Source organism: Nothobranchius furzeri, chromosome 13 (genome assembly GCF_043380555.1).
Source record: "Nothobranchius furzeri strain GRZ-AD chromosome 13, NfurGRZ-RIMD1, whole genome shotgun sequence".
Taxonomy (NCBI): Eukaryota; Metazoa; Chordata; class Actinopteri; order Cyprinodontiformes; family Nothobranchiidae; genus Nothobranchius; species Nothobranchius furzeri.
This window is the reverse complement of record NC_091753.1, coordinates 34,440,900-34,512,988: the sequence shown is the minus strand read 5'-3', so window position 1 is coordinate 34,512,988 and position 72,089 is coordinate 34,440,900. Positions and strand designations below refer to the sequence as shown.

Here is a 72,089-nt window from a genome sequence, read left to right as displayed (position 1 = left end):
ACGAGGTTTTCGTTCCGAAGAGGAACGCCTCGTCCGTTATATGGAACTGGTTTGGTTTTTCACCAGATGACAAAGAGCAGCGAAACATCATTTGCAAAGTTTGCAAGGAGAGCGTCAAGGAAAGTGATGGCAACACCACAAACTTGTTTAATCACTTGAAAAGAAGGCATCCCAAACAATACAATGAGAGCCAGCTGGCAGCTAAAGCTAAAAAGCCTGCGGCTGCGGCTGCGGCTGCAGCGACTAGTGCTTCTTCCAGGCAGCAAACGCTAAGCAGACCCCCTCGAGAAGAGGGCTAAGAATGAGCCTGGGTTGGCCCGGAAAAATACCACAAAACTCACTCCCTACGACAGAGACAGCAGACGATAGAACAGTGTGACAGATGCAGTACCACTTGGTTAAAGATTTGTGTCCCGTGCGAACAGTAGGAGCGGGATTTAAGAAAATGATAAAAACATTGGATCCGCGCTACGAGTTTTCCAACCGCAAGTATTTTTCGAACACCGCCATTCCACGCATGTACGCTGAATGCAAAGAGCGAGTTGCAGAAAATATTCAGAATGCGCAGTTTTTTGCTACCACAAGCGATCTCTGGTCCAGCCGCACATCAGAGCCGTATTTGAGCTTAACTATCCACTACATGAGCAACTGGGAGCTACATAGTATTTTGAACAAGTTAATGTTTGCACAATACGTTTGCAATTGACATGTTTGCACTTTAAATATGTCTAAGATTTTAGTTTATGTAAAGTTACTTGAAAAACGGGAAAAACTGATTTATGTAATTGTTTCTCTCAGGGCTTTTATCATCTCTGGTGTGAGTTTAAAATATAAGTGTGTTAGCACTGTGTTGATTATCCCTAATATGAATAAATGTTTATTTATTCAATGTTTCTCTTCTTTAATACGCAATTGAAGTTATGCTATTCATGGATAAAAAATCGTGATAAAATCGAAATTGTGATAAAATATTGGAAAAATCGTGATATTCTATTTTTGCCATATTGCCCAGCTCTAGCTCTAGCCAGAATGAAACGGTTCATTCTGGAAGGTACTAAAACAGTCAAGAATAAAAATGTCATGTTGTGATGGTGGAGATGATGGACCAAGTGTGGTGGAGCTGACCAGGAGGCAGGAATGCAGGCACGGATAAAGTAAAAATGGGTTTAATGACAGGATACGGCAGGAACAACGAGAACAACACGACAAACAACAATGATCTGACAAAGACTGGCACAAGGAGGGAGGTATAAATATACAGGTAAATCAGGAACACATGGACAGGTTAACGAGGGGCAGGTGAGAACAATAAGGGCTAATCAGGGCAGGAGAGGAACACAGTCAGGAAGGCAGGGGCAGATCGTGACAAAAACTGCTTTGTGCTTTGCGCGAGAGGAATTTTAATCAAATAACTTCATGATCATGTTTTGTACAGACCATTGATCTATCATAACATTTGAAAAGAAGTCATAATATGTCCCCTTTAGCGTAATCTGATTTTATTTCAAATAAAGTGAAAGCATAGATCCTAAAGATAAACCAGCATTCCTAATCATGATCCACATAGCCCTCATCAATGAAAATGAAAGAAACAAAAACACTTTACAACATATAAAATGCTGAATGGTTAAATAGAGAATGTGTGCACACCCACACACACAGCAGGATAAATCAGTCTGTCAAGCAGAGCTACAGAGATCCATATTATGTGGTTACTTAGTTACAGCGCATTAATAAAACCCGTCCCAGTCACCAGTCAGCAGAGGAGAAACAGCTGTGAATGCAAAAGGTCAGGAGAAGGAGGAGAACTACTCCCTAATTCTCTGTGAGGGAGCATGCATGTGTGCACATTCTATCACATTAATGCTTTTACACAATGTAAACTGATTAATAGAACAGTGACCACCCAATTCACAACAACCGCACAAAGAAACACTCAGCAGCTCCAACAGCTACCTAATCGGACTGCCTGACCTCCTCCATCGACCTCTGAGTACACACCATTCAAGGATGTCATTTCTATAATCACAGGAAGCCGCCCTCAGCTGGTGCTGCAGATGTTCGCTGTATTGATCTATGATTTTAACTTGCTAGTTCTCTGTTCTTTCACAAAGCATCGCAGCAGAAAACAGAAGCAGGAGACATCAGTCCAATTCCGAACTGGTCTGCTGTACCACCTGCTCATCAGCTTTCTCAGAGCAGCTCTGGGATCAGCTGCCCGAGGCTGCGAAAAGGGGAGTCTGAGAGCTGTTACAGACGCGCAGGGTTACAGGGGTTAACTCTCCAACAAGAGGCCGATTTACAGCTGGGAACAGGAACCATCTATCAGCACTCTGTTGCTTGTCACCGAACAGGCCAGACAGAGCCAAAGCCACCACTTAGGAAAGTGGCTCATTGAATTTAAAATGAATGGACATGACTCTTCCTGGTGCGGTATCCTGCAAATGATGGGTCACTGTGCTGAACTTGTTATTAAAGTCATTTTTAGTGGAACACATGAACAATTTATTTTGGGATTTGTTTTTTTTTCTGCAAACTTACTGTAAAAACAACAAAAAAGTAACTAAATATATCAATTATGTTTCTTTTAAAGACGTGAAAATATATGAAATACTTTAAATAATGTGTTAAAAACACAAATGCTTCCTGTGAGTTTAGATTATTTAATTTTCATGCTGTATTTTCTGACATTATATTGTAACAATTAGTTTAAGGGAAAATATTTTCTCGTATATATTTTCCTTGAATTCTGAACAAGAATTATGTTTTCAAGACCAAAAAAGTTTCTACAGTGTAATCTCACAACTACTTTTTTTGGCTGTTTCTTTTCCCTCTAATTAAGCATGAATCATGAATTATTATTTAACCAAAACAAAGAAAAGAACTGGATCACACCTTTATTTTTGCTTATTTTTGCTCATTTTTGCAGACTCTACATGCTGCGTAGATTTTTGATGCTTTGACACAATTTTGTCATTGTACCGATTGCATAACTCTGCTGCCCCCTCAAAATGACTCAACACACAGCCATCATGTCTAAACCACTTGCAACTATATGAGTACACTAGATGGAAATTGTACCCAATTAGCTATTTCCCCTCCTGGTGTCATGTGACTCATTGGTGTAACTATATGTGAATGGGGAGCACCTGTGTTACATTTGATGTTAAGCCTGATTCATGTTTCTCCGTCAGCTCCGCAAGAGACAGACACGCACGGATTGACAGAAGCGTTTTGCTCTCATACTTCTCCGTCTCCTGGAGTGTTGCAAAGCAATTGCCCGGCAGGACAACAGAGGGCGTAGCGCTGTTCTGTGGTGTCCTGTCATGTATCCGGTCCAAAATTGTGTGTTTATATTGTGTTTTTTATATATAAGAGACTTTTTAACAGACAAATTTGTCTCTCATCCTCCTCCACCTCTGTATGCGCTCGCCACCTCTAAACCCACGTTTCCTGTCATTTCCGTCCACAAATAAAACGCTTGCTGCGCATCATTTCACTCCTCCAGTCACGGGAGAATTAAACGTTCATGTTTTTAGAGTTTTTTCGTGAGGTATTCTTCAAGCTTCTCCGTGTCTGCCGCTAGTTATCCTCGGCTCTCTTTGCAATGGTGGCGCTGTAAACAACAGCGGCGTCCTGACCAATCACAAGCTTGCGTAATCTGTCTCGTTTGACGGATGTTTAAAAAAGTGGGCTCGACTCCGTACGTACTTGCATGCCTGCCGGAGCCCTACGCAAGGATGGATAATGGTGTTGCGTGTCTCCGCACTGACGCAGACGGAGAAGCATGAATCAGCCTTTACTCACACACTCTCATGTTGGTCTCTGGAAGTTCAGCTTGGCTTCTGATAACAGAAAACATCTGAGGATCTAAAACAAGTGTTAATCCACCGAAAGGTGGCCTAGGATAAAAAAGGTTTGCAGAAAACCTGAAATTTAAAGCGGTTGAGCAGGTCTTAACCCAAAAGGAAAGGTAACGCCTCAACGTGAGACACATACACTGGGTGTCTCGTTGACATGCCAACCACTGAAAGGTCAAGGAAAGCCACAGACGACAAGGTCATTGGATCTGGAGCGAAAGGACTGATGTCCACGGCGCAGGGTGTGAGCGTTAAGACACGATCCTGACCAGCCGCAGCCAAGCGGACAAGCATTCCAGCTTCCTGTCATGACCTGGAGATATCTTAAGACTAGACGGGTTATATCGGAGCTAACCCACGAGTTCCTGGTACCTCGAGGTCTGTGTCCATTCTGGCCTTGTGATGATGATGATGATGATGATGATGATGATGATGATGATGGATCTGAATGGGGATCTCTACAAAAAGGGTATTGTAGACTCAACAGATTGCATTGGATGGTTTTACATACAAATCTCTAGTTTACCAAACGTACAGCCAAATTATTTGACAACCCAGACTCCACAAACTCTGTCAGATACTTAAAGGTTTTGCTAAAACATCTAGCTTCCATTCCAGCATTCCACACCTCACATTCATATCCATTACATTACATTTCATTATTCATACTTTATCATGTATAATTATTAGTTTGGGGGGGGAAATAAATTCATTTTTATAAATTATATTCTTGACTCTGTTTGAATCAATATGAAGTGTGTTTATAGTCGTTGAATAAGTAAAAGTAACTATAGAAACTTCTGATTAAACATTCAAAGATCAATCAGGTCAGTATTTCATATTTATATGGAATTATCACATCTGATTGATCATTTGTTACATATGTAGCCACTCCTTCACGTTCAGCTGTTTAACAGGACAGATTCCACTCAGGAACACCTTCCTATGGTTGACCAAAGAAATTGTGTGCATGTGGTCAGTGTCATGTCCAGAAGTTGTCCTTTGAAAAAGATATATGAGTGCTGCTAGCAATGCTGCCGAGGTTCAAGGGGTGGGGTTCAGTCTGTCACTGCTCAGACAATACACCATACACTGCATCAGATTGGTCTGCGTGGCTATCATGTCAGCAGGAAGCCCCTTGGAAAGATGAAGCACAAAAAAGCTAGTTGGGTGAAGTAAAGCAGCCTAAGAATACTGGAACCATGTCCTGTGAGCTGATCAGACCAAGATAAACGTATTTAGTTCAGACGATGCCATACTTGATTGGCAGCAATCAGGTCAGCAGTACAAGGATAAATGTGTTGTGCGTACAATTAAGCATGGTGGCAGGAGTGTCATGGTTTGGGGCAGCATGCGTACAGCAGGAACTGAAGAGAAAAAGGTTCACTGAGGGAATCATAAATCCCAGAATGTATTGTGACACCCTGGAACACTGTATGATCCCTTCCGTTTGACAGCTGGGCCAAAGGGCAGTAATCCATCTTAAAACCCAACCCAAACACATATCCAAAACAACCACTGCCTTGATAAAGAAACTCAGGGGTCCTTAACTGGTCAAGCATGTTTCAAGACCTAAACACTACTGGGCATCAATGGAGCATCCTCAAACAGAAGGTACCTAACATCCACGGGAGCCATGATAATGACATGGAGGAGTGGAAGAGGATTTCAGTGGCAAACTGTGGCATTAAAATATTAAATATATACAAAAATGTGAGGGGTGTACTCACTTCTGTGAGACACTCTAACTGAATCACTGACATATTCAACAGCATATCTATAGGTGTAAATTACTTTTTATGGAAGCTCAACATTTGGATAAGACTTTCAGTGATCTGTAGAAAGAGTGTGGATATTTTTCAGCCAGATTTAATCAAGTTCAAGTTCACAGATAAAGCAGGACAAAAATCAAATGCATTCTAGAAGACAACATATTTAGAAAAATGGACCAGCTGTTTTGTAGATTTGGAGAAGTTGTTCCACCGCGTCCTTTGGGGGGTCCTATGGGGATACTTTGGGAGTATGGGGTACCGGGCTGTTAGGTTCCTCTAGGACCGGGGTCAGAGCTTGGTCCACATTGTCGACTGTAATTCAGGCATTATCCTGGTGACAGAAGAACTCTGCCAAGGCTGCCTTTTGTCACCAATTCTGGATTTCTAGGTGCAGCCAAGGTGTTGAGGGGTTCTGTTTTGGTGTCCTAAGGATCAGGTCTCTGCTTTTTGCAGGTTTGCTTCATCAGAACAGGATCTCCAGCTTTCGCTGGAGTGGTTTGAGGCCAAGTGGGATGCAGCTGGGATGAGAATCAGCTCCTCTAAATCCAAGACTATGGTTGTGAGTCAGAAATGGGTAGAATACCTTTTCCAGGTTAGGGATGAAGTCCTACCTCAGTTGGAGGAGTTTAAGTGTCTTGGAATGTTGTTCATGAGTGAGAGAAAGATGGAGCGAGAGAATGATAGGCAGATTTATGCTGTGTCTGCAGTGCTGCAGGCATTATACCACTCTGTTGTGGTGAAGAGAGAGCTGAGCAGGAAGGCAAAGCTCTTGATGAAATGAGTTTTCTCCGCAGGGTGGATGGGCTCTCCCTCAGAGGTAGGATGAGAAGCTTGTCATCCAGAAGGAGCTTGCAGTAGATGCACTGCTCCTCCACATCGAGAGAAGCCAGTTGAGGTGGCTCGGGCATCTGGATTACCCCGGAGGAGCTGGCTGAAGTGGCTGGGGAGAAGGAAGCCTGGGCCTGCTTACCCCTGTGACCCCCACCTGAGACGGATGGATGGATATTTATAAAAACTAGACCTACAGCCATCACATCTCTTTTCCATCACACCTATTTTGACGGTGAAATTACACGCTCACCATGTCCCTAAACCAAAACAAAAAGGCCATCCTGAGCATACCATCACATCTACAATAGCCCATTTCACAAAACACGCCACAAACTGTCTTGACGTGTTCTCTAAATACACAAACTAATTAAGTCATGTGCCCTGGCCATAATTCCTCACAAAAGTGATGTTTTTAGCAAATCCACGTGATTCTAGTTGAAAATTTGCATAGTTTTTTGTAATTTGTTGTGTGGTGAGCTCTTGGCTAAAAGAAATGGCTTAAAGCCATGGTAACAGCTACATCATTGAAGCAATTTGCTATCAATAAATAAATGAAACAACATTTGATCACAAGAGATTAAACAGAATAATGTGTACATTTTCATTTCTCTTGTTAGTTCTTGGATGGTCTCGCTACTTGATGTAAAGATGAGTCCTACCTAATGTGCATTTGCCTCGCCAGTGTAAAGTTACCCATAACTCTTTACATGCATGTTTTTTTTACTGCAGATGTAACAAATGTGGCAATGGTGCACAGCAGAGATTTGTTAAGTCAAGCCAGTCACATCACATGTCCATCCAAAGGCAGGGCTCCTGAGCATTAAACCATCAAAATGTTAGCGAGAGCGGGTAATTTAGAAAGGAAAACTACACCACTGAGTCCTTCTACTGGCATCACATAAACAGTTTAAACTCTTTGTGACAGTTGATACAAAACAGACTAAAAGACAAACTTTGAGATTAAAGTAGTATTGAAAGTGTTCATTTAAATGACCACATTAAATAGTAAAATTGGGCCAGTGATGCAGTCAGATCCACCTCTGCATCCTTCAAAAACAGATTTTCCATTCAGTCACCGCTGAATAACCAGGCAGTGTAAATGTTTATTTTATTCCTGGTTAACCCAAATATTGGCAGGCTCATTTCCTTACTGCTAATTACTGGATTGGTCATAAAGTGGTTTGTGCATAGCCCAGAAAAATACACTCAGCGTTTGATGCACAGATCCAGCATTAAAGTCCTAAAATCATTTATGATGAACATTTATAGTTTCAAGCAGTGTGTCAGATATAATAAAGCTTGTTAACTCAAATGTGTGCTTCATTTGCAGATATAAGACAAATTAAAACATGGGCATATTTTTGTTGTGTATATGTGGGACAGTGGTGGCATAGGAGTTAAGTGCCTGTCTCATAAGCGGAAGGTTGTGGGATCGAGTCCCATTCAGTCTGTTACAGTCGTTGTGTCCTTGGGCAAGACATTTAACCTACCTTGCCAGCTGGTGGTGGCTGGAGGGACTGGTTACACCTGTACTTGGCAGCCTCGCTTTCGTCAACGTGCCCCAGGGCAGCTGTGGCTACACTGTAGCTCATCACCACCAGTGTGTGCATGTGTGTGTGAAAGAGTGAATGACTGCATGTGTTGTGAAGTGCCTTGGGGGGTTTGTAGAATCCTAAAAGGAGCTACACACACACATGCCGTTTGCAGTTTAACCCTCCATGTGGCCCACAGGTTGTTTCATGTGTGACAAACTTTTCACACCTTCACTCTTTTTGGAAACAACCTTTGAAGGTTGGGCTTCTCTGAAAGCTTTGTCGACACTAGTCTTCTTCTAGCACTGTAAGCTAGTTGCAAAAGATGTAGCTCTGCAGGTCTGTCTAGTCCTCCCCAAGTGGAGGAGTTTAAGTATCTCGGGGTCTTGTTCAGGAGTGAGGGAAAGATAAAGCACAGGTTCAACAGGTGGATGAGTGCTGTGTCTACAGTGATGGTCTGTCGTGGTGAAAAGAGAGCTGAACCGGAAGGAAAAGCTCTCGATTTACTGGTCGATCTACGTTCCAACCGTCACCTATGGTGACGAGCTTTGGGCTGTGATTGAAAGAATGAGATTGCCTCCTGGACACCTCCCTGGTGAGGTTTTCCAGGCCTGTCCAATTGGGAGAAGACCTAAAGGAAGGCTCAGAACATGCTGGAAGGATTAGGTTTCTCGGCTGGCCAGGGAACACCTTAAGATTCTCCCAGAGGAGCTGGCTGAGGAGAGGGAAGTCTGGGCCTCCCTGCTTACGTCTGCTGCCCTCGCGACCCGACCTTGGATAATCGGCCAAACATGGATGGAAATGGGTGGTCGGTCTAGCTCCATTGTAGCCTCAGCAGATCTACCATTGGCCCAAAAGATTTAAGTAGGGCCAATCACAGCGCTCTATGTTTGTAGAGAGACATTGGGCAGGCTTATAGTGCGTTCGATTTGTCCTCGGAACTCGGAAATCCCCACCTCCGAGTAGGAAAAATCTAATGAAACGCGCCCCCACATCGGACCTCCCAGTCGGAAACTCGGAAATCTTTCACAACCCCGACTTCGAGATCCACAATGGCAGCTCTCTGTGTCAACAACAGTAAGTTTTGATTGAAATGTGTTTATTTTACAAGACACACTTTTAAGAGTGCGTCTAAAATCAATGTTATATGTAGCGCCTGCAACTCCAACCTGAACAATCTAAAAGTGTTGCTTGCATGTCGAACATACAGCTTATAACTACGATATACAAACAATGGCTACTTGGGAGGTGTGCTATCCCACTCCCCCACAAAGCAAAAAGATGCACAGCTCATAAAGATAGCTTTTTATTTTTCACTCTTTGATTCCAAACTGCTTACTGAGATTTCAACTTTCAGGGATTACATTTGCATTTTTAGGCTGTATGTTTTTAGAGTCCTAATAATGGCGTTACACTATTTTCTACCTGTGGCTGCATTTTTGCATTAAATATTTTGAATTTTATCAAATGTATTTCATTTTAATCTTCATTTGTTGATGTTGCAGTCTATTTGGACAAAAACATGGCAATGTTCCTAGATGAACAGAGGAGTTTCCCCTTTCCTGGCCCCTTGTTCCAGAGGTTAGGGCAGTCCCACGTGCTACATGGATGAGGATCTCACAATAGAGGCCAAGCTTATAGAGGCTGAGGAGGATGTTTGTGATGAATCAGGTAAAGCTCCTGAAGTAAATGTCACAATTAACACAATAAATGTGAAATGTTCTTGCAGCATCATAACTACTGTTCTTACCTGTCCTTAAAGCCAACGAGAACGTGGCCTCAACGTCCACTTCAAGCCTGGCAGCAAACCAGGGATTCAGTCGAGCACAAACTTTGTTTTTAATCGACCAGATGAGGGAACACCTGGAAAAGGATGGCGACGGTTGCCCCAAAACTCTGAAAGAGCTGAAGATGAGGCTGAAAAATAGTAAAGGCAACAAAAAAAAAAAAACTGTGGAAATCTGTTGCAGAAAAGTTGTCCTTGCATTTTGTAGAGAGTGTTCACCCAGACAAAGTAGCTAGGAAATGGAACATTTCAAAAAAGTAAAAGACAACAATAAGAGTAGGGAAAGGAGCTATGCCATTTCAGTTTTTTGAAGAGATGGAGCAGCTGCTAGGGGGCCAACATGACGTTGTCTTTCCAGTAGTTGGAACTGCAGCAGGACTGGAGGTGAGGAGACCAGAACTTCTTGTGCCTGACACACCCTCACTATCACGCAGACGGTGCAGGGATCAGTCCCAGGATGAGCTTCTGCAGTTTTTCAGGGACTCTGAGGAGCATGTGACAGACAACACAACCATGCAACAACTGCGCACAGCTCAGGAAAGCTTTGAGGCTGTAATGAACAGACTCATTGAAAAGATGTAGTTTGTTGAAAATGTTGGGGTTTGCACAAAAATGTCCACTTTAAATCAACGTGTACTGTTTTCATTATATTTCCAGTCCAATAAGAAATAGTTCTTTGAATCTGTTTCTTTAACTTTACAAGATAGTTTGTGCAATATTTTCATTAATGGCGACTGAATGTGTTCTGTCTTACAGTAGATTGTAGACTTCTTAAAACTGTTTGATTACCTTTCATTTTTTATTACATTTGTTGCTTCTAATATTGTGTCCAAGTCTGTTCTACATTAGCAATGACAACAGCCTCATCTTTATTAAGTGTAGTTACCTTATTAAAGACAGAGAAGGAAAGAAACGATCTTTTATGTAGCGCCTCTCAAGACAAAACTCACGAGGTGCTTCACAAAAAAAAACATTTTAAATATAAAAATATTTTTATAAAGTGGTAAAAAAACATGTTTAAAATAAAAAAATGTAAATTGTGAGTTAAAAATGTAAAGAAAGAAAGAGAGAGAGAGAGAGAGAGAGAGAGAGAGAGAGAGAGAGAGAGAGTAAATAGGGAAGAATAAATACTTGAGTGTGAAGCAAAGAAAACACTAATAAAATAAAGCCACTGAAATACAGACACACTGCAATCAACAACATATTTCAATATCTAACAAGAACAAGATGAAATGCAAAATATGTGTGAAAGCAAAACAAGCGTCTTGCAACTTTGACAACACTACTCGTTGTCATCATCCTCCCTTGGGCAGCCCTGGGTGTGCAGCTGGCACAAGTCAGCAATAATCATGTGCAAGAAACAGGCTGCCATTATTATCATCTCCACAGTTTTGATGTTGGTGTTCTGAAGATCACGGAGACGCCTCCACATGCACTTTATTCGTCCAAAAACTTGTTCAACAACCACCCTACCACAACTGATCTTGTTATTCTTAAGTTGTTCCTCACAAGTCAGGGTTCCATTGTCGCATTGAGGGGTTACAACAAATGGAAAATCTCGCTCGATGTGTGCGCTGTCTCCAAGTAAGCTGTAACCAACCATTTTCTCTTGCCATGATTCACAGAAGGGAGAAGCCCTCAACATCCTTGCATCATGCACCCTTCCAGGTGGTCCAGCACAAATGTCCACGAATCTTCCTCTGTCATCCACAATCCCCTGGAGAAGGACAAAGAAGAAAGACTTTCTTTTCTTGTAGTCTACACCTTGTACTGGTAGCTTCTGCACCCTTATATGACACCCATCGATGGCACTAATGACACCAGGGATGCCACAGAGTTGCTGAAAAGCAAGAGCAGATGTTGCTTTCTCACAGGCATTTGGCCAGGAGACAAAGTTTGAGGCAAGTGTGCAAAGTATTTTAAGCACATCCACAATGATTTGGTGTGCCGCAGACTGGAACACATCAAATTTGTCCGACATCTCTCTAAAGCTGTTTTGGTTCGCCATGTACCACAGAAACATCAGCACCTTCTTTGTCACAGGAACTGGTGGCAGGCCTTGATGGTGTTCCCTGCCTACTCCATTCTCCTGCAGCTTCATTGTCAGGTATTCAAACTGTGGCCTGGTGACCCTAAAATGGCGAGCAAAGGTGTGCTCATCCATGTGCAGCCACACCTCCCACTCTGTTCCAGTCTTCAGAATAAGCCTCTTCGTTCTCTGCAGTAGGAGATGACAGTACATCCTAAGAAGAAGAAACCAGTTTTTTATTGTGCATTTCAAGATAAAAATCACAAAGCACTTCACAGTAAGAAGAGAAAATAATAGTTTTAGCTTAAATTAAAACACCACTTAATCATTATCGTATTACTCCTAAATACACATACATAAACAAACACTTAATTACAAATCCGACAACATATTTGTCTTTTATTTTTTGTTTGCATCTCACATTACAACAATATGATTTATATCCCTTTAAAAAAAATTGGAGAATGGCACAACACACAATGAAGGTTGAAAATCCTGACGAAAGACTCAACCAACAGCAATATGCTGAAAGAGGAACACCTACCTTCTTCGTCTTTGTCTCTCTTCGAATATTCTTTGAAGATGAGCTTTATGTGTGTTTATGAGTTGTCTGTGTTCGTTGAAAGCTAACAAAACAGCCGTTTTCGAGGGCGTCACCATACTGGAATCCTGACTTCTCCGTCTCCGGCAACCAGAATGCTGTTAACTCGGGTGTGACGTCATTCCCAGTTCCGAGTTCCGACTTCCGAGGAAAATCGAACACACCCTTAGCACCAGAGCTGCAACTGAAAAAAAAACTACAAAGATGGTGTCAGCTCTGGAAAAGCACTTGTTTGAAACAGCTTTGGCATCCACGTTGGATGATTTAGACTTTGGCTGTTCTTCTTGGAGACATGAGCAGATGAAGGTACCTAAATCCTTTATTTCAAAAAGGGATGTAGTACATTCTTCTTCTTCTTCTTCTTGTTCTTCTTCTTGTTCTTCTTGTTCTTCTTGTTCTTCTTCTTGTTCTTCTTGTTCTTCTTGTTCTTCTTCTTGTTCTTCTTCTTGTTCTTGTTCTTCTTCTTGTTCTTCTTGTTCTTGTTCTTCTTCTTCTTCTTCTTCTTTGACATATATAGAAGAATGCCTCATTGACTGATCCCTGATTAATTTGTCAAGCTGTTCTTTGCTCTAATTGGTCCTAGCACTGTCCAGCTGCGTGCAGAGACAGTTTGAATGAGGACGGTGAATTTTGCCCAACGACTGAGCTCTGTCTATGGGTTGTGGTCAGACTATATAATTACAGCTATAGGATGGCATGCCAGGCTAGTCTTTTTCTGCTTCGTGTTAAGATGCACCACCCCTCCAAATAAGCCACTTTTACTTTTACAGGGGCGCTCACGCTTTTTTATAACCTGTTTGATTTTCAGCATTAGCAAAAAAATCACGATCTTAGACTTTCACCTACTTCACCATTCCACAACATTTCCACTTTTTTGGCAAAAATCACTCAGCAGATAAAATACAGCTTACTTTTTTTCTTTTGCTGTTTCCAGGAGGAGTGTGGTTACCCTCGGTGACCTGGTGCCATAGATAGGACCCATCATTGCTCCCAGGCATAACCCTGTGGACGACTATAAGAAGAAGAAATGGAATAAGATTCTCCTGCAAGCTGTGGTGGACCATAAATTCTGGTGAGCATGACTTTCTGGGCCGAAGTGGTGTCTCTTTTTATCTGCGGCTTCGCCTCTGTCAGTTTCAGAAACTTCATTTAAGATTCTTTTTAAAGAAAAAAATATTAATTCATGGATTTTCCTGATTCTAAATGCAACAAATTAAGACTCAACCTGAAAATGACATGTCCATCCAGGTGTCACAAACATCATCATGTGGGGTTGGTTCTTCCCTTTAATTTGTCATCTGTTTGTACAACTCGATGGATTTATGTTGTTCACGCAGGAGAGACATGCCTGGTTAGGAAGACTGATTTGAATGAAAAACAGCTGCTTTCTCATCATTAAGTGTGAGGTTTTGTGGCTCAAATGGGTTCTCTGGTCATTATCTGCTCAGTGTGATGCTCATTAGTCTGTCAATGCCAGCACATTTTGGGGCTCTAGGAAGCTATTCACACTCTGCTGCTGAAGGAAACACACACAGAGAATGAATGCACTGGAGGTTTGGGTTGATAAAATGTATTCAGAGCTTCTTGCCTCCATTTGTCATTATGCTTCTGCAAATTGTTTTTTTCTTGTTTGGGTTTTATTATTGTTTTATTGTATTTTATTACGTGTTTTCTGTCAAGTGACCTTGGGTGTTCTGAAAGGCGCTTTTAAATAAAATGTATTATTATTATTATTATTAAATGTACTTTTCTTTCAGTGCTTGTAGCTCAAATGCTGATTGTTGGGTGCAAAGTTGTCTACCATGTTGTTTCTTCGATATAGCACAAACACACCTACACACACACACACACACACACACACACACACACACACACACACACACACACACATATTTCTGATAGCCATCAATTGAGGGGCATGCACTATTGTTTCAGCTCAGTGCTAATTACCTCAGGTCTTGACCTCAGGTTCAGCAGAAGGGGGGATGTCCACATGAATCTGGGCGTGTGCTGAGAGAGCTGTGTGTGGACCACGGTGACCGAATGGAGAGGTCATTGCTGCTGCGTCAATTGTTACCCCACTAAATCCATCAAAACATTGCAGTCTAAGCCAAGAGAAAGAAAACAACAACACAAAAACTACATTTTATTCAACTGTTTGCATTTAAACCCTCCTAACTGCTGATAAACTTGCCTCTTGGCCAGGACTTCATTGAAAATAAAGTATTTTTAATCTCAGTGGGACCTTCTTGGTTAAATAAAAGAACAGATAAAAACAAAAAACAAAACTCATTTTCGTGTTGATATTTGCAGTTCTGGCCATGTTTTGTTCCTACATTTTGGAAGAGGAGCATACTCTAAACAAGATTTTCCTTTTTTTTTCCCTTGTTCCTCCTTCTTCTCTGATTGGCTCCTCGTGGTTTTCTGTTTTCTGTCAGCAGATAACAGATTAGACCTGAGATAGAAGCAGCACATATTTTCGGGTCAGGGTAAATCTCTTTCTACAACGGAGCGGGTACGCTGTTCCAGTAATTAAAAATCAGATATTAACATTGTTTGTTATTTGCATATTAAACAAATGAGTGTGATAGAAAAATAATATTTCTCACCAGCTAGATAAAGTTGCAATAATATGTGTATAATGATCATATTGTGATCTAATGTCTGGCTGTCCTTCACACTGATACAATGTTCCAGTTCTGACCAGTTTGTCTTTCAGCATTCCATTTATGATGAGTGTAAAAATACATTATCTAGCTGAAGTCAGACATTTCTGATACTTTAAAGTAGGCGTATTCAATTGGTCCTGGAGGTCCAGTATCCAGCATGTTTTAGTGGTTTCTCTGATTCAAAACACTTGAATCACCTGTGCAGCAGCTAATCAGGCTCTGCAGAAGCCCGTTAATCACCTGCTGATTGAAATCAAGTGTGTTGAAGCAGAGTTAAAACTAAAACGTGCTGGATACTAGCCCTCCAGGAATGGAATTGAATACCCCGCTTTAAAGAATCTATTTCAGGGAAAAACGTTCTGCTCAACAAAGCAGCATGCTGGGTCTTCCTATCCGCTTGTGTCCATGTGTAAATCTCACTTAGAAGTTTTAAACCACCTCATGACATCATCGTTTGCATCCAAGGAGCTGTGTTTCCACCTGTTTATTTAAAGCGGACTTGGCCATACTTGACACTCTTAAGTCCAAACCGGACTAGTTTGCATGACTCTCTCAACCCAAGCACATCTTCTTCACCTTAGGTCTGGAATATACTGGCTGTTTAAGGACTCGTACATCTGTTTAAAATGTCTTCCTCGCGTAATTTGTGTTGATTTCAATGGTTGATTTGAAGCGTCATTTGTGCACGTTCCATGAGTTGACAAAACGAGCGAGACACACTCACCAAGGTCATTCTGTCTCTGGTTTAAAAGGGCTTCAATACTGTCTACAATGCCGCTGCTGTATTTTTTCTGCCATGATTTCATAATTAACAAGTTGCTGATCTCTTCTGTGAACGCTTCTGTTAATGCTAAGATGGTTTCGGTTGTACCCACAAACCGAGTAGGACCTGACTGCAGACATCAGCTGGCGTGTCACCGGAAGAACTGTCTAGCGAGAACAAGATGGCGTGTCATTACTTTTACCGGAAAATCGACGAGGGAAAGACCTCGGCCGGAAGTTGGTCTTTTTTGGCGGCCGTTTTTGTTTCAACCATACTCGGCGGGTTTCAGAGGGGAAAGGTAAGGATGAAATTAACTAATTGTTGTAACCGTTCTCAGTTCTTAAATGTAGGCACTATAGCATTTAAAGCTTTACCAGAGAATTATTACAAAGGCACCGTGTTTCACAGCTAATTATATCAATGTTAACACGCAGTCGGTTCACAAGCTAACACAAAAGCTACATAAATAAAGCAATCAGCAATTGTAGCTTAGCTTTAACTTTAACTTTTTCTGGTCTCCCTGTTTGTTAAAACTGTTAAAGTAACATTAACTTTATATATAATTTAGATATGATATAAAGACCACGATTTCTAATACTGACTTGACTGAAACGTTATTAATACCCTTTGTTTTAATTAAAAAGCGTAGATTTTCAGAAATTTGTAATCAATAGTTTTCATACGAGGCTAAAGTTAGCTTCTGATTCGGGAAATGGCTAAAGGGCTAATACACTCAATTTTTCTCTACTCTGACAATTTTTAATCTGCTCTAGCTCAAAAATTACAACACATACACTCTTCAAACCTGTTTTAGATTATTCTAGGCTCATAGCAGAATGCATAAAACATAGTTTGATTTGTGAAACCTTTCTCTGATTTGTGAAACTTCAAAAAAGACAGATTTATGAATTTATTTTTCAGCATCTGGCCCACAGTGGAACTGGTCCTGTGCACCCAAAAATTATTTTTTTTTCTGGACAAGCTTAGCTTTCAATATCTCCAAATATTTTTAAGTTACTGTGTGGAATTGTGCTGGGTCATTCAGGCACAAATCAGGTGTCCTGCAACAGGTACATTAACTTTGAAATAGTAGCCGCTTCTCTAATTATTGCCTCCCTCCTTCTGATTCTGTTTCAGAATAATCCTAACCTTATGAAAAATAGATATTTTTGTCGACTGACTGCTTTGATCGGGTATGGTTTATGTGAATATTACCAGATTTAAGCACATTTAGCTGCAAATCATTCAGGAGTTAGAGGTCTTAAATGTAGATCTAAAATGAATATCGGACTTCTTCAAGTGACACTGACAAAACTCCTTTCATGTGCTTGTATTCATCATTTGCTAATAAGATCATTTTTATCTAAATTACAGGACAATCGAGGCTTTGAAAAATGGAACCCAGGCAGTAATTTTAGATGGTGAAATCAAGGTAATGTTTAGTTATAATAAGTATAAACTCTAAAATTGGACATAGGATAATGCAATCCCTTGTTATCTGTGGTAATGTTGCTTATTTGTAACTCTTGTCTTTACTCAGACTGTGAATAAGGATCTCTGCAGCGGTAGAGTGAAGTCTGGCCGCATGTATCTGTGGCACAGTCCAGGTGTTTCGCTTAAATTAAAGCAAAGACTAAAGCCACTGATGTTCCGCTTTGCTGATGCACAGGTAAATGTATACTGACTTACAATAAGCTGCATCACATTTATTTATCTCGATGCGTGGCCAGTGGGCCACCTGGGTCCGTTGTCTAATGCTGAGAGGAACGTTTAGTTCATTTTTATATTAACGTGTTTTATAGGTTGACGAGCTGACAGAGCGGATTAGTTCATGCTCAGGAATAGATAAACTAATGAAGAAGGGAGAATTCCAGTTTCTGGACTTGGTGTTTGATGTCCTTGTTCCAGAGGTACAAAGCAGTCTTCAGCAGTGATTGGTATAAAAGTCACTTTTCGAAAACATTTGTCAGTGTATGAAGTAATCCTGCATGTTTTTCAGGTGACAATAAAAGTGTTGGAAAAATGGGAGGGGATGAATCGATATGCAGCTGAGAAAGCCATGCTTCAGCAAATTCATTTGTACCCAAAATAAAATGGTTGTGACATTAAGTGTTTCTTTGGTTTTATTGTCTTTCACTCAAAATAAATACCAACTAGCTAAATAGTTATCAGCTGTAGTAGATAAATTCTGTTGCAATGAGCTGCTGTGATACACAATAGGACAGTGTTATGGAAATTTTGTGACAAATTTTTGTTGCTGGTGAGAGACGAGTGTTGCTGAAATGTTTTTCACTGCTTCTGGGAGTCCTGCACTTTAGCAAGTGGTGCGGGTCAAAAGTTCATCTTGGGCTTAACAATAAAGGTGAATATTAAGCAACTACTATTTTGTTTGCACATCTTGAAAAGTCTTAGTTTAATGCAGGAGCGGATTTAGGAATGAAGAAGATCCGGGGCGCGTGCGCGCTCATACACACACATGTAACATGCATTAGTCTTTTCATAAAACATTCGGGGCTTGAGCCCAAGTAGCAGGGCCTAACGCCGCCCCTGGTTTAATGTATTCTCATTTTTTCCATATACGTTGTTTTATTCACTTTACAGCCTTTTATTGTTGTAATTATATATATATATATATATATATATATATATATATATATATATATTTATGTGTGTGTGTGTGTGTGTGTGTGTGTGTGTGTGTGTGTGTGTGTGTGTGTGTGCTACTGTCATAAAAATTCCCTGTCTGAAGGACAAAGGGATTTAATATTCAATTTTCATGCAACGTAGGTAACGACGTTATTTAAAAGTTTGCCAGTCCAGATTTGAAGAGAAAAAAGTTCCGAAATAAAAATCTTTTTCCGGAAAGTTTTGGTTAAAAAAACTACTTCCTGTGAAAGTAATGACTTCTGGTTAAGGCAATGACCCACCGTGTAATTTTTCTCTTCGATATGTATATGTTTATGTACATATCGAAGAGAAAAACGACACAGTATAGTTTTTCTTGTCAAATCCAAGCACCTTCCGGCAAAGGTAACGACTTCCGGTGTCTTGATTTTCCTGTTACGTCATTTCCTGTCACATCAAAGACGCCAGCTGATGTCTGCAGCCAGATGCTTGAGCACAAACCTGGCTCTCTATCTTGCATGAGTACTCTACTGTCCCCCCTAGTGGAACACTCCAGTACTATCAGCATTTCAGCAAGTATAGCCGTTTTTACAAAACAATGCTGTCAATTTGCCAAATGTGGCAAATTTGGCGGCATCAGGGAGTCTCAGGTCATTTATAAGAGGTCAGATCATGGCTGTAATGTGGCGCAATCGTGTCGTTTTTACAAAAGACTAGGTGATGGTGCTGCAAAGAGGGTATGGGGCGATCCCTGCACTGCCGCAGACTTCCATTTATTTTGGACATAACTTGATTTTTTTTTTTTGCGACAGAAGCTGTGCTCAAGTTTTTGCAACCTGCTGCATCAATGTGAGGCTAAAAATTAAGTATTTTCTGGGCCTTAGTAGGACTTTCGCTCATTCAATGTGCCAAAAACATAATTTGACAAACAAATCTAACAACAATCTGGGTAGTAATTGTATTTATTTATTTATTTTACAAAAAATACTTCAAGCATGCATGTTTTAGGTGAGATAAAGCCTGAGAAAACCCACACATGCATGATGAGAACATGCTAACTCCATGCAGAAAGTCTGCAGCTGAGGTCTGCATCTTTCTTTCTGCTAGTGCTAGCCACCCTGCATCCTGATACTGCAGAATGCTCCGGAAACACTTCCCAACCATTTCTCCTATCCATCCAAGCCTAATCCAGTTTCTGATAACACTCCTCTCTTTTCTAAGCTCTCCTGACAAATTGTAGCAGGTTCTATCAGATTTTTTGGGATCAAAGACATGACTAACACACAAATTTAAATCACTATCACTTTATCACTGCTGATATGGACAGAATGACGTTTGATCTGTGACTTTTGCTATCAGATTATACCGATGAACCTTTTGAGTGCTAAAAAAATCACTTTATTTGTCAAACTGAGGATGAAATCAACCTGGAAGAAAGTATTTGATGTAGTGTTATTTAAAAAAAAACTCTTTGAGCAGCTGAAGTGAATTTGCAACTCATTTGAAACACTGGTATGTAAAGTATTCCCAATATGTTGAGTGTGAGTACATGTTCTTTCAGACTCTCAAAACTCAACAAAACAGCCCCCGGCACTTTCTCATCCGAGTCCTCTGACGACGCTGAAAAGCCAAAACAACACTCTTCACTGTGAGTTTCATGCTGCAAGAGAGAGGCCTTCTCTCAGGTTGCCACGACCAAACAAAACCTGTCCATTATGTACTTTCATTGCAATGCAAAACAGATTTCTGATGCTTCAGCATCACTTAAGGCCCTACTTTCAATTACAATGTCAGGAGCACTTAGAGCTGACGAGAAGGGGAGTGGAACCTGTGGTGAGCCTGCAAACAGTCCTACAACACAACCAGGGACTGAAATTATCAATAAACATACCCACATGCAAAGAAATTGCATAAACAAACAACGAAAATAGATTTATCCAGGCTAACATGAATACAAGTTGTGAAGATTTTTAATATCTGCAGAAGAGTAGAGTGGGCACAAAGAGGAAGATTGGGATAGAAAAAAAAGGATGGAAACAGAAATGGGACAAGAGAAGGTAAAACAGAGACAGAAGGGGGAGAAATAAAGGAAGGGGGAGGAGTCTGGATGGTGATCCGGCCCTCCTAGCCCTGGGTTGGTCAGGGAAACCCAACTCCCGCGCGGGGATTGGTCGGATCTCCACCGGACAGAGGGAAAACAGTCTCCCTTCACAGACACAATAAAAGTTTTGAGCTGGGCGCTTTAGCAGCCAGTGGACGCACAACAGGACCTGCATGCTGTGTTTCTCTCTGCGCCTTTATGCACTAAGCTGCGCACGGAAAGCCCCACGAAGCTGAGGATTTATTCTAAACGCAGTTTTTCTATAAAAATGAAGTTTTACATTATATATTAGCGGGAAATACGCGCACACGTCTCGCTTCGCTGCTGCTTTGTGGATTTTCGGATGTTGGTGAATGGCACACTGACGCACGGATTACACGCGCTCCGCTCCTGCTGGACCGATACATCCACGTGCTCCCGTTTCCAAGGCGACCTTACAGTGTTTTGTGGGGATAATAACCGGGTCAGTATTTTAAACCGAGGTCACCCAGCCGCTTGGTTCATTGATGGGGGTGAACATGTCCGGGACGATCCTCCTCCACCTCCTACTCTTCTACTCCGTTTGTCCGCTCAACGCTTTCGGCGAGGACGAGGAGGAGATGACCTGCGACCCGATCCGGATCAGCATGTGCCAGGGTCTCGGCTACAACGTCACCAAGATGCCCAATCTGGTCGGCAACGTGCTGCAGTCGGACGCGGAGCTGCAGCTGACCACGTTCACACCGCTCATCCAGTACGGCTGCTCCAGCCAGCTCAAGGTATACGGGCAGCAGCTCCGTGATCACTAATCATGCGTTAGAGAAGTGAAGCTGGGAAGGGTCCAGCTAGAAACTTTTTGGATCGGCGGGTCCAGTTCCTAAAAAAAGCCTGGCAGAGTTCAGAAAGTCTGCTGTATTTGTGTGTGCGTAAAAGGAGCGTGGCTCCAGAGCACATGACAGGCAGCCAGGCTGCGCAGACTGATGGTGCCAGCAATAATGAGCATATTATAGATTGATTCCCAGGCAGTTAAAATAAGTGGAGGGCTCCCTCCTCTCCTCCCCCCGTCGTGCCATGCTGTCATGTTAATTTGGCTGAAAATGCCCCCTCTGTCTGTTGACATTCTGAGTTCATGGCTCCGCACAGCAGCAGCCGAGCTTTATACTGTAGTCTTCCTGTTAACAATGGTGCCCTCAGTAACTTTAGACAAATGCTGCTTGTTTGACTCTTGCAACTTCGAGGGCAAAAACATGGATTTCTGAAATTTTAACTTCATGCACTGAGATTATGGGGTGCTGATTGTAAATGTATATTAAATAAACAAGCAGGTACATTTGGTCATGTTTAGCTCCCCATAAAAACAAAAAATAGGGTGGGACATTTTTAAAGACAACTTCTCATCCCGTATATTTAGGATATGACAATGTTTCTAAACTAAATAATATAATTTCAAAAGTTATAAACGTGACAAGTGTTACATCTTAAAATCTTATATAGAGTTGAATCTAAACATTTTTAATTTAAGTACAAATATGTTTAACGTGACATCTATTTGTTGAAATCCAAGCACGAAAGTGGTTGTTTTAAACTAAGTAAACATCTCAGGATCCATTTGATAGATTAGGAGTTAATTTAACCATAGATTATTTATAAATGATTCTGTTTGGGTTTCCTCCACAAATGGTTAAAATGATTCTAATCCAAGACCTTAAATAGGGACTCTACTCACTATGCTTTATTTATTTATTTTTTGGGTGAGATACTTTTGTTTTACAGCAGTCTGAATTCGGTCCAGTATTTATTTAAAACAAAAAACATTTACTTTTAGATGCAACTAAATACATTGATTAATTTAAATATTTATATTAAACTTCATATTTTTATAGTGGATTATAATTTTATATAGTCAGGCTTTATTCTAAATAGTTATTATTTTACGTCATTATTTGTGGTCTGTTAATATTTGCGTGTATAACTTTACAGTCAGGGCCCCATGCGGGAGTAATGACTGCATAAAAGATGGAGATAACCTCCCTTTTCTCTTTTGGTGAATTATTAAGCTGTTTGGATCCTGTTGTTAAAATATGTTATGTGACAGCCAAGCAGGATAAAATCAACCTGCCGTCCTCCAAGTTGTAAATCATCCTGTAAGTTTAGCTGACACCCCTCCCTTCCTGCTGCTCTCCCTGCACACGCAGAGAAAAACACACTAAAGATGGAGAAAGAGGAAAGAGCCACCAGCTAATGGAAGGCTTCCTGAGTGGTAACTGGAGCGGCTTTTAGCATTAAAGTGGCAGCGCTCAGGTTACAGACGTTCACCGTCCTCGTCACTGGTTAGGCATGCACCGTGAGAAGGTTCATTACAAACCAGGCTGGATGTAACTTTATATCTTCTACTTGTTTTGTGAATGAATGAGTCGAAACGCAAAAGCTGCAAGGATTTGCATCCAGTTCTGTTTACAACCTTTCGGATTTGATCTGAACTCACCGAAGGGCTCAAGTTAGATGTGTTAAGTTTGGGAACAGATGTTTATCAGTGTTGTGGGGAAACTGTTTCCAGATCAGTTAGGCAGCTCAGTTTGCAGCTATAAAGCTGACCCAGACACTGATCAGAGAGCAGTAGAGAAAATTAAGTGCTGGGAAAATGTGATCTGGAGTTTATATCAGTTGGAGTTCACACAGGAGGGGATTCGACTCAGCTGATGCATCATCAGACGCGTGTGTGTTTGCTCAGATGTTTAACCCTCTGGAGGCAGGCGTTGCAGATTTGTAACAGTTAAAACCTACCTACCTGGTTACTCCACATACGTATTTCATGAGCATTTTTTAACTCAGAATTACCCCTGAAGGACTTATTTTTTCGTCCTTTTATCAAAATTGAGTTTGAGCCTGAGAGGGTTGTTTGCGAATAAATTCTCAGACTTTCTCAATTTGAACACTCTTGGATGATTTGGAGATTCCGTTTGTCCAGAAGCTGAGTGTCAGGGACTTGCATAAACCAGCCAGGAGAGCACGGATGATTTTCTTGACATGTTAATTTATTACTTTTTTTTTCTTTTCTCCAAAGAGGGTTCCAACCAGCACTTGACATTACAAGACGATGGACGAAGTAACAAAGTAACCCAAACTCAGGATCTGACTACAGACATGCACCAAACAAAAAACCTCCTACAGACACAACATGATCAACTTAAATAGTGGCTGATCATACCACTGCCAACACAATAGGGTGGGGAGACATCAGTAAACAAAACATAAACTACCCCTAACAAATTCATACTAATCAGTCCATTCTGTTTGAGTTACTTCAAATGAAAACATTACTATCAAAACTCACCTACTATTTACAAAAGAGAATAACTAAATTCACAAACACAGGAATCTTCTCTGTTGAGAGTTGGTATGACCCAATGGTGCTGATTAGGCCAAGTGATCTGCTACAGCTGCTCCAACTCCAAGGCCACTGGCAACTCAAAGAAAACATATTAATCATACACCCCTACAGACTAAACCCGATGAGTAACTGAATGTGTGCACTTCATACAGTCACCCAAACAGTCAATCCATGGAAACAAACACCTTTATTCAAAATAAAAGAAACATTAACAGTCATTTACTTGAAGTGTGACAGCAGGGCAGCTGTCACACTGAGGCTTGTCTGTCAGCGGACCAATATGAGCCCCTTACATCAAGACTTAATGCAGATTTTGGCCACTTTGGTATAAAAAAAAAGCAGCTGCAGACCCAGTACTCCCAGCACCAGTCCCACGGGCCTGCAGGGTTTTGTTTGTTTCTTTCGGCTGAGGGTAGCTAAGTGAGACAAACTTTCTACTTCTATGAATTCTCATTTCATGAGCCTGGCACAGTTTTACTTTTTGGCTTCCAGCAAATTTCACAGTAGGTGCATGAAATCACCTCAAATGTCTGCCTTCTGCAGCAAGAGAGCAGCTCTCCCCTTGCATTACCATCAACCGTCAGCAAACAAAGTGGCTCAGGATCTTTATTAGAACAAGAGCGAGTTCAGATTTTTTATATTTACCTTTATTGTAGTGATGCTCAATGCATCACAAACGTGTAGTTATAGCAAAATCAGAGTGTTGCAATGATCTACTTGGACCACAACAAATTAGATACTCTATTTAAGTGACATGCATTTGCATGATGACTTCAAGGTCTACAGTCAGTGCTCAATAACTAAAACACACCAAGGGTTGTGACACAGGGGAGTGTAGTGTATATTCTGCACAATATTGAAGAATAATGGTGCACTGACATATTTTTCTTCATCTAAATGCACAATCCCATGCAACATTCCAAAGTCCTGCTCTGCCTCAAAGTGTGTTTTGCTTGACTCTCTTCTACTGCCACTACTCAGCTTCTAAACAACAGAAAACTAGCTGTTGGAAGGATTAAACACAGATCTGCCTGGGCACCTTTGGACCAGATTAGCGCTTTCAACTAAAGGTCAAAATAGAAATTCCACTGGTATAATAAAGTAATAGGATAAAACAATACATGATTAATGCATGCAATTGTTTGTAAGAAACTATTCTAGCGAGCAAGCTGTAGCAACTTGAAGCCCAAATACGCAACTTACCTTCTGCCACAGAGCAAAACAACCAATTTAATCAGAATAAAGTCAAAACTACAATGATTCTGTTTGTGTTTTTAATGATTTAGTCTCATTTTCTCTCTGATCATCTCAAAAGAATGCTTATTTTCCAGAATTTTAGTGTGCAATGTCTTATTTTTTGTGTCTGCAGTTCTTCCTGTGCTCGGTTTATGTGCCCATGTGCACAGACAAGGTTCCCATCCCCATTGGGCCGTGTGGCAGCATGTGCTTGTCTGTGAAGAGAAAGTGCCTCCCGGTGCTGAATGAGTTTGGCTTCATTTGGCCTGAGGTGAGTCACGTTGTCATGACAGAAAAGCCTGAATGAACAAACATATTTTTAAGAGAAAGTCCTGATTAGCAGAGCGGAGCGCGAGCATTAGGAAGGGTCGTTACTTTAGATTGCGTTTTTCTGCATGAAAACACTTCCCAGGATTAAATGTTTATGACCGTGATGCTTCCTTCCCAGGTGCTCAACTGCAGCCACTTCCCACCTCGAAATGACCACAACCACATGTGCATGGAGGGCCCGGGTGACGAGGACCCCCCCTACCAGCCCGTCCGCCACCCTCCCCTACAGGAGGAGTGTCAGGCCCTGGGATCTGCACCTGATCAGTACACCTGGATCAAACAGACAGAGAGCTGCTCCCTCCAGTGCGGCTATGACAGCGGGCTCTATCGACGGGGCGCCAAAGTCTTCACGGACGCATGGATGGCGGTTTGGGCCGTTTTGTGTTTTCTGTCGACCACGCTGACAGTGCTGACCTTTTTGTTGGACTCGCAGCGCTTCTCCTACCCCGAGAGGCCCATCATCTTCCTGTCCATGTGCAGTAATCTGTACAGTGTGGCTTATCTGGTGAGAAAGACATCTGTTCTTTAATAAAATGTGTCAGAAGAGGAGTTTTGCTTCCTTTTCCTGTTATTAATTGATCTACTAATGTTTACAGGTGCGGCTGACTCTTGGTCGAGAACGCGTTTCCTGTGACCTGGAAACTGCTGCAGTACCCATTCTGGTTCAAGAAGGGTTAAAGAACACCGGCTGTGCCATCGTTTTCCTCCTGCTCTACTTTTTTGGCATGGCCTCTTCTCTCTGGTTAGTTTAAACAGTCTTCTTCATCTCGTTGTCTCAGTTTGCCCATTGTCACCAGCTGCTGCGATTGGCTTGTGGTGGAACAACTGGAAGACGAGACTCGCATCCTGTTTTCTTTAAAAATCAACCTATCCTGTCTCATAACCTCTGTACTAGTTGGATTCAGTTCCAACCAAGGCCTTTCTCCGGACCAAAGTGGCGGTGGAAACTGCTGTCACAGCTCTTTTTTTTTTTTTCACTCGACTCTTGTTTTCCTGTTTCTCTTTTCTTCTTTTGGAGAAGCTACAGGAGAAGGACCTTTCCCACTCTTAGATTATGATCACTACCCTCAATTCTCAAAACTCGTGACCAGCTCCTTTCTTGATAACCTAATTACAGCTGGAGACATCCTCATGGTTATTGAAAAGGCTCAAGGAGTGAATCATATGATGTTTTAACAGCAATTCCCTTGTGTAGAATATATTTTAATATACATTTTTATTAAAAATGTGAGAAAATAAGCCCACTTTTAATTGGAATCACGCTGTTTTGGTATGTTTTGTGATGCATTTTGTATATGGCCAGGCCATTCCTCCCACCTGCTCTTTCATAGCCAGTGGAGCTAATTATATGCCGCACAAGCCAAAGATGAAGATAGCAGAGACAAAAGTGACAAGGAAAGGGTGAGCTGCAGGTCTTAATGGATAGAGAGCAAAGTCACCCCCTTCAGGAGAAATCACATTCATGTCTAAGTTGATAAGATCATTTGTGCTTCCCAGACTAGCATTTTTAAAGCATATTTATTCATTTGCTTGTTTGTTTGTTTGCTTATTCATTTATTTATTTTCTCTATTGAATAAATGCACCAGGCACAAGTTTCCCCTTGCTGTAGCTTTGTAAATTATACAGAAACACAAACATTTATAGTCACCAATGCTATATTTGAGTGAATTTGGGCCAAAATGTTTTTAATATTTCCCTTTTTTACACTCGTTCTCCTCATTTGGTTCCCAATTTGGTCAAACCCCCCAAAGTTAATAATAAATAATAATAAATTCCTTAGACTGTATGACTTGTGGAAACTGATTTGATATGAAATCCTAAATGGTAAGTCTGTGACTATTTTGAGAAGGAATGTGCTTTTGAATATTTGCAAACATTATTTTTCGTCGTGGAAATTTACTTTTAGTTATTTGTTTCTAATAACAAACTAGTAGGACTGTTCTCAAAAATTTAAAAGGTGAATGTTCCACTCAAATGAAAAACCTTATTAAACATTTAAAATAAATCATTTTTAGTCACATTTACTTTGAAGTGTATAAACCTGGCAGCTTTTCACTCTCTGTCCTCCATCTGCTCCTCCAGGTGGGTGATTCTGACCCTCACCTGGTTTCTGGCTGCGGGGCTGAAGTGGGGTCATGAGGCGATTGAAATGCACAGTTCCTACTTCCACATAGCAGCTTGGGCCATCCCTGCTGTTAAAACCATCGTCATCCTCATCATGAGGCTGGTGGATGCGGATGACTTGACGGGGCTGTGCTACGTTGGGAACCAACAACAGGAGGCGCTCACGGGCTTTGTGGTGGCACCACTAGCCACCTACCTTCTCATAGGTAAATACAAACTTTTCCTCGGTATAATCCTTTAAAGCAGTGGTTCCCAGCCTTTTTCCCAAGGGGCCCCTTTTTTTACCAGTAAAATTTTTGACGTCCCCCTCCCATCCTCTCTTCCAGTACAAACAATATTAAGTAATGATAAAATTGTTCAAGCACATTTTAATATGCTTTGATTCAATAGATAACAGTAATAGTAGGCTCCAGTACAGAACAAAGTCATTAACAAAACCAAACAGAGCATAATGTGCTTGACAGTTTGTATTACTTTTCTGAACACATTGTTTCTTGTAAACACTGATAAATCAATCATTCCTTTCAATAAACGTTTGACACATAAAAAATACACTGAGCAAAATGTACTTAAATGTGTATATTACTGTTTATACTAGATTATTTACTGTAAAGGCTGTGATTAATCAACCAGTCCTATCTTTAATGAACTTTTGACACTTGAAAATAAAACAGTGAGCTGAGCAAAATGTTCTTAACAGTGTCTTACTTTTTCTGTACTAATTATTTCCTGTCTTAATATCAGTAAACTTTTCACTCATGAAAAAAAATGTGAGAAAAATGTAGGCTATAAACAAGTAATTAATGACGTTTTAACCCCTTAAAGTGGAGAGGTCCTGGCGACCCACTGAGAGGCTTTGGCGCCCCCTTGTGGGGGTCGGGACCCCCAGGTTAGGAACCACTGCTTTAAAGCAACACCACATAAGTTGCCCCTCCCACTGGTTGAAAGCGGAATTACAACTGCCGTAAACAACCCTACTGTAGACAGCGCTAACAACAAGCTACTGCTAACACGAGCCAACTGATACTAAGTAATCCACAAAATAAAAAGATCCACGAATCCAGTAGCAACAAAGCCAGGTCACCATCAGTCCATGATTTTGTAGCCTCCTTAAGCTTCCTCAAACTAGCGTAGGCCGCATCGATGTTCCCTCCGATTTTAGCTCATTGCTTCACCTCCAAAGACATTACTCTCTTACTTTTACTTTCAGGCTGTGCTATGATGCCATCAAAAAAAGCACAATTCTTCATCTTGTTGTGCGTTTTACTGACAACTGAAAAAGCTAACAATCATTTTTATGAGCTAGTGGTACAGTAAATACTAAATAGCACCCTCTAGTGTTCCTTTTCAAAACATAAAACTGTGAAATGCAGCTTCTGGTCAGTAGAGTGCTGTCTAATGTAAAGTTGCTGAAGTTAATGGCTCAAAAACCACTGAAACCAGTTTGAAAACAATAGCCTAAAGTGTTCAAACTCTCTAGAGATGCTTTAAAACAGCATTTCTGAATAACTGGCTCTATGTGTTTTTTTTCCCTCAGGAACTCTCTTCATCTGTGCGGGCCTTGTCGCCCTTTTCAAGATCCGCTCCAATCTGCAAAAAGACGGAGCCAAAACCGACAAACTGGAACGTTTAATGGTAAAGATCGGAGTTTTTTCCGTTCTTTACACCGTTCCGGCATCCACTGTCATCGGCTGTTACCTCTACCAGCTCTCCCACTGGGGAGAGTTCAGGGCCAGCACCCAGGACTCATACGTGGCATCAGAGATGCTGCGAATCTTCATGTCGTTGCTCGTGGGCATCACGTCAGGGATGTGGATCTGGTCGGCAAAAACCCTCCATACCTGGCAGCGCTGCTCCACCCGGCTTCTGAGAGACAGCCAGGCGAGCCGAGGAGGAAAGAGGGCACCTGGCGAGGGCTGGATAAAACCCGGGAAAGGCAACGAGACGGTGGTGTGAGGAGTAAGTCAGAGGAACGGACGGACAGAAATTAAATTCTGCATTCTTCTCAAACAGAGACTGGCTCTGCCAAATGAAGGATGAGAAGGGGTTTATGTATGTGTCAGCAGGACTTTGTTAAAGAAGCCACTCATCACATGAAATCCCTGATAATCCCTGAGTCTGTGCCTCCTTTGGAGGCCATGAAGGAGAAAACAGGAACATGGAGTCGTGCAGTTCTGGCAACAGAAGACTCTACCTCTGTTAGATCTAAGTTGACCAGAGAGGTGGAAAAAAATACAGAAAAGGGCTCAACAGGGCGTCATCGTAGCATGGATGAATGAGCTGTAAATCAGTACCTCTTTGCCTTTTTCTCCAAAGTTCTGAGCAGAAAAGACGAAATCTGCTGAATGCAGTAAACCTGAATGTCGTCGTAAAGTTTTAGATTTTACACTGGAGCAGATTTGGAGCACCCAGAAGTACCTTTTTGCAGTGAAATCAATTATTAATATAAAGAAAAGCCAAAATAAGTGTAATTAAAAAACAATAATCTGAAAAGTTGCCTTAAATCTTCGATTTGTTTGCATTCAAACAAACCTCCAGTAAAAGTACAGGTGGTGGCGTCGCTCTGAATTTTAGGGAAACCAGCTCTAAGCTGCACTACTGCACTATAAATGCATAATATGTGAAGTCTGATAACAAATGTGCAGACATGTGCACAGAGCCATGAACAGGGGAAGCTTGGTGAGTCATGAAAAATGCTGCAAAAAAATGCTAATCCAGCACATATTCTTCAGTTTTTATTATTATTTTTTTTGTCTTTTGGGTTAGGAAGTGTCACGGTGTCTGGAAACGAGACTCTGTGAGAGACCCAGCGAACGTCCTGGCCTCTCTGGGAACCCTGTTGCTGTACACGCTCTTGGGTTACCATAAAATCCAGGAAATTTAATTATTAACCCTGCTCTTTTCCAAACACTGGGTCCGAGGCAGGTTTAAGGATGAGAAGTTATGGGACAGTCCGGTGCCAAAACACACATTATGCAACCCAGAGGCTGTCGCAGAAGTGTGCGTTTTCGTGCACGCACGTACGACGCTGTGCATGAAAACTCCTTTTTTAGAAGAAGTGGGGTTGGGTTTTAAACGAATTTTCCCAAACGCACCAAGGCTCATTTCTCAGACAATCAAGTCCACCCTGGAGTTTATTTTTGTTCATTTCATGGATGACAGAAGCAGGATTTTTAATGGCAAAAGGCTTTTCCGATGATTGTAATCTTGCAGTTCCCTGCAACAACTGTAAGCTTTAAGTCCAACGGGTTGGTGGTAGGGACTCTTCCTGTCCTTCACCCTTTGAAAGTTTTGTGTTTTTTGCCTGACAATCTGTAGCGACGCAATTTAATGAGCTTTTGTCTGTATATATATGATGGGTGTAAAATGATCTCTATTTTGGTAATTGAAGTCTATCAGTTTGGATCTTTGTAAGCAGACAGCGCCTCGCACAACCTGTACATCATTCTTGGCAAATTTTACGCTGAAATTGAATTTTAAGAATCGTTTTTGGGCTCCGTGCATCAAGAGATGTATGTTCTTGTGAAACTGAGACAGCTCATGATAAAGCAGCATACCTCAGAACACTTATTAAATTTCCAAAGTCAAACTAACGTTACATTCGCTTGAAGTGAATTGAATTACCCTCTGACCACCTCCCCTCTGAGTGTTTTGGCCGGACCCCTCCCTCATGACCACATCCAGCTAGAAGGTGAAATTTCTAAACAATCGCAGAACGTGCTTCAAAACGCGAGTGAGAACGTGTGAAACGACTTTAACCACTAGTCATGCAGGTTAGTTCAAGTCTTGTAGAGACCCAGATGTGAATCTGAGGTCCTAACGTCACAGACCAGGAGGTCGAGGCTGCTCAGTTTCTTTATCCTTTCGCGAGGTTCGCTACAAAGAAAACCTGCTAATTCATCCTTGTAAAAATGTGACAATTTTTAAAATGTGTTTATTTAAAAAAGACTTTTGTATCAGAAGATAAATAAAAACTTTTTTGGATTACAGTTTGTAAAATTACCCGTGTGTGTGTGTGTATTACTTATATTGTGTCAAAACTGAGTTAGAGCCGTTACAGGTATATTTTTAACTGCGCAAAAGGCATAAGAAAATAAAAAAGCATTCTTTTAGGGCTTTCACATGTGACAACCTTAAAGTCATAACTTGTCAAGTGTTGGTTTGTGGGCCAATCAGCTTTCTAGTGTGTTGGACAATGCTGCCACCTCTTGACCAGAAAGACAATTTCCGTCGTGGTTCCTCATTAGGCAGAGTGCATTTGAAGAACTTTTTACACTCTCATAAGCCTGCTAATGCAGAAGATCACAGCTGCAATTGTGCTCAGTTAACTTGTTTTACAATTAGAGTTGACACGGTTGCTTTAAATGACAGAAACACTGAATAAGCTCTAAATTTGCCATGAATCCACAAAGCAAACAAGATAATGATGATGTTCAAACTGCAGCTAGCAAACCGCATAAAAACACACAAATATCTGCAGCATTCACATACACAGTGTGTGTGTGTGTGTGTGTGTGTGTGTGTGTGTGTGTGTGTGTGTGTGTCAGCAAACAAGATGAGACAGTGAGTCCAGATATGTGAGTGTGCAGCTCCGATTGCCTTCCTGTAATTTACTGAGTGAACTGAGTGTTTGTTTAAGAGCACGCTCAAAAATCCTGAAGTAAAGGGAAAGTGACAGCGTCTACTACTCTATAGTTTCCAGATGTGGCTCTGCTGACACACACACACACACACACACACACACACACACACACACACACACACACACACACACACACACACACACACACACACACACACACACACACAATAAACTAACCTTCAAATTTTGGGAAGTTTTTCCAATGAATGCCACGGGTCTTTAATCTCCAGGCTTTTCTATCTGGGCAACCATTTCTACATTTCTGTGGTTTATTTAGAGGCAATCTCTCTCTCTCTCTCTCTCTCTCTCTCTCTCTCCCTCTCTCTCTCTCTCTCTCTCTTTCACACACACACACACACACACACACACACACACACACACACACACACACACACACACACACACGTACGCATGCACGCACGCACGCACACACACACACACACACACACTTACTGGTGCTTTTCCAGCTATAAAAAATGCTAATGTACCTTCTTAACACACTCAGAGAATGTCAGATTTACTACAAAACCTCTAAAAATTCTCCTTTCTGATGACATTTAGACAACACCAGTTTAAACTGTGTAAACACCAAATAACCGTTCTGATTATTTGGGCCACTATTGTTTCAAGCTGAATTATTGTGAGTTCTGAATAATTTTCATTGGAGTGACATTTTATAGGAGCTAGTTTTCAGAGAAGGGAAGAAAAGAAAGAAAAAATGGGAGAGAGTGAAATATTAAAGAAGTAAGAGGAAAAGTAGTCAAACTACAGTGAAGAAAGCCAAGAGGGGAAAAAAATAAAATGAACTCAGTCATCATCCAGCAGCTGGATGGTGCAGCTGTTCCCCTTCAGAAATGTTGAAATCTCCTTTTCCCCTCTCTCCATTCTGCCTGAGTTACATGGATATTTTGGAGTAATGGCTACCACTGGGGATTCTGGGTGACGTAGTTGTCTTGGCCTAAAAATCTCATTTGCTGCATTTGGAGATATTGGTTCTCAGGCCAAACATGTTAACGAGCTGAGACTGGACTGCAAACGCTTGTCCAGGAGAGAGATTAGAGAATTGTTCACCGTTCAGTTAAAACAAAGGGCTCTTTATGCTCTTCGGGGCATGTGAACGATTACATAAACACACTTAGAAGGTCAAGTCAGATATTTGAACATGTTTGGAGACGTTTGGATGCAGAAGGTGGTGGATGATCCGTTAAACAGTTAGGAGAGTTTTTTGTATCTCTAAATAAACCTGGATGTGGATACAGATATATCTTCAAACTCTAATAAAAAACCTTCAGATTAAAAGCCATCCAACAGTAGTTCAGTGTGAATTGAAACAATGTTTTACATTTACATTTTCACCACTAGATGGCACTCTTCGTTCGTTCGTTCGTTTATTTCATTCAATCAATCAAATAAAAGTTACATTAAAACAATTCACGTTCACAAATAACCATAAATGAAAAGGAGCAGAAAGAAGCAACACTTATAATATCTGCCCCCTTTTCACATCAAGACATTAGCTGTTCAACTCAAAGAATTTCGTTCATCTACCCCCCACCCCAACACGAACAAGTCAATCAGCCTAAGGTCTTATTACTTTATCATGATACGTTTCACATTTTTTAATACAGAAAAGTGATTTAGACAGTTTTATTTCACTGTTGGGTCTATTCCATAAATAGACACCTTTAACTGAGATACATCTTTCCATTATCACTGTTCGGAATTTAGTTTTTTTTTTTAAATATCAGTTCCTTTTAGATTAGAATTACTTTCTCTTTTTACAAATTTTTTGAATATTTATTGGTAGAATTCCTTTATGTGCTTTGTACATAAGTTTTAATAAATTATATTCTACTAGTTTATCAAATTTCATTAGGTCTAGTTGTGAAAACATCGGATCAGTATGATCCCATGTATCCACTTCCACTAATAACTCTCACTGCTCTTTTCTGTAAAAGAAAAATTGAATGCGTATATGTTTTGCAGGCACTTCCCCTTACTTCGAAACAATATGTCAGATATGGAAGAATTAATGAGTTATACAGAAAATACAAAGCTTTTATGTTCAACAACTCCTTCGTCTAATTTAGTACTGAAATAGCTCAAGATAGTTTAATTTTAATATAATTTATGTGAGACTTCCACGATAAATGTTCGTCAATAATAACACTTAAAAACTTAACTTCTTTTACTCTTTCTATCTCAATTCCTTCAACATTTATTGATGCATGAGCACTTTTTTTTACTACTACAAAAAACTATAAACTTAGTTTTATCAATATTTAAAGAAAGCCTGTTGCTAACAAACCACATTTTAATTTTTGTAAATTCATTTTCAACTACATTTAAAACATCTTTTATATTTTCTCTTGAATAAAATAAGGTAGTGTCATCTGCAAATAGTATGCACTTGAATCATTTTGAAACCATAGCAATATCATCATAAAAGAAAGAGTAATGGTCCAAAGACTGATCCTTGTGGTACTCCACAACTAATATTATGTATAGAGGATTTTATATTATTGATTTCCACAAACTGTTGTCGGTTCGTCAAATAACTTTGGACCCACTCATGTGCTACTCCTCTAATCCCATATTTGTATAATTTATCTAATAATATTACATGATCCAGCGTATCAAACGCTTTTTGTAAATCTACAAAAATATTCCCCAAATATTGTTCAAGACAACTCACTTGAAGCAAACTTGAAACCAACTTAATTTGTGGTTTTATGTGTTTTCATATCATGTCCTGATAATCGTAAAGCACATTGAATTAAGTGTTTAAAACGTGCTCTATAAATAAATCTGCCTTGCCTTGCCTAAATGGAGATTTGTGTTTTTTGTAAAATAGGAGGTTATGGTTCAGCATTGCTGCTCCTCTTTATGCATTCATGCCACCACTTGTTCAATAAACGTGTCGTTCTTCTTCTCCTACTAAAAGAACCTTTCAGCATAAATAAAGTTTAGCTTCATGTTTATTAAAGTTGTAAGTTGGGTTTTATTTCAACAGTTTTCTGTGATAAAGTTTAAAACAGTCAGCACCTGTTGTGGACAGCTACTGGAATGACGGCAGTTTGGAGAAACAGAGATGAGTTCTGACCAATCAGATGAGCTAATGGCTCACCTGAGAGGTTTAAAAAGTGTTTCTGCTGTCTTAACTCATCCACTGCCAGCCGTTTTCTGATCAGAAAAGCCCTTCGCTGCCAGCGTTTTTCAGCGTTTTCATTGTTTTCTTAAGAGTCACAGAACGTTGCACTTTAGGATGATGTCAGCACCAAAACTACCAAAACAAAGAATAGACTCAGCTCTTACATCAGGAAGAATCCATGCGTTTCGAGCATTATCCGTTCTTTCATAATCTGTTGTTGAATTGTGTTCGGCAGAAGCTTTTCCGGTTTACGCCTCACTTTTTTTCAGCAGCGGCCGAAAACGATCTCCTAACACGTGGATTTTCTGCTTTCTGGTACGTGTGTGATATACGCGGATGAAGATCAGCTTTAGAGCTGGGATGTTTGTTCTCACGGTGCGGGGACTCGTCCCGACACCCATACAGTAAAAAAAATGCAAATGACGACTTTAGTCGTCAGTGGCAGTGAATGAGTTAATATAACCATTTCATAGCAAATTTCATAGCAGCGTCTATAAATGTCCCCTTAATATTTTGTTCACTGTCATTCATTTTATTTACATGGTCATTCACATAGATTTTGTGGTTATATGAAAGAAAACTTACCTGAAAGATGCTGGAGCGATTCTAGATGGAATTTCATCAAATTTCACACAAACCCACAAAATGTTAAATTTATGACAATGCACAAGCAGTGTGCCTGAACGAGTTCACTGAATGACCGTTCGTGAAATTGTCCTTTTTTTTGTGAACATGAACTGAATTTGCTTTTATTTGCCTCTGTTACAACCCCTGCTACTGGAAGAAAACAAGGACCCATCCTCTTAGGGGACTGCTGTGCCAGTGCAACCAGCTGATTGGCTGCTTCAGATGTTTCTGCCGATGCCCTTCTGCTTTATTATTGGTGTGGCTGTGTGCAGCCTGGATTTTATGAGTGGCTGCACCTGTGCAGCCAAAACAGGCTGCCAAGTGCAAGTTGGAGAGACTCAGGAGGATCAGGAATTGAGGCTGATCAGAGGGAGCACCTTTGGTAGCTCTTGCCTGTGAGGCATTTTTGGTGAGGCCTTTTAGAGGCTTGGTTTTAGTAAAAAAAACTATACTCTTAAACATTAACCTTGTGTCCTGACCTCCTCCTTTTGTTGCAGTCCCACGAGCCGGGCTGTAACAAATGGGGGCTCGTCCTGGATAATATGGACTTTTTGGAGGAGGATGGACCTGGTGTTTTAATTGAGTATAAAGTTTTACATCCTGGCATGTGCTAGTCTCTTTGCAGTTTGTGAAAATGACTTGTGGTGAGCCCATTTATTTGTTTTTCACCTTCAGGAGCTCTACGCTCTAGGTGCTGCTGATGAATTCACAATAGTGGAATGCCAGCTACTTGGCTTTTGTTTGATGTGGTTTGTCAATACTTTAACGGCCTTTCCTTATTTATTTTATTTTTTGACTGGTCACTTGTATATGTTGCTGGCTAGGTGAAAGCTGTAACTCGATGTGGAGCAAAAAGCCACTATGATCAGTTTGTTTGGGTGTGGCTCACTGATTTGTTGCTAAGACTTGTAGTAATTTGGTGTGGTGTGAATCCACTTTGTGATAATTAGTGTTGTGGTGAACACAGTTTAGTTTGGTGTGGGTTACCAGTTGCTACTTGGTGTTTGCGTTGTAGTGACTTTGGTTTGGCAATCCTTTAGTTTGTGACTGTTGTGCTCCATTTTGTATAGGTCACGTTACTGGGTCTTTGCAGCAGTCCTGTGTAGCCACCAGTTCAATTTGTGTTGAATCATCAGTTGTTACTAAGTTTGGTATAATTTTTTTGTGTAGCAACTTTGGTGTGATGATTCTTTTGTCTGTGGTTGTTGTATTTTGTATAGGGTACACATTACTGTTGAGTGTGTTGTGGCAGTTTGTTTTTGAAGTAATTATTTTTTTTTTTTTGTGTGTTGGGTCCGGTAGTCCAGTTTTCGTGGCTTTATTTCTGTCAGGGTTAATTTTCCTGTTGGTTTAGGGTAGAGGGAGGTCACTAGATCCTACGGCCCAATGTGGGCTGGTCTAGGTGGTCTCTCTTCTTTTGTTCATTTTGGCCGGTCCATCACTTTTCTTTTGGAATTTTGGATTGGGTGTTTGTATGTGGGGTGTTTTTTTTTTCCTTCTGTTTTTGCAGGTTCTACAGGAGGATGGTGACTAGACAGGAGCTGAGGATTATGAGTTCCTGGAGGAACTCTTTTGAGAGGGGAGGTGTTACAACCCCTGCTACTGGAAGAAAACAAGGACCCATCCTCTTAGGGGACTGCTGTGCCAGTGCAACAAGCTGATTGGCTGCTTCAGATGTTTCTGCCGATGCCCTTCTGCTTTATTATTGGTGTGGCTGTGTGCAGCCTGGATTTTATGAGTGGCTGCACCTGTGCAGCCAATAAAAGGCTGCTAAGTGCAAGATGGAGAGACTCAGGAGGATCAGGAATTGAGGCTGATCAGAGGGAGCACCTTTGGTAGCTCTTGCCTGTGTGGCATTTTTGGTGAGGCCTTTTAGAGGCTTGGTTTTAATAAAAAAACTATACTCTTAAACATCAACCTTGTGTCCTGACCTCCTCCTCTCGTTGCAGTCCCACGAGCCGGGCTGTAACAAATGGGGGCTCATCCGGGATTCTGCAGCAGGGGTTCTGCTGTTCTCCATGATTTGTTTTGTTTTCAACCCCTTCGTTCGTTTGGATGAGTTTTTACTTAAATACTTTAAACTCTTGTATGATCTAGAGGGATCTTTTGTGTGCAGTTTGTGTTGAAGGTTAACTTTGTGGAAATTTGATTGACTTCGGTTTTAAACACCTTTGTTGCGGTTGAACTTTTAACTAAGTTTTAACCAGGTGTTTTTATAGTTGATCATTCGTCTTTTAATGTTAACCTTTTTGAGAGTTTGTGTGTTTTGCATTATTTTTATAATGCTCGTCGTCTGTTTGCTCGTTTTTAGAACCTTTTAGTACAAATAAAACCATTTTAAACTCCACCGTCATATTTCTTATGTTACCCCCTCCTTCACATTTTAACAACACATCTCGGGGATGTAGCAGCCTCTAAGTGAGAGACGTTTTGAAACTCGGCAATCCTCCTTTCTGCAGCGGCAACTTGACGGATCTTTGACCGCGGTAGACCAGCAGAGCCCAGAAACCGTCGCTAGCCTCGTCCAGCTTACCTTGCTCAAGTTTTGGTACCAGCCCATCCAACATGCCATAATTCAATCCATCTTTGACCAAGCAGTGTTATCCCCCCCATTCAACCAGCAAAATAAAGTACAAAAATAATCACATACTGATAAAAATGAAGCAAATGCTTCTTGGATGATTAATTATATTTCATATCCAAACACAAATGATCCCAATTTCAGTTTTGTTTTGTTGACGTTAAAGGACTGAAACACTCATTCTCAATAATTTAGTTGCTATTTGTTAGAATCCTGTTTTATAAGCCTATGTACTACTGAAACATTTGCATTGGTGATTATTTACATGTACCTCATTGATTATTTGCACAGAAGACAAAGTGAAGGCTTTATGGTGATGCAGTTAGTAGCACCGTTGCCTCTGAGCAAGAAAGTAGCTGTTTAAAATCTGGCTGTGGATTTTCTGCATGAGGTTTGCATGTTCTCCCATGCATGTGTGGTTTTTGTTCCAGATGGATAAAGGTGTCTTCAAAATGCACAAACATTAACCGATAGCACTCTGATCGCGTCTTTCTGCAGGAAAATACAGACTGATTAAAACAAATTTGCTGAAAATTCCAAGTTATACCTTTAAAGTGACAGTGTGTATTTTTCCTGGCAATAAGGGGCAGTAGATACCTAAATCACTGCAAGCAAGCATTATTTTTGTGTTGGAGTAAGACATTACCAACAGATGGCTATTAGGGTCAAAAAGCCCTGGGGCCTCATTTATCAAGCTTGCTTATGCACAAAACGGGGTCGGAAAACTGCGTAAGCAACTTTCCACGCAAAATTTAGGATTTACGAAATAACACTTAGCGAAAAATGTGCGCAACTTTATGTTGACTAAGGACCTGGCTTACGCAAATCTTGGACATGGAGAGCACCTGCAGTGCTGATGCGAAGGATAAAATTATGAAATCCTGCAGCATTATCACTTGTACTGTTTTGTTTTCACACAGAACAAGACCCCCACACGCACACACATGCGCGCGCACGCACACACATGCGCGCATATTCACACACGCATTCGCGCGCGCACACACACAGCCTGAAGCACAGAATACGGGATGCAGAAAATCAGCAGGGGGACAGATTGAGACAGAATGTCATGCGTCTGTGACAGTGTGTGTCCTGTCACTGTGACCCGACTGATCATGCACCCTGCCTACTTGTACAGGGGAGATCTCCGTTTGGCTGACTGGTTAGCGCATGTCACTTTCACCTGGGAGTCTTGGGATTGAATCCTGATCGGATCATTTCTTTTTTATCCGCCACAGCTCTGAAGAACTCAGCATTGACGGCTTCAGCAACGCTGGGCCAGTCCGTGGATTTTCTCTTATTTGGTTTGCAAAACTTCTTCGTTTCATTTCTCCACCTCACCCACAAGTACCTGAACTTCTGCCTGTGCAATAGCGCTTCCTTGATCTGCTGTCGTGATTGAAATGCTGCAACAGCCGGCTTATGTATATGCATGAGATCCACAAGGCACTTTGCATTGACTATTTATTTATGGCAGTAAGTGGGCGTGGTGAGGACGGGATGTGACTAAAAAGCAGCTGAGAAAATTCCTAGGTAGTTTCTGATTGATGAAGCGGAGATTGTGTGCAGCTGTGCGTACTCCATGTTTGATAGATCACAAACCTACTTGGCATAAGTTTTTTTTTTTTTTTTTTTTTTTTGCTCAGCCTAAGTACGGTTTTAGTAAGGATTCTACACAATGTCTGATAAATGAGACCCCTGGGGAGTACAAACTTTAGCAAAACAACAAGCACATTGGACTCCCTTTCATCACTGGCAACAAGTGAAGAGGTAAATGTGTAAAACAACAACGTTTAAGAATGATGAAAGTTTTGCAACTGTTTGTCAAAAATGCATTTTGTGCTCATGGGCTCCCATAGAAGGAAACATGGCATCTAATATGGTGTCGCCCAGGGTTTCTTAATGCCAAGGAACCTTGCCTTGATGTCTTGGCCCCGTCCCGGTTGCCTAGGAGATACTTCATCAGAAGCCTCCAAGACGTGTTCCAATGTTCATGTTCTACTGAGGTGTGGGTTCTCTGTTTCTCCGCCGTTTAGCCAGCTCCAATCATACACGGGAGGTGTCTTGTAGCCTATCCTTGGTAAAAAATTTCCCAGAATACACTGCAGTATTTCCAAACGGATGGCGCATCAGAAGCCGGCAGCTACTCCGGGGGCAAATTTCAAGTTTAAAAGTAAGTCAATCAATTTAAAATGTTTTTTTAGATCCAAAGAAGTTATCTATGGTTGGTTAGTTGCTTATTAGTGGCAGCTTCAGTGGCTAGCGGGTAGTAACTCACTTAAATATTTAATTTAATAAATATATACACAATAAAAAAAAGTAAAAGGCTCATTTTCAATTGATGTTGAAACTAATATGTTTATAAAATATAGCATTATCTCCCATGTCACGCGATGCAAGTCTGTTCCATTTAACCATTTTCTTTGACCAAGGAAGGACAGTATCCTTGTAAGCAAAGCGTCTGGCCTCGCAAGGCCAGGCGCGTTGACATTGAGAAACACCCTTAGGCCCACTCCCATGGCCCGATTTTTATGGTTATACTTTTCAAAGCCGCCAATATTTTTTCAAAAACTGGGCATCATTTAATTCATTTTCAACATTTTGATGGATGTTTCCAGAAATTATTTACTCTTTATTATTATTTATTTATTTGTTATTTTAAAATTTTCCTGTTTAAAAAAACAACCTGTTACCCTTTAAGACCCTACAAATTAAATAATATCCAAAAGACTCAAATTTATTAAAAATTTAAACATTTGATTGGTAATGATAATATAACAATTATTAACTTTCATATTACATTTAACAAGCAATTCTATAATAATGCAAAAATATTTATACTAAATAAAAATCCCACTTGACACTTAAGTACATAAATAATCCATGAGCAGGCAGAAAACGCTTAAAAGATTTAAGGCAGCAGATTGTTTTGGAAAATGCTAATCTTGCTAAAGAGATACTATAAAATTAGAAATGTGTGAATCACATATGATACAGTGGGCCTTTTAAACCCAAACTTCAAACTTAAAACTCTATGGTGATAACAAATGTGAGCCTCAAAAATCAACCTCTGCTGGGACTTTTTCCAGCTAAGAGCTGTGAGAGGCTCTCTGCTGGGCGTGGAGGCTGTTCTGCTTGGAGGTAAAAGCAAATGCATTACAGTGGTGATATGTGCTCCCATGAGGGGGAGAGGCTGAGGAATTTCATGTTGTTTCAGCAGGACATTTGTCAGCTTTAGAAATGTCAACCGTTCAATACGGAAGGTGGGAAGGGCCAGTGGGGGATAGCTCACAGAAAAAACAGGAGCAAAAGGAAAAATGAGGAGGTGGAGATAGAAGTCAGAAAAAGGCATGATGGAGGGCAAACTCCGAAAGATGCAGCGTAGTAAATCACTCCTGCAGTTTTCTGAATCAGAAAGCCAGTTTGGCAACCCTAACCATTGGATGTGACTCATGCCAACACAATCCATCTCTAGGAGTCTGTCTGGGGTTGTTTCCTATTATTATCACTTTTTTTTTTTTTTGCTCACAGAGCTCAGAAACAAGAGGCACAGAAAAACTTGGCAGGAAGCAGCACTCGATGGAGCGCCAGTTTCCTGGGTCATGCTTTCTCCTGTAGATGTGGACGTTTTAAAGTCTGTTTTATTGTCTGATTTTTAGTCCAGCTGGGTTTTATAAGATATGCGTTTTGTCTGGACTCTGTATGTGAAGTATTTGGTATTGTATTATCTAAAACTGCTTTATTATTTTCCAAATCAGGGCTAAGGCACTGGGGCCTCATTTATGGAGTTTGCTTACGCACAAAACGGGGTCGGAAAACTGCGTAAGCAACTTTCCACGCAAACTTTGGGATTTATAAAAGAAAACGTCGAGAAAAAATGTGCGCAACTCTAAGTTGACTAAGGACCTGGCTTACGCACATTTTGTACATGGAGAGCACCTGCAGTGCTGCTGCTGAGAAGGATAAAATTGTGATTTTTTTGCTGAGCCTAAGTACGGTTTTAGAAAGGATTCTATGTGATGTTTTATAAATGAGACCCCTGGTAATGAAAGGGTAAACAAACGATTTAAATAAATAGTGGCTGTGCATACATAAACGATTTCAATCTGACTAAAAACATGTATGTGAGCTTTAAACCGGTGTTTATTTGCCTCCTTTCAGATTTCACACTTTGTGTCAGATCAGCAAACAAATTTCAGTATCAGACAAAATATCCATCCATTTTGGGCCACTTTTCCATAGTCGGATCGTGAGAGCAGCAGCCTAAGCAGGGAGGTCCAGACTTCCCTCTCCCCAGCCATGTGGGCCAGCTCCTCCGGGGGAATCCCAAGTTGTTCCCTGGCCAGCTGAGAGACATGATCCAGCGTGTCCTGGGTCTTCCTTTAGGTCTTCTCCCAGTTGGATGTGCATCACCTGGGAGGCGTCCCGGAGGCATCCTAACTAGATGACCAAGCCACCTCGACAAAATCACCTGTGCAAATAAAACAATGTGGTTTTGAAACAAATTAATTTTATGAGGTAAAAAAACACATTCAAACAGCTATTCCCAAAATTTTAACAACTGTTTAGAATACCACAGCCAGCAAATACAAGTGTTTGGGATAACTGGCTGTCTCTCCTCTCACTGAATTAATGTTTTTCTACTCGTCTTTACAGAATTGTTTGAATTCAGCAACATTGGAGGGTGTTCCAGTCAGCTAAAGGTCAAAGGTCAGACATTCTCCTCAGTTTTAATGATTCCATCAATTACAGCAAGTCATTTAGATCCTGAAGCAACATGCAGCCCCAGAACACCACACTACCACCTTACAAACGTACTGTGTATGACTCTCTGCACTTGTCAGCTCGTGGTGCTGATCTGTAACTGCCATGAAACTCATGGAACGGCTGCGAGAGAGTAACTTTTTGTTTAGAAAAAATGGGTGAAGTAACCATGTTTGACCACAGTATGTTATTCTTACTTCATTTTCAAATATTGCACCTTTAACCCCGAGTTATAAGACACACAAATTTCAAAATGTCTTCCTTTGTCTCATCAGTCAACAGAATATTTCCCCAGAGTCTTGGAGATCATCATTTGTTTAGACAAATGTGAAACATTTCTTCATGTTTTCATGTTATTACGTCTCTGTCTTCTTAATGAGTTTTAGCCTGACCCAAGCAAGGCCTCAGAGGTTCTTTGGTTCATAAGTTTCTTTAGAACAAGTGAAACTTCACAACAACATTTTGTATTTATTCAGGTTGTCTTTGATTTGAAAACTTGCTTGCTGGCCTGAAACCATTAAATGTGACAAAAAGTAAAATCTAGAAGAGTTTCCCTTTAAAAGCTGCCACAGCAAACCCCATCCCTGTCCTCTAACTCACCCACCATTCATGTCCTCTTTCACCGCATCCAGATATCTCCTCTTTGGTGTTCCTTTAAGTCAGGGGTAGACAGTCCTGGTCCTGGAGTGCTGCTTATCCAGCAAGTTTCAGCTCCAACACACCTAATCAACTGGTTGAGTCACCTGTCTACCAAGTTATCAAGCTCTACAGGAGACCGTTAATCAATCAGGTGTGTTGGAACAGAGGAAAAACAAAATCATGCTGGATAGTGGCACTCCAGAACCAGAACACCCCTGCTCTAAGTCTTGTGTCTGGAAGTTCCAACCTCTGCATCCTTCTACCAATACATCCACCATCCCTCCTCTCTACATGTCCAAACCATCTCAGCCTGGCCTCTCTAACCTTATCTCCAGAACATCTAACACGTGGTGCACCTCTGAAGTACTCGTTCCCGATACTTTCCATTTTCGTCACTCTTAAAGAGAATCTCATTCAGCATTTTTATAATTCTATATCTCCAGTTTGGCCTCCAGTCCTCTCTTAAGTGCCAACGTCTCTAGACCACACAGGATCACTGTCCTAAACAACCAACCTTAGCCGGTTCATTCTTGCAGAAACTCTTACACATCACACCCCACACTTTCCATTCCAACTAGCATGGACATGCACCTTCATCCCTTTTCTACAAAAACCAGAAGAAACCAATAAGAGGTAAATATTGTTACATGATGTTTTAAATGAGTCACTTGAAATGTTCAACTTGGTTGGTTCATGTAGAGTAATTGTGCAAAGTTCAATTTTGTGTTAGTTCTTCCAAGTTTTGGTAAATCTGAGCAGCTGATTTGCGTTCTACGTTGAACGTTTGTTTGACTCCTTATCTTCAGTTTGGCGGTCTTCGTGGCTGGTTTTGTAGAGTTTTACTCTCGCTAACTTGAGATTCTGAGACTTGGTGCTGCCGGATCTGAACTTTGCTGGATGTTTGAATAAAAATGAGACAATTAGCTAAAGCTTGTGATCCAGGACTCACTGTTTGCTGCTTACTAAAGGTGGTCCAGCTGCACACCTGTCACAGAAATATGGAAATTAAATCACTCACACACGCACACGCGCATGCACGCACACGCACGCGCACGCACACACACACACACACACACACACACCATAAAAGCACAATCTAAATGTCATCAGATTATAAATGAGAAAGCAGACAAACTTCAAGAGTGAGTGGGCGGAGAGTGGTAGCGTCAGTTTTTCTTTGATGCTTCACATCATCCACATGACTTCCAAGCACATGAATGGTAACGCTTGTTTTCTGTTTTTGCAGAAACACATCACAGTTTTCTCGGAATTGGGTTAGTTGCAAGGAAGAAAATCAGCATGTAAACACTATTAATCACTGTTACCAATTCCATGTTTACTAAAGTGAAAATGTGAACCATTCACCTTGAAGAATGCATGTTTTTCAAACCACATTTAAACTCTGATTTATGAGACAACAGAAGTTTCCAGTTTCACATCAGGGTCATTCAAATAAAGTTCAAAATGAGCAAGCAATTTTTTTATTCCTTGTGTTAAGAAAGACATTATAGAATTAAAACAAATGTATTTGCCCAAAGAAAGTACACACATTTATGAAAACGTGAGTCAGGAACATAACTCTTTAGGATTAGTGTATTTGATATTAATGTTAAAGTTTTATAATTCAATTCAATTCAAAGATACTTTATTAATCCCAGAGGGAAATTAGAGTTTCAGTACACACAATTCTGAGATCAGACATACATATATAGGCATAGACACATGACAAGAACTGGTGACTGTGGTCATTCGCAACCCGAGTCGCGCTACCTTAATAGAGATCAGAGGGGTTTACATGAGGATTGGGTCAGGTGGAGGAAAAAAAGGCACTTCAGAGTTACCCTGCAAAAAACACCTCAGACAGAAATGCAACAGACTTCAGACATTACACAACATAAGTGTCCACTAGGTGGGGAGGTAGGGTTGGGGACTCTCCTCACATCAGTGCATGCAGCCGCAATGAGCAGCGCTCGTCACTTCCGTTTGGACAGGGGAAGGAGGTATTTGGGTTAGAGAGCACAGTGACTCCTGGAAACGATTCAACGACCTTCACCGGTCGCAGTCCCACCCAGGCCGGGATAGGGAGACAGAGTTACCATGGCGACGGCAGCATTCCACATTTCTTCTGAGGGGGAGTTATCGCTTCAGCCTCACACCAAGAGATGCACATGTAGGAAAAGAGAGTAAGGTTCTTCTGAAGACCAACTTCACTAGTTTTATCAGCACATTTGAAGTGGTCTCTAGTTTAAAGGGGCATTATGGAAGTTTCATTACCTTTATGGACAGAATTTCTAGGCGCAGCCGTGGTGTGGAGTGTGTCGAGTTTGGTGGCAGGAGAATCTCATCTCTGCTTTTTGCGGATGATGTGGTCCTCCTAGCTTCATCCAGCTCTGACCTTCAGCTCTTGCTGGGTAGGTTCGCGGCCGAGTGTGAAGCGGCTGGGATGAGGATCAGCACCTCCTAAATCTGAGACCATGGTTATCGACCGGAAAAGGGTGGCTTGCCAACTCCGGGTCGGGGGAGAGGTCCTACCTCAAGTGGAGGAGTTTAAGTATCTCGGGGTCTTGTTCACGAGTGAGGGTAGGAGGGATCTGGAGATTGACAGGCGGATTGGTTCAGCATCTGCAGTGATGCGGACGCTGAGCCGATCTGTCGTGGTGAAGAGGGAGCTGAGCCAGAAAGCCAGGCTCTCGATTTACCGGTTGATCTACATCCCAATCCTCACCTATGGTCATGAGCTTTGGGTAATGACCGAATGAATGAGATCGTGAATACAAGCGGCCGAAATGAGTTTCCTCCGTAGGGTGGCCGGGCTCAGCCTTAGAGATAGGGTGAGGAGCTCGGACATTTGGGAGGGACTGGGAGTAGAACCGCTGCTCCTCCGGATCGAAAGGAGCCAGTTGAGGTGGTTTGGGCATCTGGTCAGGATGCCTCCTGGACGCCTCCCCGGGGAGGTGTTTCGGGCATGTCCTGCCGGCAGGAGGCCCCTGGGTCGACCCAGGACACGTTGGAGAGGTTACATCTCCAATCTGGTCCGGGAACGCCTTGGGGTCCTGCCGGAGGAGCTGGTGGAGGTGGCCAGGGAGAGGATGATCTGGAGCTCCCTAGTTGGGATACTGCCCCCGCGACCCGGACCCGGATAAGCAGAGGAAGACGACGATTATGGAAGTTTGACAGCCAAAACATGTATAGAAATAATAAATTTCTTCTTCATACATTCTCCTGCAATGCCCTGGTCCTGTAGAATGAGCCCTGGCATTTTTACTGTGATTGCCTGTTTTTCTGTAAAATCACAGAAAAAGAGAGCTGCTCGGGTCGAGCAGGCTGCTTCATCTGCGTTCACGCTCAGGCATAGCCTGTAGCATTTGCTATCAGTAGCTTTAGCAGCAGAGAGTGAGGTAGTGCCAACTCAGCGACTTTGTCGCTGTTTCTAACGCCTAGTGATGAACCTAGCTACATTTCTGAGGACCCTTAGTTACTTTCTTCTAGATATTTCCTGCAAATTAGCAAAAAAATAGCCATTTTCGCTCTGAGCCATTCTTTGAACGTTGTTTCAGCTGTCATCAAGGATATAAACATTACAGATACAAAAAGATGTCACTTGTCCCATAGCTCACTCAATAAGACAGTGGACTCCTGTGTGGAAGACCTGGGTTCAATTCTGGATGTGAACATAATTTATTTAGAGTTAATTTTTTACATTAATGATATATTTTTTTACAGTAAAATGCCCAAATTTTTATTTGAGACTTGCCGAACGGCATTGAATTCACAGATAAAAAAAGATGTGGGTTCAACTTTCATTTTGGAACAATTTTTCAAGCAAGGGAAGGGAATGAACTGAGCATGCAGGAGGACTGACCCATCTTAAACCTTTGTCGGCTTTTCTGAAGAGAAAGGTACAGAACCAAATTATTTAATTAATTTGCTGCGCGTTCTCCTGTCCTCTGTCCTCCGGGCCACCCACACACACACACACACACACACACACACACACACACACACACACACACACACACACACACACACACACACACACACACACACACGGGACTGTCTCAGCTGTTATTTTCGTTAAGGAGTGTGCACGTACAGCATGCGCGCCTCGTGCACGAGCCTACTATTGAAGCTGCCATTACGCTTTTGGCCTGAGGGGGCAATCGCGAGAATAAAAATTCAAAACTCTGTAAAGTCCCTTTAAATGAACACCTTGTGAGTAGATCTCTTTGGGGAAAAAGCTCTGGTGCTCTTGTTTCAGGAACTAGAAGTGAGCCAGATTAGAGGTGAGCAGCAGACGGCAGGATTTATTGCCTTATTTCCTGATATTGTGACGTCTCACGTCTGATTGGATAACAGCATCTCAACTCTACCACTGACTCTCTTTGCTCTGCAATGTTGATGTTTTACATCCACCAATAACGCAAGTCTGAAGGAGTTCTGCTGTGTAGTGGAGTTGCTACTGCTAACGTTAGCTTCTACCAGTGGAGATATGCTCTACTCTCTCCTGGACGTCGAACCAACAACAGCCTTCCCCGTCACTAGCCAAGCTGTGTGAGTCTATGAATGTTAATTTTCAGTGTGACGTAGATCTGAGTGGTTTTTCTAATTCATGGTTTTGTTGTCTATTTTCCATCAGCGACTAATGCGATAAATAAAAAACATGAAATTGACTATTTTCTAGGTTAGCCTGCATGCAAAACTAGAGTGACCAATTGCATTTTAAAAAGTAAAGTGTGATTTTTCTGTAAACTTGGTCGTTAAAGGATATAACCGGCCTTCAATTTACTCAGTTCACCCAAAGTCCATTTTAAACTCCAATTATCCGTGTGTGTCATAACTGAATTAATCTGTTCTAAAATGAACTAATTTCATTAGAAAATACAAATTTTCAGATAAGGAACGTGAGCCTTTTCTCCTGCAGCAATGACTTGTGAGTAATACCCTTGCCCAAGGTCCGCATCGCTGCGGACTTGGGTGAAGTGCAGATTAAGGGAGCAATGGGGACGTGGTCAGCTTCCGCACTTGAGAATCAGAACACCCTACGCACTCGCACCCCTGGCTGGGAACGCGCAAATTAAGGGCGCGAGGGTGCAAATGCGAGTATAGGGATTGGGCCATAGTGGATACAGGTGAGCTAATTAGAAATCCAGAACAACTGAGGATATTTAGAAGCTTTTGGATAAAATTCATAAATATTTACAGTGGATTGGGTCAGCTTTTCCCAATGGAAGCAGTAAAGTTGGATTTGTTTTGATGAAAGTGTTGCATAGATTTTTTTTATTAAACTTTGTGATCAGGCAGCACAGACATGCAAAACTTTCCAGACTTTTATACCTTTAGACCACTGTTATGTATGGAAGCCCATTCACACCAATCTGATAAAAAAAAAAACTTCTGTCACTTGTATTCCATTATTATGCGATAGTAACTCTCAATAATGAAGTATTATGCCTCAGAGGTGTGACCAAGTCACTGCTTTGCAAGTCACAAATAAGTCACAAGTCTTTCCAATCAAGTCTCAAGTCAGGTCCAAGTCAAAGACAACCAAGTCCAAGTCGAGTCCAGAGTCAATGATGTGGAAGTCCAAGTCAAGTCCAAGTCCTTAACTTTGAATTGTCAAGTCATAGTCAAGTCATCTGTCCAACTTCAATTTAATGGCAATATTAATAAATAAATTCCAGAAATTAAGCTTCTTAAAGCTTAATTTATTTGCTCAAACAAGCAGGAAGTGCAACTGAAACTGATTTTAAATGAGTGCTGCGGCATGTAGCAGTACAAGATCAAACCCAGAACGAAGAATGAGTTAAGATTTTTGTCCATGTCGTGCCACTTTTGTGCTAAAATATCAAATATGCTCAAGTCATCATCGAGTCAACAGATGCAAGTCCATTCAAGTTTCAAGTCATTGGCGTTCAAGTCTGAGTCAAGTCCTAAGTCTTTATAGTCAGAAGTCATTAAAATAATGACTCGAGTCTGACTCGAGTTCTCATGTGACTCCACACCTCTGTTATGGAATTATATGACTAGATATCTCATAGTTATGAGATTGATTATTTTACTAGACTGGTGGAAATGTGCTTCCATAGAGGGGAAATTATTTGTGTCCCTGTATTTTCTTTTTTTGATGATTATTTAAAGAAGAGACAGTAAAACCAGCTTTGAGGTTGCACAGAGTCACTTCTATCAGCACGTTAATTTGTCAGCCTTTCTCAGACAAACACACTAATTATCTCCCTCCACAGACATCATTTTGTGCCTCATTTAACTCTGCAGTTTCTTTTCATCCCTGGAAGAGAAAGACGTCCTATTATGTTGCAGGGTCGCTGTCAAACGTCAGTGCACAGGTTACGCCTGGCGCCAGCTGAAATTCTGTCATGCTTTAATTCTCAGTTATCAGGTCTGATTTTAAACATTGATACGAGAGTTTCTGAGAGCTGTTATGAAGGGAAAATAAGCCACAATGGAGCTTTGTGTGTTTGAGTTTGGTGCGGGGGGTTTCCTCTGCTGTCATCTGGGTTTTTTTAGCTGATCATCTTCTGTGTTCACCCACACAGGAGAGTTTACAGAGTTACCACTCACTTTCGGCCTGTCTCTAAGGCAACACACTGCTTGTGCCCAGTGGCGGCTGGCCAGTAGAGGGCGATAGGGCGCCGCCCTCCCAGTTTCCCCACTGTTTTTAATTTTTATTTAAAAAAATAAATAAATAAAATTAACAATAATCACATATTCTAAGTTAATTGTGTGTTTTGTAACAAAAATAAATCATATATATATATATATATATATATATATATATATATATATATATATATATATATATATATCTTTGTTGGTCTCTGCCGGTCTCTGCCGATCTCTGCCGAGCGGTGGAGGCTGTGTGCTGTTTTTCAATCGCCCAAACAGGACGAGACCAGCTGTCCAGTTGCTGACAGGAAAATCAAAGGGTAGGAATGGGAATGTATCCAATCAGCGTCGACGTTGTTTCAGAACGTTTCAGAAGCATGATGGGCGATAGAGCTACCGCCAAGGCTTTCGTTGGTGTTCGGTAGAACTCGGAGAGTCTCGACTCCAGCACGTTTTTGGTCGTGACTCGTGACGCACATGGAGCAGACGCCAGTGAGCCTACAACCAGGATACCGGATCTCAGCAGCCACTGAATTCAGTTCGGTCTCTTCTCCAGTATCCGTTCGAGAGGAGAACTATGGTGGAAAAACTTAATGTCAAAGAGCTTGGACCAGATCAGCCCGACGTAAAGATAAGCCAGCAGGAGGAGGAGAGAGGTCAACTGTAAACACGACGCTTCTCCCAAAATTGGTACACCAGGAAGCAGTGGCTAGCTGGATGCAATCACGCTAATGCGTTATTTTGCTTTCTGTGTTTGTTATTCAAAACGGCTGGGATCCACAGAAGGTGGATGTGGAACTTGTGTCTCATTGGGGGCATCAGTGCAGCAGCCAACAAAGAAACGGAGGACGTTTGGACAGGGAGAACAGCAGCATAACAAGACAATCAGAATCAGGAATCCTTGGTTGTCCCACAAACCGGGACATTTGTTTAATAACATGTACATTGTTTAATGTGCAATAACTGTAAAAACTAATTTCAACACACATACCTATTATACATATTTAATCATGTAAATGTGTATTTCAAGTAAATTTGTACATACATCAATCTGATTCCATTTTACTTGTTGCACCTGCTGCAGCAAACAAATTTCCCAGCTTTTGGGACAGTTAAACATTTCTGATTCTCAATGAGATGTTTTTACATTTGAAGTAAAAACATCTCATTGAGAACCAGAAATGTGTTATTGTCCCAAAAAGTGGGAAATATGACATTTGTAAGGGGATACTGATGACATTATTTCCTATGAAAGTGTTTCCACTTTCCATAAGTCCTAACAGTGTAAATTTCTGGCATTTTGTCTAAGTAGTGTTTACTACCATTACTGTAACAGTGACCTGCTCATAATTTTTCGTGTTCACTCAAATGTTGAAATTGAACAAAATGTTTTTGTTACTTGCCTCTTGCATTGCCTATTTACCATTTATGGTCATGTTATTTTATGTGCAATTTAATGCAGTATTTTTCAACCTTTGTCCGCAAGGCAGCGTGCCAACAGTCAGACACACCTGGATTAATCCGTTTGTCCAATGATGTAAGACAGGAAATAAAAGAGCTGTGCTTAATTCAGGAAATAGTGAAGTTGTGCACAAAGCTCAGAAAGCACAAGTTTGTTTAAAAAAAAAATAGCACAGCCCCACCAAAAATATTTTTCACCAGCCGCCACTGCTTGTGTCTCTTTTATTACAAGCCTTGTCCGTGTTGTTCTCCTTGATTTTCTTCCAGACAGAGAAAGGGGGAATGAGAGGTGGTAAAAACGAAGTAATATTCACAAAACTTCTCTAACAACAAGCTATAAAAGGTAGAAATAAGATCCAAAACATACCTTTTCACCCTGTTTCCTATGTGAAATACCAAAAATGCCTCTTGTACACACTCCAGCATCCATCCACTTAGCTGTCAGCAACGTTTTCTTTGTAGTTTTCATTAAATATTTGAAAAGTCTTTGAGTCCGAACGGTTCTCACTTGCGAAAAAACTTCAAATAGTTTCCTTAGAGGGGACGAAAAGCTGTTTCACCCACACACCGAGCATTTTCCTTTATCGAGAGAAAGATGAAAAAAAATCACCCGGAAGATTATAAGAAACAAAGGGGAAACTCATCTTTCCTGTGGATACATATGTATAAATACTAAAATGTGACTACTGCAATAAAACCACCGTGGTGAGAAGAGAGGGAGGGAGGTCGTAGTGTGTGATAAACCCTGAGAGGTGCAGGATGTGGAGGCAGCGGTAGGCTTTTCTCAGGCTCTGAAATAAACACACAATAAAAGGAGAATCAATAGTAAGAGCCAGGAGATGCTCAGGATGATTGAAAGTAGTGGTTGTGTGTCCAGCTTTGATCCGTGTGTGTGTGTGTGTGTGTGTGTGTGTGTGTGTGTGTGTGTGTGTGTGTGTGTGTGTGTGTGTGTGTGTGTGTGTGTGTGTGTGTGACTCCAAGTCATGCCATTTTCTGCCCCCCACTGTTCTGGTTAATTTCTACTTCCTGACACAGAAACACCAGAACTTTTTTTCCACTGAAAACCACTCACAATGCATTCATGTAAACTAGAGACCTCAGCAAATGTATAGAAATAACGAGTTTAGGCCCACTTTAAATTAGGAGGTAAATACACAGCTAAATGTTGCATCATGCATGATTCTCAGACAAAGGGTTTCAGCTTCTTTAAGTCCATGAACACATCATCCCCACCTGTCAATTACCACACATCCTCACTGCCCATATGCTCCTCAGTTTTCCTTGTTTTTTGTCAGATGATCCTGTAATCAGTGTTTGTCTTGATTTTCATTTTACATTTTAAATCTGATTGGCTTCCATCATGTTTGCATTTGGGCCCTTTAAAACAAGCAAACATGGCAGGTGATTTCATTAGCAGCTGGAACGGACTCCCTCAGGAGGACGGACGGCTGAGCTCACCTTTTAAAAAATTAATGAGGAGCCTTGAAGGAGAGCTGCTGCATGAAAGACAAGTAATGTAGGCATCTGGTAAGGATCCCTTCTGGATGTTTCCACTAAGGTGCATGAGAAATGCCCCTGTGGGAGGTGGCCTCGGGGCAGACAGGGATCACTGGAGAGATGTATCTCGGCTGATTTGTCAATGTCTCTGAGTCCCACCTCACCAGAGGGAGGAGGGAGATCCGAAGTTGTGTGAGTGGAGTTTCTTACACAACTGATGAGCATCAATAACAGATGCAAGATAACATCTGACCTGGAGCCCATTAAAGGGAGTTCTGCAGGTTTTTTCATTGGATGGTTTAAATGTCAGCACGAATAATTAGATATTTATTAAGAAAACTGTCTGAAACAGGCTTAAGCTCGATCTGGTTGATGTGATACAATAAACTCAAACAGTTTAGGAAGAAAACTGCATCAAGATACACGATTAAAAGTTTTGCTCCATGCATTTGCAACTTTTTAAACATGAGTGCTCTCATCACCCGGTGACGAGCAGCATGTTCCTCAGAATGTGAAGAGAGTGTTGTTCTGGTAAGCTAGCTTCAGCAACGTGGAATAAAAGAAAGCATGTTAGGAAATGACATTGGGTGGGGTTGTACAACTGTTGAATTCTGGGGCTCGTAAACCCCTCAAATCAACTCTGATTAGGATGAAATGTTGTGATGTTGAGGAAATTTGCTCAGACAGCAAAGAACTGGTCTTCACATTTAGATTTTTTTATTAAGAAATCAAACATGTCTGTCAGATTTGTGTTGAATCTGCATTTTTGAATGTTTAAGACTAAAATTAGGTATTTAGAAGAAAAATTAAAGTTTTACAGTTAAGCAAATTAAACCCCCTTTTTTCCCACACAATCAATGGTTCAAATTCAAGGGATAGCTAACGTGAGCCGTTTCAGTTTGGCTTGAGCAAACTGGAAAGATTTATTTGTCAATGTCAATAATTTAATTTCATAATGAAAGCGCAGAGGAGGGAATGAAACGCCTGCAGAGGGAGAAGTGATGGAAAAATGCTCTGAGACTCTCTCAGTGCTTTTGATTGTGTTGCTAAACTCAACCAAAAATGATGTTTTGATTTATTTCTAGATTACCAATAAGACATTGTGTTTTTCATCCTTTCTGCAAGACAGCTGGTTGGATGACTTCACTGTTTCATAGCTAGAAGGTGGTGCAGTGGCTCAAAGCTGAGCACTGCAAAAAAAGTCAAGTTAGTGCTGATTTATTTCTTTTTCCACCTAATTTTAACCTCACTGCTCTACTTTCATCTTAAACTGCATGAATGTCATAGTCAGGTGGATTATTACTCGTGTGTGTGTGTGTGTGTGTGTGTGTGTGTGTGTGTGTGTGTGTGTGTGTGTGTGTGTGTGTGTGTGTGTGTGTGTGTGTGTGTGTGTGTGTGTGTGTGTGTGTGTGTTTATTACTCACATCTCTAGGCTATTTTTCAATCTTTCTCCAAGTGAATGCTGGGAAACCTGTCATTTTCAAAACGGTAGAAGCTGGAACAGCACTGAAGGACAAACTTCCTGTCAGACATGTGTTTTTTTTTCTCAGAAAAAAAAAGTTTTAAAAAAGTTAGAGTTTGCCACAATTTCTACAAAATAAAGAGCAGATTTGCATAACTGGTTTTGTTTGTTTTCTTATCTTGTTGGCGAGTTACACAGCCTGCTTTGTACTTTCCAAGCCCGATGACTGACAGTGAATTACACAAAATTGGTGTTTTCCAGGAAGTGATGTTCTGCTTTGAGTGCCTGAAGCCTCGCTGCCATTTATAGAAACAACGAGGCTATTTACGTGCCACACTATCACACACTTACAGCTTAAATGCCGTTTAATCCTCTTTCTCTTCCACCAAGGATATGTCAGCATGACTTACGTCAAGGTAGATTTAATTGCGTCCCTTTTATTTCGAGTGTCTATCTGCTCAGGAAGTTAATTGCTGCTGCAGCCTGTTTGTCCCTTTTGGCCACGGAAGCAGCAGCATGTGTCATTGTGTGTTTGTGGGAGTGTGTTGCTGCAAAGTGTTTGCTGGATCTCGTCGCCTTGGCAGGGAAATAGCGGCGAGAAAAGTCGGTCAGTGACATACCCGTACACTTTGAGTGCATTTCATGTAAACGTGACCTTGCTCTGAGTGAGATCTGCAGAAATTAACCACTGGATGTGTGCGTTTGCTTTGTGGGGTCATTGTGGACTGAGTTCAGGAGCCTCTCTGAGGTGCCTTACAGGACTATTTGGCAATGTGTGTCTGTGTGTGTGTGTGTGTGTGTGTGTTGCATTCCAACAAGCACATCCCCATCTCTCACTCTTTATTGAAGCTCTTTAAAAGTAAAACCTGAGACCGTTTACTGTGTTAAAACGATAAATCTTGAAGTATTAACATGAAAACCTTATGTTGTGTTTGATAGATTAGCTCAGAATTCTAATAGATACGTCTGATGCTGATTTGTTGGGAGTGCAGTGCACGGATGGATGGATGGACGGGGAGTGGGAGGACAGAGAGGAGGATAGTGGGTGGCTGGTGGGAGTTTGAGGGCATGTTTATGTGTGTGTGTGTGTGTGTGTGTGTGTGTGTGTGTGTGTGTGTGTGTGTGTGTGTGTGTGTGTACTTCTTTGTGTGGGCGAGCGTGCATGGGACCTAGTGATGGCTTACACGGAGGCCGTTGTCATAGCAACAGAGGATGTCGTCTTATTCCAGCAGATCTTAGCTTTCCCTGAAAGACAGACTTTTCTTGTCTCGATCCTTATTTATCTATTTCCCCTCTCCTCAGATGCAGTTATATTTACACCAAAACACCTGCTCTCTTGTCTTTGTCACTCCTCCTCCCTTTCACCCCACCCCCACCCCTTCTCTCTGCCTTGCGATGTTCTTTTACTTTACTTCTGCATCTTGACCCATTTCACTGCACGCCCATTCTCTTTATCCCACTCCCTCATTACTTCTCCGACACTGCAGACATAGTTATAAATAGAGGTAATATATTGCAGTAAAGCTGCCAGGGTGTGTGTGTGTGTGTGTGTGTGTGTGTGTGTGTGTGTGTGTGTGTGTGTGTGTGTGTGTGTGTGTGTGTGTGTGTGTGTGTGTGTGTGTGTGTGTGTGTGTGTGTGTGTGTTTAGATACTAACTCTAATTACTCATATAGACTACTGAGGCAACCCACACACACACACACACACACACACACACACACACACACACACACACACACACACACACACACACACACACACACACACACACACACACACAATCACACACACACACACACACACACACACACACACACACACACACACACACACACACACACACACAGACAGCCCATTTAATTTACAGCTTAACTGCTGAAAGTACTGAGGCCGCTTAACTCTGTCAGGCATCTGACCCTTAGGCATTCTGGTTTCCCAGCGGCACTGGAAGTAGCATCAAAGCTAAATAAATGATCATCTCAGATATCACACCAGGAGCCCTGTAAAGGGCACCAAAGCATGAAAATCCCAGAGTTAGCCTCCATCTCTCTGTGGTGAGTCAATATTAAACAGCAGTCTAGTGAAACTTAACAGGCTTGATGATGTTTAGTGTTTTGACATATGATGCAAAGATGCTCAAATTTCAAATTTCTGCGTTTGTTCTGCAAACCAGCAGAAATAAGACATACATGAGCTACAAATATTTTCCTGAATTTGACTTATTTCTGTGTCTACTGACTGTCAAGCTGTTTGAGTTGCATCTGAAGAAGGAACACAAAACACTCGGTCAGCCATGGTGGTTTCATTTAAAGCTGAAAACATTCAGTGCTTTTTTTTTGTTCATAAATAAACTGTTTATTAACATTTTTTTTCTCTTGAGTCTTGATTCAAAGTGTTTTTGAAACTGAGAGCTGGCTCGAGACTTTAGCAAAATGTCCATTTCTGACCCAAGTCCCCTCTGCCTGTGATGCAGCCCTGATCAGTGGGTCCTCTTCTACGCTCCACACTCCCATCACCTGTGAACAAAACGCCAAGATGCTCAAACTAGATTGAACAAGTTTGCCTGACAGAGGTGAGGCCTGCTAAACTCTGGCGCCACCGGTCCCTCTGACCACCTCTAGCAGGCAGCTGCCAGGCACCCCCCAGAGCAGCCATCCACCCGACAGGGTGGCAGGCCAGCTGTGGAGTGCAGGAGCAGCAGCCCCCCAGGCGAGAGTGACACAGGGGGAGATGCAGAACACTCAGCCCACATCCCCTAGCACAGGTTGAGCTCATGGTACCAGCCACATCAGCCCCAGAGAGCAGAGTCACCCAGCACAGGGGAGGAGCAACTCCCCAATCTATAACCCCCTGGCACAGGCAGCCCCCCACCCAAGGTGAGATAGTAGAAACTGATGAATGCAAAAACATGTGAATAATAATTCATGTTTTCCACATCAGTTGGTAAATGGCCTGTATTTGTATAGAGCCTTCTAGGGTTCTACACCCCCCCCCCCCCCCAAGGTGCTTCACAACTCAATCAGTCATCCGGCCATTCACTAGAGGTGATGAGCTACAATGCAGTCTCAGCTGCCCTGGAGCGCACTGACAGAAGCAAGACTGCTTAACACAGGCGCCACCGGTTCCTCTGACCAACACCAGCAGGTAGGGTAGGTTAAATGTCTTGCCCAAAGACACAAAAGCAGCATTGTCTGATGGGAGCCGGGATTAAACCTACAACTTTCTGATTACCGAACAACATAGAGATCAAAGGTGTAATTTATTAAAATCTCAATGAATCAAACAAACTTTATAAAATAGACAACAAGCATGCTTTGTTTCTATTCACTTTTTTCTTGTTTTTCTATTGTTTTTGTTGTTCTAACTAATACTAAATCCTATCTAACCCCTCCCCCCTCGCTCTGGCTTTAGGACCAGCAGCACAGAAAGTGGATTAAGGCATTAAGGTCTACGTTGCACATCACATGAAGGGTCAACACATGTGACCTGCAGCCTCCAAAACATCCACTCTCCTTCCAAGATCCAACGTTGGAGCATTTATCCATCCAGCAGACACTTTTACACAAGCACCGGTGCAGCGGAGAATCATTTTTCTGCAAGTGCAACACTTTATTACGATTTCCCCCATCAAATCTTTAAATGTGTTTTTATTTACTCTTCCAGTCATAAATAACCTTAAAATGAACACGAGAGGCAGGGTTTTTCTTTATTTCACTGTAAAGGTTTTGCTGCATGCATCTTCAGCTTTCACAGCAAAATTATAAACATGTTAAAGCATGACGAATGACCTCTCTACAAGAGTGGATGTGGTAAAGATGTCCAATGAATTGTCATTTGTCATTTAAGCAGAGGGATGTTTTACCCTCATGTCTGCTCAGAAATAATAAATAAATGTGCCTTTTTGTTTGTTTTCTTCATTTACTTCTAAATAATCATGGATGGAAAAGCAGATACTTGTGATTTATGGATACATCAGCAGCAATCTGAAGCCTTGGGTGAGGGAATATTGGTAAAGCAGGACCAACACATGAGACCAGCTGGAAGTCATTTGTCTTTATTTACAGATGTTACAAACAAAAGCTTTAATTTTTTTAATTTTATTTTAAATAGTTTTATTTTATCACTTTATTTTATTTTATTTAAGAGGCTGTAAATACAAGAAACATGAAGATGTGATTAAATGAGAGGAACAATCTTGATACTTGGAAGAAATACAAAAAAGTGAATGCACATACAGTAGGATGCAAAAGTTTGGGTAGCGTTGTTCATTTTCTTGATTTTCCTGTAGAAAAGTTTGTTGTTACAATACAATATTTCAGTTAAATATAGACACACACAGTGATGTTTGAGAAGTGAAACAAAGTTTATAAGATTTACAGAAAGTTTGCAATAATTGTTTAAACAAAATTATGCAGGTACATAAATTTGGGTGCTGTTTTCATTTTATTGATTCCAAAACCTTTATAACTAATTACTGGAACTCTAATTTGGTTTAGTAAGCTCAGTGACCCTTGACCTCCATACACAGGTGAATCCAGTTATGAGAAAGCGTATTTAAGGGAGGCCATTTGTAAGATTCCCTCCTTTTTAAATATTCTCTGAAGAGCAGCAACATGGAGTCTCACAACAACTGTCACATGACCTGAAAACAAAGATTGTTCACCATCCTGGGTTAGGGGAAGGATACAGAAAGCTGTCTCAGAGATTTCAGCTTCTGTTTCCACAGTTAGGTTAGTCAGTGATTAAATGAAGAGCACAGGCTCAGTTCAAGTTAAGGCTCCAAGTGGCAGACCAAGAAAACTCTCAGACAGACAGAAGTGAAGAAGGGTGAGAACAGTCAGAGTCAACCCACAGACCAGCTCAAAGACCTACAACATCATCTTGCTGCAGATGGAGTCTCAGCGCTTCTTCCAACTATTCAGCACACGTCACACAAGGAGATGCTGCATGTGAGAGTGATACAGGGGAGGTCTTTTCTCCTCCCACATCACAAACAAAGCAGGCTGAGATATGCTAAAGCACATTTGGACAAGCAGCTTCATCTTGGAATAAGGTGCTGTGGACTGATGAAACTAAAACAGTTATTTGGGCATAACAAGTAGCGTTATGCACGGAGGAACAAGAACACAACATTCCAAGAAAAACACCTGCTACCTACAGTAAAACATGGTGGTGGTTCATCATGCTGTGGGCTGTGTGGCCAGTGCACGGACTGGGAATCTTGTTCAAGTTGAGGAATGCATGGGTTCCCCTCAATATCAGCAGATTCTGGAGACCGATGTCCAGGAATCAGTGACAAAGCTGAAGCTGCACCGGGGCTGGATCTTTCAACAAGACAACGACCCTAAACACTTCTCAGGATCTACTAAGGCATTCATGCAGAGGAGCAAGTAGAACGTTCTGGAACGACCATCTCAGTCCCCAGACCTGAATATTATTGAAAATCTGTGGTGTGAGTTAAAGAGAGCTGTCCATGCTCAGAAGCCATCAAACCTGAATGAACTAGAGATGTTTGTAAAGAATGGTCCAAAACACCTTCAACCAGAATCCAGACTCTCATTGGTTTGAAGTGTTTAGAGGCTGTTATTTCTACAAAAGGAGGAACTATACCGGTACTGAGTTCATTTCTTTTTTGAGGTGCCCAAATTTATGCACCTGCCTAATTTTCAATTATTGCACACTTTCTGTTAATCCTATAAACTTTGTTTCACTTCTCAAACATCACTGTGTGTGCCTCCTATATGATATATTTAACTGACATTTTTTTTATTGTAACAGCCAATGATTTACAGGAAAATCGTGAAGATTAACAAGGCTGCTTAAACTTTTGCAATCCACTGTAGTCATTGAAAAACAAAGTGTCAATCTCAGCTTGTAAAATAAAAAAAATTACCTACTGACATCTATCAAGTATAAGTAGACCAACAAATTATACATCTTTTTACTTGTATTGTGTCAATTTGATATTTAAAAGTGAAAAAGAAACCACTTTCCTTTGAGGTTGAGTTGGCCATGAGCCAAAACACAGGGGGCTGTAACAGAGTTTTTCTGGTTTCTACAGATTAAAATGTGGCTAAATTACTTATAAAGAGGCACCAAAGCACGCGTAACCCAACAGAAGTTGTGAAAGCGAGCCATGATGAGGAGATAATGATGATTATCTGTTTAAAAGAATTATTACAATTACAGAAATGCTGGGAAAACTCTTAAAGTCCCAGAGAGCAGCTTCAGCTTTTTTCCCAATGGGGTGATGTAGATGGAGAAGCTACAGGACTTGTGTGTGTGTGTGTGTGTGTGTGTGTGTGTGTGTGTGTGTGTGTGTGTGTGTGTGTGTGTGTGTGTGTGTGTGTGTGTGTGTGTGTGTGTGTGTGTGTGTGTGTGTGTGTGAGCTCACCTCTCTGCTCAAAACAGAGACATCTGCCTCCTCACACAGGCCATATGCCTTGTAACTGGAGCCCTCTCTAGCCTCCATCCTCCTGTTTCACTTTCATGTCTTTTTCTCTTTCTGTTGCCCATCTTGTTGTCTTTGATGGAGAGCCAGAGGCTGGCAGGAGCTCCGGCTCCAGAGCTTTGTGGGCACACTGACTCCCTCTGTAACCTTCCTTATTAAACCGGCAAACATGTACACACACACAAATGCATACACACACAGATGCATGTAGATAGCTGGAGATAGATTATAAAAAAACTAAATTTATCATACTGTAACGGAATGAAATGACTGTTTCCCCTCTCCTCTGCACAGAACTAGTGTGTATGAGATATGGCTTCAAGGTCTCATGCATTCGCTTCTAACCTTCTTCTTTTCAGCTCAGCAGAAGAATGAAGAATGGACTCTCTCCTTTTAATTAATCAAAGAATTCTATTTTAATAAAGCTTATCCAACCAAGTGTTAGTCAATAAATAAGATGTGACCAATCTGTGAAATCAAAATATTTATTACTTTATTATAATCCCATAGAATATAAAGGTACTATGACTTTGAATGTTCCAACAGGGCTGATTTCACGTAGCGTTAAAAGACATGACACATTACTTTCACTGACCCAATCAGATATTGACAGAGGTGTGGTTTTGGTGGTGTTCGGAAAATCTGTCAACTTTTCATTCGACTATAAACCAAAACATCTGAAGTATAAAACTATGCCACGTCATCTCTAACGCCAGTTCAAAGCGTTCTAGAGAAGTTGTCAGAGTGGCCAATCCGTAACTGTCCTCTTCAACCGAAAGAACCAACAACAAGCTGGAAAATTCCTTGCTGTTCCAACTGCTGCAACGATTCCTTTCAGAATAAAAGCTGAACCATCAAGACCCAGGCGGATCTCGCAGACGCCAACAAATTGTCGTGACCCGGAAGTATCTCAAGACGGGTGGTTGGCTGCCGTGGCTGCTTCTACCGGCTCCTGCTCCACAAGGTCAAGCTGGACCTTTACACCTCCTGATCTAGACGGGGACCTCCGCTCAGGGTATGTAGACTGACAAATGGCATTGAATGTGTTTATGGACCTCCTAACCAAAGCTTAACGCAAAAACATCACCTTCAGTTCTCATCAGAACTAATCGCTTCTTCGGATTTGCTGGTTCTGAGCAAGATTACACCTCACCCCATTCACCGTCTCATTCACTTTGTTACACCATACATCTAGTGTTTAAAGTTAGTCTAGTTTAATTTGTTTAGTAATACATTTTTAAACTTTTAAACTTGACTCTCTCTCTTCTGTTGTCTCTGAGTGAATACGAAGCTGTTTTCTAATCCCTGCATTAAAAGTTCCAATCTTCTGGTTCAAAATAACTTCACAGATCCATAAGGTTGATTTCATATTTACTATGGAGTCCTACGCCTTATGGCTTATTAAATAACATGTAATTTAAATCATTAGATTACAATAGAGAAAAAAAGATTTGCACTGCAGTAAGTCTGCATGGCATCATCAAGCGTCACCAACACGTGAAACTGACCTAATATCAAAGCACATCACGCACTAATGTCATACTGATTCATTATATGAGTCCACTTTTCCAAAAGGGCTGTAAAATATTCACTTTGGATCATTGGCCCTGCTCCTTATAATGGTCTTTGCTGTCATTATTATGGTTAACCAGCTAAACGCAGGTGACACAAAATCGGTAACTTGAGAGCAGAGCCATGTTTTGCTCTGATCTAAAAGGCCCTTGTCTTTCTGTTTGTGTTTCAGCGTTTTGAACATAAAAACCATGGTGGGTAAAAGCAGCAGCTTTTTAGACCAAAACAAAACAGAAACAAATAGAAAGCAACACAAGTTGCTCCAAACATGAGAGACATATTTGGTTTAAAGAAGAATTAAGATGATTTTTTTTCTTTTTCTTTTTTGTTTTGTAAAAAACATTTAATAGCTCCATGGTCAATACAAAACACCACATTCTTTGAATAAAACCCCTCTCACATGTCATTTGAGCAGTTTTGATCTTTACAGTTTCAGTACCTCCCAGAATGAGCCGTTTCTGGGCTCTGGAACTTTAAGAAAATGAGCTGGAGCTGGCCACGCCCACCTATTCCCTGCTCAGGCTGCAATAAGCTGAGAAGCTCCAAAATCTGAGTGGGGCTCAGAGTAGAGCTGCTGCTCTTCCAGTAGATGAGAGGTGGTTTTATGCTACTTTCCCTGTTTGTGACATCGACAATGGGGACTATTTTTAAAACATCTTATTTTAAGCACATAATTTTTAAAACCAAACACTGATAAAATATAAATAAATAAATAAATTAAAACACTTGTTTTTTTCTTTCAAGTTTGGAGTATTTTTAAGAGGTAGTAGATTCCCACATGGTAGCACCAATGGATGCATTAATGTTTCCCCTTTAAGACATGTTGTCAACAATATGAATAAAAGCAAAAACTGTTTCATTTTGTAAAAAGAAAATAATCATTACAAATTTTACTTTGAAAAATTCTTGTATCCAGTCAGTTTTATATTTAATGCTTTTTTTTGCTGAAGTTGGCCAATTTGATCTGAATCCTCTTCTAGGCGGGCAAACCTCTGAAGTACTGTACCACCAAACATCATTTGTGCAGCAGATTTATCATGGTGACCACATGAGATCAATGTGTTCTTTCTTCTAAAATTGCTCTAGTGTCATTTTCGAGCTTTGTAAACTTCTATAATAACATTATTTTGTGATCACAAGGCAGACACATTCTGCTGATTGGATCTCTTAGTACTTGGAGTTTGTCTTGTGAATAATTTTTAGCTTCTATTACACCAAATTACATCTAAAGTCTATAAATTTAACTAAGTTTAAATTTGCTGTAGTGGCCATCTTAAAAATGATTGATGAAGATGTTCTGGGAGTTTTGTTTGCATTCATCCAAATGGTGGTGCTTTGGCAACCTTAGGGGGTGTCTTTCTAGCAGCCGTGTGTGGGACCTCAAGGGGTCTAAGACGGTGGCCATGGGTTACTGCCTGATAACCGTGTCGCTCCTGGGTGGGTCTGGGTGAGGGCCTGGTGGCTTAGGTTCTGGAGCTGATCGTCCCCAGGTGGGGGTCTGAGCTGGACCTAGGAGGATTGGATCCTGGCTTGTATGCTGCTGGTGACATGGGCAGGTACATGTGGCAGTGCCTGGCCCTGGGGCCTTGGGTGGACCTCGGTTCTTCCTTAACTGGCAGGAATACTTCTACTTCCCTGGGGGTTTCCATTATTCCATGTCTGGGGCTTGGATCAGCTCCATGTATCTATGGGTCCTGTAGAGAAACTTTACATACAGAAGCACGTGTACACACATAGGCACTCACATTGTGTTCTCACAAGTATGGACTCTGGTGTTTTTGACACATTTCCTTGGGCTGTGGTTGGCACCACCTGCACCATGAATAAATTATCACTATGTGCTTTGTTACTACTATATATCCTCATGTTGTTGACACAGATATGTTGGTTCTGTTGTATTTTTGAATTGGCCTGTCCTAGTATATAGTGATTGACTTTTAACAAAAAAAAACCAAACATTAAAATTAAATTTTACATCTGCAAAAATGACCAAGTTATGTCCATTTAGAGCTTTTCTGAGGTCAGTTGTCGGTGGCTGCCATATTGAACTGGGTTGATTCAAAGTTAATCAGTTGTACATGTACAAACATCTGTCCAGTGGTTCATGATGTTTTTTTAAGCCACCTTCCACACTGACCAATCACAAAACATTATCACGTGGTGCCAGAAAGCAAAAGTTAAAACGATTGATTGTTTCTGTTGTTTCTTTTTTGGGGTCAAGAAACACATCCACTTTCAAAGCTCCAATAAAAACCTACAATTCAAAGTGTTGCATGTTTGTTTATGTCAGGTATGAGTTGCAGGTAGCAACCTCATCGGAAAGAAAGACAGAACTCGTCGTCTCAGCCCAGCTTGTTCAGTTTTACTCCTGAGGAGTTTAAGAACGCAGGGACATCTAATCCACCAGCTGCACGATCCTGATCCCAACAAAGTCTTTAAGGTAGAATTTCTTTCTGAAATGATGCAGGATTTTTATATTTCTGAAATGGGATGTAACATTGCAGAAATTACAGCACAAACACATAGCAAACAAACAAACAATTTGACCAAACAAGCAGGTGTTCATTTATCAGCCGACACAGATTCGTTATGCACAGATGGACATGAAGGGAATCGCGATGTGCTTGAGTTCAGGCGTCTCGTCTGTATCTTGAATCCAGTTAAGCCTTGTACCTGCCAGTCGGAGGATTTAAGACTGAGAGTCTACAACCAGTCTGTCACTGTGCTACCCACTCCAGACAATCACACACTCTCACACACACACAAACACACACACACACACACACACATGCACGGCGCACACACACACACACAAACACACACATACACGCACGCATGCACGCACACAAACACACACATGAATACGAGCACACACACTCTCTCTCTCTCTCTCTCTCACACACACACACACAAACACACATGCACGCATGCACGCACACAAACACACACATGCATACGAACACACACAAACACACACACACACATACATACACGCACGCACGCACACAAACACACACACGCATACGAACACACACACACACACACCACCAGTTTGGCATGTGCAGCAGTGCCTGCAAGCAATGTTTACTTATGTGAAATTAAGAACGTGTGTGTGTGTGTGTGTGTGTGTGTGTGTGTGTGTGTGTGTGTGTGTGTGTGTGTGTGTGTGTGTGTGTGTGTGTGTGTGTGTGTGTGTGTGTGTGTTTTGGTAAGGAGAAGTTGATCGGGAGATGGTCTGGTCCACTCAACTGTTGTGTCTCCCTTCAAATGCAGCCCTTTCAGGACTGCACAAATGTCATCAAATTGCAACAGCCTCCGCAGTGAGTGATGTCATTGATCAGTGCCAAAACAAATCCATAGTAGCATTACTGTAATAACAGTAAAAGTTGTATTCTGTTTAGGTACATCATTTATTTGGAGGATTTGGAGGAGAATACATTTGGATGAGCTGCAGCTGTAAAATGTGGTGTTAAATGACCAGACGAAGCTCCATTTTTTGCAGTGCTCTGTGACACAACAAAGCCCAGTGGACTATGTCGTTATGGGGTGAATCCCACTGTATTTTTTGGTGTTACTTCTTTTGCTTCCATTTCTACTTCACAAGCTGGTCTGAGAGGGAAAACCTGGAGGTTCCTTCTCTCCAGTTACTCTATTATCTCTCCTGGAGGATCACAGTCAGGGAGGATTCACAAAGCCTCAGGATTGTTCTGGGTCTACACTGAGGGCTGCCTGGAAAACCTCCACAGTGAAGGGGCCAGGAGGCATCCTGATCAAAGCCTAAGCTTACTCAGACGACGCCTTTCAATGAGGAGGAGCAGCCACTGTTCAGAGCTCCTTACCTCACCTCTGAAGCTGAGGCAAGCCGATTTGAGTTGTTTGTAACCCTAAACACATAGCATGTTTTATAACAGTTACAATGAACAGTTGTTATAGATGTTACAGATGAATGAAACTCTGTTTTCTTAATCTTTATAAAAAAAGTAAATAATGAAACATAAACATGACAGCCGATAAATGTTTTATTGTTATGAACACTTTGAAGACTGGATACATCTTTGGTTCTACAATCTGACTTCTTTAGCTGTATATAAAATGTACATCTGCATTTATCCCAAAATTACAAATGTTACAATTATTTCACAGTGTAATACAATCTCATATAAAACCCACTGAATTAAGACAAATACAGTTTTAACACAGCTTTCTTTAATACACATGTATGTTTATTAAAGAGTTAAATATGTCACCATGATAAGGAGTCAGTGGTAAATATGCACCTTATAAATAATACACACACAGAGTAGATTATCTGTTGGATTATCAGTTAAATAAAAAGGGTTGGTGTTAGGAAAGGCTCTTTTATTTAATATAATCTGCTATTCATGGGTTCATTAGTGCCAGAATTGGATCAGTAAGGATGTGAAAAAAGGAAACCAGATGTGAACAAAGACGATTTGTTTTTCAGGTAGATTTTTGAAACATTTAGACCAAATGTGCAGAAAAAAGAAACAAAATGACAGAAATGCAGTCGGTGTGAAACGGTCAAAGAAGAGTTAGAAAACGGGTGACAGCAGGGAGGGAAGGGAGTGAGGTAAAGATTACCTCCACAGACCTTTAACACTGATAGAATGTTGTTTGCTGCAACCTTGCTGTGCATCTGTTTGTTAACTGCGTCGCTATGGTAACCTACGTGACAGTGTCAGGGCTTCAAGTCACCAAGGGGGGGTGGTGACCTTGTCATTGACAAGTCCACACAGCTGCATCCATCTCTTTCTCTATTTCTGTCTCCGTTTCAGTCTATCTGTCTACTGAGCCAGCCCCCCCCCCCCCGGAAAAGAGCTGGCTCCTTCCTTCTGCAAAAGCAGCCAAATGTGTTCTACGTCTTGATCACTGGACTTGGAGTGAATGCGATGTAGAAAAGGAGCACCCAGCCGCCGGGTGCTTTAGACGTTACTGGGACCTGAAGCAGGAGGAGCAGGTCCCGCCCCTGTCCGTCTCTAACTGAGGGGTGACCGTGTCGGGGATTTCTGACTGGAGCATGTCATTCTCGCTGGCGATGATGTGTTTGACTAAGCAGTTGGCGGCCTCATCAATGTTGATGTTCTCCTGGAAAAAAGGAAAGTTAGGGACGTGAATGAGGAGGATTAGGAAATGATGGAAACCCGGAGACAGAGCAGGTGATGTAATCAAATAAGCCGTGACTAAAACAACTAAAATGCTGGCATAACCTGAGAAGGTAGTTTTATTAACAGACAGTATGTTTTTATATGTAACAGTGGAAATAGTCACACAAGTCAGTTAGATTTGATAAGTCATACTTAATTCCAGTTAGAATTGAAATATTCATCTGTAAACAATATTTATCACACTCACAGTCACCTTTAAATGTATAGAAAGCTAATTGGTTAAAGAGTCTTTAATTCATACAAGGATAAATGGGTCGTTGTTGGAAAGGTTACCAATGAGTAAATAACCTGTTGTAGCTCTTTGAACAGCTTGGGTTTAGTGTTAGTCGAAGCAAGACCAAAGGGGATTTCTGCCATCACAAAGAGAAAATGTTTCACAAATGACAGATATTAAACAAACAAAAGCTAACTGAACTGCTCAGCAGCCAACTGTCACGGGATGAGTAGGAGATGGTTAGGACCCAAAATGCAGATACCCCAGGATGACACGAGGCAGGAGATGATATAAAGAAAATTCCTTTATTTTGAAGGATGAACAAAAATAAATCCAAAAAGCAGGGAGCCAAAAATCCAAAAAAAAAAAAAAAAAAAACCTGAATCAGGAGAACAAAAGCTCACTTAGAGCACAAACTGGGGACGAGACACAAAGCTCACACAGAGCACCAAAAACCACGCTGACAACAACAATGGAACGACAACACACTGAGACAAGACAGGGCTTATATGCATTGGGACTGGAGTGATTGGAGACGAGGAGCAATTAGGGAAACAGGCAGCAGGTGTGTGGAGTGAGGGCTGGAGGGAAAGCAGGTGAATACAATTATCTAAATGGGGAACAGAACCAGAGGAGGGCAGATAAACCTAAAACTATAAAACACAAAACTAAACCTAAAGACTGAGGGAAGGACTCACACATACACCGAGCTGGGGGAGGACACACACACACACACACACACACACACACATACCGAGCTGGGGAAGGACATGCACACACACACACACACACACGCACACACCGAGCTGGGGAAGGACACGCACACACACACGCACACACATACCGAGCTGGGGAAGGACACGTACACACACACACACACACACACATACCGAGCTGGGGAAGGACACGCACACACACACACACACGCACACACCGAGCTGGGGAAGGACACACACACACACACACACACAAACACACACACACAGAAATAAAATACCTATGTAAACTGAGGTGGGGAGACTAAGAGACATGAAGAAAACCAGGAGGGAGCTGGGGACAAAAAGGCTGGAGCTACAAGGACACAGAACTTGAAGGAAAACCTGGAGGGGCTGGGGATGACTGAATGAACACAGGACCTGGGAGGAATGATTTAAAGGGCTACAAACAGAAGACACATAAATGAGACGCAGACAAAGGACACATGAGGGCGCTATGAGACACAAAAGGGGAATCTAGGGAGGGATGGAGAACACAAGGAGACACATGAGGGAAGACGCAGACGCAGACCATGCCACCAACCAATGCCATGATGATTATAAAGTCCCTGCTGGAGGTGCCCCAGGCTGCGCCAATGCTAATGCCAACTGCCAATGCTACTATTTGTACTTGTAAACAACAGTAACTCCAAATAGACCGTGTTATGAAAAAGTATTCATTATGATTTTTTATCTGATTTGTTTTAAAAGGACACCAACTAATTTTGATTCACTCAGTCTAGCCATTAGCTTATCAATCTCATCAGAAATATTCAGTTTCCAGAGGTGAATCAAATGGTCCTCGATGGATTCGACACAAGATATTATGTGTTAGTAACTTTTCTACAAAAAAACATTTAAAAGTATCTGAAGTGTCTTTTCAAACTTTAGCGTCTTAAATTTGAGTTTAAGACATGTCAAATCGTTTTTTAAAACCACAAAGTCATAGTGAGATTAACCTTCACAGACCAGAGTGTCCGCCCTGGGACTGGAAGATCAGAGCTCAAATCCCAGTCGGGTCATACCAAAGACTTTAAAAATGGGACCCAATACCCTCCTTATAGTCTGCAGTTAAGGGGTGTGTGTTGGCATGCATCTGTAGAGGGGAGACAATGTGGTATATTACGAGATTTGCAATTTTATGACTGAATTTAACCTAACGGTAATTACATATTAGCAAGACCCAAACTCATCATACGACCCAGGAAAGCTCTTGATTCCTACTTTTAGGTGACATCATAGATTGTAACGCCATGAGGCTTAACCATGAATTATATTACTGAAATAAATAAATACACAGCAGTGTTCCTCTGCTGTTTTTCCTTTAAGGAAACTCAATTAGAAATCAGCAAATTTGTTCTGCATCTGCAGAAATATTAATAAACAACATGGTAAAAACATGCTACGCAAATTACTCTAATGAACCTAAAAACTCTTTTCACTTTAATCTTCACTCAGAGCTGCGGTTTTCATATAACAATGCAAAATGATCCTCCTTCTCATGCTTGTGTAAATTATAATTATTCTGTCACTAATTGGTGCATTAGTTTAATTTGAAGAGGATTTTCCTGACTTGCAACCATGTCACACCCAAAGAAGCATCCAGACTCCCAAATTAATAAATGAGTTCATCTAGGCTTACTGGAATAAAGCATAATTAATTCATAACCTGGCCATATTAAATACAGATGATGAAGATTATTTAAACAATTTGAACAAATTTAGGAAGAAACTCTTGATGAAGTTCACAGAAGAAGAATACACATGAGAAACACACACACACACACACACACACACTAGCAATAGCAATAGTAAACAAATTGATAAAATATTGCGATACACTCACATCCCACAGCGCACCATCCTTTTCTGATTTCATCCTTGTCAAAATAAAAGCGCACCACCAAACCTGCCCTCCATTCTCATTACCCTCCCTGTACTCTCTGATGCATGCAGAATGTGTCTTGAGCTGTTCAAGATAAGATGTTCATGTAATTCTTCTGGCAGCTGATTTGAGCTGAGGAGCGACAGACTCCTGAAACTCATTCTCCTCAAAGGGAGACTGCATGTGTTGCTATTTGAGGCATAAATGTGAATATTACCCAGCATTCATGGCCCATCGCTGTTTACATTATAGTTACTAATGTAATAAAAGTGGTTGTAAAATGTCAGCATGACTCCGGTGAGGAATATTCACAGCAGCTTTTTTTATTCAATAATAAACACAAAATGCTGCTTTAGTAAAAACCGAGCCAGGCTGTCATAAAGCAGTTTTTCACTTTTACACATTATATGAACAATAATCAGTTCTCCTTTGTTTCAGAAACACAACATGGCTTTGATTATCAGCCTCAGCTACTGCAGGTCTCTCTCTCTCTCTCTCTCTCTCTCTCTCTCTCTCTCTCTCTCTCTCTCTCTCTCTCTCTCTCTCTCTCTCTCTCTCTCTCTCTCTCTCTCTCTTTTTTTTTCTTTCCTTCTTTCTCTCCCTCTCTCCCCATCATTTTCTCGCTCTCTCTCTCACTCTGTCTCTCCCTCTTTCTTTCTCTCTCTCCCCATCCTTTTCTATCTCTCACTCTCTCTCTCTCACTCTCTCTCCCCTCTTTCTTTCTTTCTTTCTTTCTTTCTTTCTTTCTTTCTGTCTCTCCCTCTTTCTTTCTTTCTTTCTTTCTTTTTTTCTTTCTCTCTCTCTTTCTCTTTCTCTCTCACCCTCTCTCTTTTTCTTTCTCTTTCCCTCTTTCCCTCTTTCTTTCTTTCTCTCTCTCCCTCTCTCTCTTTTTCTTTCTCTCTCTCTCTCTCCCACTTTTTCTCTCTTTATCCCTCCCTCCCTCTTACC

At 41.2% G+C, this 72,089-nt stretch overlaps 3 protein-coding genes across 3 annotated transcripts in view; 1 reads left to right on the top strand and 2 right to left on the bottom strand.

The window, feature by feature from the left end:
* Positions 1–11,063: 11,063 nt before the first annotated feature.
* On the bottom strand, positions 11,064–12,023 carry LOC129163944 (uncharacterized). Its single transcript, XM_054743305.1, has one exon. The coding sequence runs from the start codon at positions 12,021–12,023 to the stop codon at positions 11,064–11,066; it is 960 nt and encodes a 319-aa protein (XP_054599280.1).
* Positions 12,024–20,842: 8,819 nt separating this feature from the next.
* On the top strand, positions 20,843–29,815 carry fzd4 (frizzled class receptor 4). The gene is made up of 6 exons (XM_015951703.3): positions 20,843–21,327; positions 25,309–25,446; positions 25,624–26,010; positions 26,102–26,247; positions 27,589–27,836; positions 29,168–29,815. Exons 1-6 carry the CDS (start codon positions 21,076–21,078, stop codon positions 29,584–29,586), a joined length of 1,590 nt encoding a protein of 529 aa, XP_015807189.1. The 5' UTR covers positions 20,843–21,075; the 3' UTR covers positions 29,587–29,815.
* A 38,092-nt stretch (positions 29,816–67,907) lies between these two features.
* The window catches only part of rab38a (RAB38a, member RAS oncogene family), a 16,744-nt gene continuing 12,562 nt past the window's right edge, over positions 67,908–72,089 (bottom strand). Inside the window, exon 3 of the mRNA XM_015951704.3 lies at positions 67,908–68,207. Within this exon, the coding sequence (XP_015807190.1) occupies positions 68,052–68,207 (156 nt within the window). The 3' untranslated portion in view covers positions 67,908–68,051. The remainder of the gene's footprint in view (positions 68,208–72,089) is intronic.

Coding starts and splice junctions, on each gene's coding strand:
- LOC129163944 (XM_054743305.1), bottom strand. CDS start 12,023: ATGTACTGTCATCTCCTACTGCAGAGAACGAAGAGGCTTATTCTGAAG.
- fzd4 (XM_015951703.3), top strand. CDS start 21,076: ATGGGGGTGAACATGTCCGGGACGATCCTCCTCCACCTCCTACTCTTC. Junction 26,248..27,588: donor GGCATGGCCTCTTCTCTCTG/GTTAGTTTAAAC, acceptor CTGCTCCTCCAG/GTGGGTGATTCTGACCCTCA. Junction 27,837..29,167: donor AGCCACCTACCTTCTCATAG/GTAAATACAAAC, acceptor TTTTTCCCTCAG/GAACTCTCTTCATCTGTGCG.